Below are 72,089 nucleotides of genomic sequence, written 5' to 3'. Positions count from 1 at the left end.
ACCCACCTGGGCACGCCAGGGAGCCCAGGCGTGCCCTGGTGGGTTGTTACCTCCTCGGCCCACCTCTGGTGCCCCTCTTCTGGTATATAAGTCATTTTGACCTAGAAAAAATAAAGAGAGGACTTTCAGGACGAAGTGCCACCGTCTCGAGGCAGAACTTGGGCAGGAGCACTTTTGCCCTCCGGTGGAGCGATTCCGCCAGGGGAACTTCCCTCCCGGAGGAGGAAATCATCATCATCATCATCATCACCAACAACTCTCCCATCTTGGGTAGAGAAATCTCCGTCAACATCTTCAACATCACCATCTCCTCTCAAACCCTAGTTCATTTCTTGTGTTCAATCTTTGTACCCGAACTATAGATTGGTACTTGTGGGTGACTAGTAGTGTTGATTACATCTTGTAGTTGATTACTATATGGTTTATTTGGTGGAAGATTATATGTTAAGATCCATTATGCTATTTAATACCCCTCTGATCTTGAGCGTGATTATCATTTGTGAGTAGTTACTTTTGTTCTTGAGGTCACGGGAGAAATCTTGTTGCAAGTAATCATGTGAACTTGATATGTGTTCGATATTTTGATGGTATGTATGTTGTGATTCCCTTAGTGGTGTCATGTGAACATCGATTACATGACACTTCACTGTACTTGGGCCTAAGGGAATGCATTGTGGAGTAGTTATTATATGATGGGTTGCAAGAGTGACAGAAGCTTAAACCCTAGTTTATGCGCTATTCCATAAGGGGCTGATTTGGATCCAAGAATTTAATGTTATGGTTAGAATTATTCTTAATATTTTTCTCATAGTTGTGGATGCTTGTGAGGGGGTTAATCATAAGTAGGAGTTTTTTTCAAGTAAGAACAACACCTAAGCACCGGTCCACCCACATATCAAATTATCAAAGTAGCGAACACAAATCAAACCAACATGATGAAAGTGACTAGATGAAATTCCCGTGTACCCTCAAGAACGCTTTGCTTATCATAAGAGACTGTTTTGGTCTGTCCTTTGCCTCAAAAGGATTGGGCTACCTTGCTGCACTTTTGTTACTATTACCTTTACTTGCTTGTTACAAATTATCTTGCTATCAAACTACTGGTTACTTAAAATTTCAGTGCTTGGAGACATTGCCTTGCTGAAAACCGCTTGTCATTTTCTTCTGCTCCTCATTGGGTTCGACACTCTTACTTATCAAAAGGACTACAATTGATCCTATATACTTGTGGGTCATCAAGGTGCCCCTCCCCTTTCTTTATAATAGCCACGGGAGGTGGGCCGCTTGGAGGAGGGGGCTGCTCGCAAGGGGTGCACCCCCACTATTGGGCCTTGTGGCCCATGTAGGATTGCCCCAGTTGGGCTTTTTCAAGTGGCAGACCCACAACGTGATACGTCTCCAACGTATCTATAATTTTTGATTGTTCCATGCTATTATATTATCCATCTTGGATGTTTTATATGTATTTATATGCTATTTTATATGATTTTTGGGACTAACCTATTAACCTAGAGCCCAGTGCCAGTTTATGTTTTTTCCTTGTTTTTGAGTTTTACAGAAAAGGAATACCAAATGGAGTCCAATTGACGTGCCAATTTTTGATGATTTTTTATGGACCAAAAGAAGCCCCCGAAGTAAAAGAGTTGGGCCAGAAGAGTCCCGAGCCATCCACAAGGGTGGAGGGCGCGCCCTACCCCCCTGGACGCGCCCCCTATCTCGTGGATGACTCGAAGACCCCCCCTGACGTGAGACCGATGCCAAAAATTCCTATAAATACAGAAACCCCCAAAAAGAAACCTAGATCTGGAGTTCTGCCGCAGCAAGCCTCTGTAGCCACCAAAAACCAATCGGGGCCCTGTTCCGGCACCCTGCCGGAGGGGGGATCCATCACCGGTGGCCATCTTCATCATCCCGGTGCTCTCCATGACGAGGAGGGAGTAGTTCACCCTCGGGGCTGAGGGTGTGTACTAGTAGCTATGTGTTTGATCTCTCTCTCTCTCGTGTTCTTGATTTGGCACGATCTTGATGTACCGCGAGCTTTTCTATTATAGTTGGATATTATGATGTTTCTCCCCCTCTACCTCTTGTAATGGATTGAGTTTTACCTTTGAAGTTATCTTATCAGATTGAGTCTTTAGGGATTTGAGAACACTTGATGTATATGTCTTGCGTGGGATACCCGTGGTGACAATGGGGTATTCCATTGATCCATTTGATGTATGCTTTGGTGATCAACTTGCGGGTTCCGTGACCTTGGGAATCTATGCATAGGGTTTGGCACATGTTCTCATCTTGACTCTCCGGTAGAAACTTTGGGGCACTATTTGAAGTTCTTTGTGTTGGTTTGGATAGATGAATCGGAGATTGTGTGATGCATATCGTATAATCATACCCATAGATACTTGAGGTGACATTGTAGTATCTAGGTGACATTAGGGTTTTGGTTCATTTTTGTCTTAAGGTGTTATTTTACTACAAACTCTAGGGTTGTTTGTGACACCTATAGGAATAGCCCAATAGATTGATCGGAAAGAATAACTTTGAGGTGGTTTCGTACCCTATAATAATCTCTCCGTTTGTTCTCCGCTATTAGTGACTTTGGAGTGACTCTTTGTTGCACGTTGAGGGATTGTTATATGATCTAATTATGTTATTATTGTTGAGAGAAGTTGCACTAGTGAAAGTATAAACCCTAGGCCTTGTTTCGAAGCATTGCAATACCGTTTCTGCTCACTTTTGTTATTTGGTACCTTGCTGTTTTTATATTTTCATATTACAAAAACCTATATCTACCATCCATATTACGCTTGTATCACCATCTCTCCGCCAAACTAGTGCACCTATACAATTTACCATTGTATTGGGTGTGTTGGGGACACAAGAGACTCTTTGTTATTTGGTTGCAGGGTTGTTTGAGAGAGACCATCTTCATCCTACGCCTCCCACGGATTGATAAACCTTAGGTCATCCACTTGAGGGAAATTTGCTACTGTCCTACAAACCTCTGCACTTGGAGGCCCAACAACGTCTACAAGAAGAAGGTTGCGTAGTATACATCACAACGCCCTTTGAAACATTCCGAGAGGTTCCAAAAACTTCAAGAACCTTCTAACTCCTTCTGGATGCCTTTTAGGGTACTCAGAACAATTCTAGTTTTCTAAGTTTTCCCGGTTTTCTTCAAAACCTTCATGTTCTCTCTCCGAAGTATTTTCTTCTTATCCGAAACTTTTCCAGTGCGAAGTACATAAGCTCATATATTGCTAATACTCAACAAATCGATGATCTTGCGTGTGACCCTGTAGGTTCGGTAAAGTATAGACATGATCATAACTCCTTCCGTTCAATGATCAATAGCAGAACCAAGGTTCATATTGACCCCTAAACCAACACAAACGATAAAGTGAATGTGTTGTTCCCCTGTGCTATTCCTTTTGCTTTGCGATAATTAAAAAACCCGAGGTTAGATTTACCGACATCCACGTGAATCAACACGCGATCACTGTGTCAGTTATACTCATTATCGGTTTTGTTCTCTTTTCTTGTTCCCGTGTCCTAGCAACCCCGTGAACAAGTCACGTTGTGTCTGGCAAGATGATGATGGATGCCATCACATAGAGAGGTCCCTAAGAATATCAATTCATCATGGATGAGCAAATCCCGGTCTCAAGCTATCAAGCCCCTTGTCATATTTTTTGATGCACTTAAAGTTGTCGTTATGACCACCCTTTACGGTTGACGTTTGACGAACCCCAAAGTATATCATCTATTAAGAAGGTACTCAATACTCTCATGGTACATTATCTTAAAGAGTAGGGCTAATTTGGTAGATGAACTGAAAGATCTTAAGGTTCCAGAGGATATCCAACCCACAATAATGAGCAAATGGCCACAAGAAGTCACATACAGTTCTCTATTTGTGATTCTTTGGAGGAAGACGTAATGGCATAAAAAATGTAGTGAAAATTGGCTCCTAAAAGGAGCTAATAATACAAGTTAATTCCGTAGGATTGCCAATGGGAGGAAGAGGAAAACGACATTTCCCTCTGAATAATGGAGATGTGGTGATTCAGGGGACTGAGGACCTGCAGATGGATTCAAATGTAGACTAGGGAGTGATGTATGGGTTGAGAATGAAAATTTGTCTATTGAGGATAATGTGGACCTTTGTTAACCTTTTAATGAAGATGAAGTTAAAAAGGTGATTGAAGGAATGGAATAAATAGCGTTGCAGGTGTTGATAATTTTCCTATAGAGTTCTATCAAACATGTTAGCCATTTATTAAAGATGATGTTATGATGTGTTTTTATCAGTTTCGGGCTGGGAGGTTGGACTTGAGTAGGATTAACTTTGGTGTCATTACTTTGATACCTAAAGGGGTTGATGTTGTGACACAGTTCAAAAGTATAGACATATATGCTTGTTTCCTATGCTTGTTAAGATCTTTGCCAGAGTTATGAAGGAGAGTGTGAGCCCTTAAATGCATAAGATGATATATGCCTATCGAAATGCTTTTATCAAGGGTAGAAACATCATGGATGTGATTATGTCTTTTGATGAGATTTGACGCGATTCTGAAAAGAAGAAACAATTGCATGTGGTGTTAACTTGGTTTTTCTTTTCCGTAGCCTGAAAGATAGAGGATGATACTTGGATGAACTAGTTTGAGGATACACTCAAGGGTGGAACACTCAATGTGAAAGTGAATGATGTTTTTGGTACAAACTTTGGCAATTTCAAACGTGTTAGGCAGGGGGATCCGTCTCCCTTGTCTTATTTAATATTGATGCTAACTGTCTGCGGAGGCCCAAAGTCGTGCTAGATTGTTGGGTTGATACCACATTTGGTTGATAGGGGGTAGGTATCTTGTAGTATGTTGATGATACTATTTTATTGATACAAGTGACATGGATAGTGTTAGAAATTTAAAGCTACTTATGTATATGTTAGAACAAATGTGTGGGTTGAAAATTTCTAGCAAAGTGAAGTGTTGATGGTCTTGCACGATGAGGAGAGAGGGCATGTATATGTTGATTTATTCAACTAAGGACTGAGAACATGGCCTATAAGTATCTAGGGGTGCCCGTGTGTGGAAGTAGGTTGAATGTGTTTGATTAGGTACCTGATGAGACCTCCTGAGAACAAAATTTATGACATATTGATGGATGGGAAGCTAGAACCCTATCCCATAGTATTAGGGTAACACAAATTAAATTATGTTTTTCCAGTGTGCTAGTCTATTACTTCTGAATGTATAGGTTCCCAAAGACCAATATTGGGGGTATGGATAAAGCCATCTGAAGATTATTCAGTAAGTGAGTGGTAAAAGTAGGAAATATCATATGGTGAGATGGCTTGTGATATGTAGATGTAAGAAAAAAAAGGCGAGTTGGGCATTTAATGTCAGTTTGTAATGTAAATGTTGGTGGAACTTAGAGAGCAAAGAAGGGATGTGGCACGAGATTGTTAAAAATAAATACAATATTGAAAATGGTTATCGGATCCATGCTAGTATTGATAATTCTGCATGTCGGGTTGGTCTGTTGAAACTTAAGCAAATCTATGCGAAGGCGAGGATCATGATGGTTGGAAGTGGCCAGCAGACTGGTACTTGGGGTAATAGTTGGTGTGGTGGAAGATCTCTGAAACAACAATTTCCTGGACTATTTTGGGTCCGCATTGAGCCAACAAAGGTTGTTAAACAGATGCACGATACGGATAGGGTTTGTCCTTCTAAAGATGGTTAAAATGGTGACCATATTAGGCAGCTGAACGTATCGAGAAGCTTTTTAGGAAGTGTGAGGTTGACACGGACTGGTGATATCCCTAAATGGAAGTTAAATTAAAAAAGCAAATTCACTGTCAAATCTGTGTATAGCTAGTTATCTGATGCATGCCTGATAGCTCATTTTAAACATTTGTAAAATGAAAAAATTCCACTTCAAATCAAAATCTGGTTGTGGCTTATTTGACATAATGCCATTGCCACAAAATATAATATGCTCAAAAGAAACTGAAATTATGACCCTTTGTGTTGCTTTTGCCAGGAAACTGGAAATATTCATCATTTGTTTTTCTGTTGCTCTGTTGTGAAATATGTGTGAAGTGTTATTAGTAATTATTTGGGTCTAGGGACAGGCCTCGATATTTTACTCAACATTTCTTGTGGATCACCACATTTTTACCTGAGAGTAGAAATATGTGATTTGTTGGGCAATTTCGAAGCTGTGTATGGTTTGGAAGCTGCCTAACAGGGCTTGTTTTGAAGAAAAAAACTTGTTAGATCTCATATGCTGAGTTAATATATTATGCTTGTTCATTGATGCGGGATTGGGTAGGTTTGCTGGGAGATGTTGATCATGTCATCCTGGAACAAGGTACTGATGTGTTACAGTGTGAAACAATGGCGCAACATGATGATGGGTGCATGAAACACTGAGGTTATGGGCGTTGAAGCTGCTGATGAAACAACAACTGGAAAAGCTAAAGAAAAAAACACGATAAACTTGGCATCTGATCATTTGCGTGGTGTAGTACATAGGGTTGAAAGGAAAGATAGAACCAGCAGCTTACTTATACGTGGTGGTGTAGATTCCCTATATGTGTCTCTTTTTTTGGTAGTGCAGGTGATTACATGTGAATATTCATTTAAGAAATATGAACATATTGATCAAACCCTCCCAATGGACAGGCTAGGCTCCGTGATATGTGAGCATGTACTATCACTTCCTAATGAGCAATTGCATATACACCCGAAGCTGAATTTCAAACAAATCATTGCAATCTGGGGCTGGTATCTATGGTGGATTCGGCGATGTATTACTCATGATGAATCTGTCCCGCCTAGATGGAGATGGTATCTTTCGGTCATATCTGTTGCAAGTAACCATCAGGATGTATCTACGCAGCCATCTAGGACCCCGGAAGCTAAGTGGTCTAAACAAGATCCTCACTTCATAAAATTAAATGTAGATCCTGCTTTTTTTCCTAGATGATGGAGGAGCTACAATGGCTATTCTACGAGATGTCAAAGGGACATTCCTGGCAACACGGTGTAATTTCATTCCTTTTGCAGCGGATGTCATCACTTCAGAGGCTATGGCAATGAGGGATGGGCTTGCTCTTGCTAACTCAATTGGATTTAATAGAGTGGAAGCGGAATCGGACTCCTTACAGGTCAGTAACTATTGCTCTCGGCAAACAAGATGGTGGGATTCGGCGGCGGCATTTTTTTTGCGAAGTGTGTTGATATTAGTTCTTTGATCGTGAAGGTCATTTATAAGCATCGTTCTCGTTCTTGTAATCAAGCGGCTCATGTGCTAGCGAACTTTGGCTTTTGTAATAAGTCCTTTTTTAGTTGGTTAGGCGAGCCTCCTGACTCTGTGGTCAGTAAGCTCGTAGATGATATAAACGTTTTCTGATCTTAATAAAGCTAGTCATGATGGTTTTCTCTAAAAAGAGAAATATGAACATGATTTTGAGATACACGATTTTTTATAAAAAATAATGAAAAGTATTTTAATATATTTGACATTTTTTTGCAACATATGAACATTTATTGTAGTAGCGTGTGAATTTTTTTTGCAATATGTTAACATTTATTTTAGTACATGCGGACTTTTTTGTTGCAACTTATGAAAATATATTTTAATATGCATTTAAATTTTATTTTAATGCGTGTGAACATTTGTATTAGAACACATGAACATTTATTTAATATGTGGAACATTATTTTTTGCAACATGGCATGCACATTTTTTTAATATACACCAATTTTTTTATTGCAACACATGAACATTTATTTTAATATGTGTGAATGTTTTTATAACACATGAATATTTATCTTAATATGCATGAACATCAACTCAAAAAATATGCGTGAACAATTGTTTTGGCAACACATGGACATTTTTCACACGAAAACAAATTTCCATGACCATTTTCGAAAAACAAAAATGAAAACGAGAATCCGTAGAGATAAAAAAGAAAAACAGGAACAGGAAGAAAAATATGAAAAAAAAACATTGAAACCAACCGAAAATAGAAAATAGAAAAAATAAAAAACAGGAAGAGAAAGCAAAATAGAAAAAGGAAAAGCACACAAAAAAGACGCTGAAACCAACCAAAAAATCCTGGTTCCCCAAATAAAACCTAGGTAAACCGCTCCTAAGAAACGGCCAAATAAAATCATAGAGAAAAACCTCTCCCCCGCTCCTCTGCTGCGCCCGGCTAACATCTGGTCGCGAGCACATGCTCTAGCTCGCAATAGGTGAGATATAGTACTGGCGTGTGTGTATAGATTGAGCAAGACGTGACCAGCTGGGCCGGATAACTAGCACATGCTAATAATGACGCCAACTAATTAATTAAATTTGAATTGGCCTATAAAACTAATTAATTAAATCAAGATTCTGAAAAAAAAGAAATCAAAGGTTAAGATCTATTAAGTACTCGTCTTGAAAGCACTCAAGATGAAACTGGGCTTGGGTGGAAGAAGAAAATCGAAGTATAATCATAAATACGTAGTCTTATGAATTTGTAGTATCCATTTTCATAGAACGTTTATCTGACTACTGTAAGTCTGTAACCTTAGAGATTCACAGAAGCTAAGAAGTTCAAGATGAGAACTGATCCAGAGCTTGAAGACAAAATGGATGCGGTGTTTGACACAATACCATAACTGCTCGAGGCAAATCAGGGGAATTTCCTACAGGAGTGCCACTCCCACATGATGATGATGACTCTGCAGAGACGCTCATTCCTCTATCCCGTGTTGACATTCCAAAGAAACAGACATGAAGTCAGTCAGGCAGCCAGCTAAGTAGGCGCCCACCTGCATTACCAGCAGAATCAGTAGTCGGTAGAATAAAGATTTCATGGGAGGCCAATCCCACTCGTCATTAGTTGGGACTTAGGAAGAACAATTGACTATTGCAGCACATGGATCATGGGCGCGTCGGTGGGTTCCTTCCCTTCTCTTGTCCAAGAATATTTAAGGTGCCACTTATAAGAACAAGTAGTACAATAATGCGTTACCTAATGAAATGAAAATAAAATAAGAATGCGCATTTTTCGCTTAAAACGAGGGGCTCACATTGCCCCACAGAAGATTTAGAGAAGTCCACAGTTTCTGTACTCTTGTGAGGCCCCTCTCTTGTTGATCACCAAACCCGTGGACCCTCATGTTCATGGTACGTACACCTACAACTGGTTCAACTAATGCTTTATGCTCCATTCTTTTAGTTTAGGAGCAGCTAAAGATTCTTTGAGTGCATTACCTTTTTTTGGAGTGCGTTACCAACAAAACAAGAGAAGTTCTGTCTGCAGTTAGTCAGTTACTAATTAAGACTCCAAAATGTACCATGATTCGTAAGCCATGACGATGGGTTGCTGGCCATTCCATTTCATGGCTTGCAAATTGTCATATATTTCTACAAAGATTCTGCCTATTTTTTACATGTTTTTTTTATAACTTGAGATGTGTAGTTTTACTTCTTTAATTCTGCATGTATCTAGGTTTAAAAAATGTGCTACTTCTAGCGGTGTTTAGCAGGTTTACTCTTGCAGAAAGTGTGTTAATAGATATCACATTTATTAAGTGACCGCCTCCTCCCAAAGAAAACTATAGGGTTCCTCTGCCTCCCGCCGACACCATCGTCGGTCCGCCTTGTCTCCGGTGGCCTAAGGGCCATGGCGGCATGGTGGATCTCAGCTCTTGCCGGCAGGAGGGCTCTGTTTTTAGTTGTTTCATTGCATTGTCTTAGGGTTTGTGTCCTGCTCAGGAAGACGAGACGGCGGCGGCTCCCTAAAGATGGAATAAGGTTCTCCCCGCCTAGCCCACATCCCAATGGTGTGTCTAGCATCGTCGGTGGGCGTGTGGAGGTATGTCTCCGGCGAATCTGTCCTTCGTCAATTTGCTCGGATCTAGTCATAGTTTATCTACGTTCATGTGTCTTCAAGTTGGATCCTTCTGATCTACGCTATTGTTCATTGGCGGCGGTTGTTGTTCTGTTACGCTGATCCTATGGGGCCTTAGTACAATGACTTTCCAACTATCTACTACAACAAGTTTTGCCCGGCTCCAGCGAGGGAGGACGATGGAGGTGGCGCGTCTTCGGCTCGCTTCAGTGCTTGTAGTCGTCGCTAGGTGATCTACGGATCTGGATGTAATTTTTATTATTTCTTGTGTTTGTTGTACTGCCATGATTGAAGATGAATAGATCGGATGTTTTCTCGCAAAAAATGATATCACATTTATTTATATCCATATTATTTTACTATAAAACAATCATGTCAAATACACCAAGGTCCTAAAACTTGTGTGGCATGCTTGATAATCCCTAAGTGCATGGAATCGTCGTAGCAATTTCTAAAGGTGGAAGTGATAAGTATGGAGTGTCGAACCCACAAGGAGCTAAAGGTAAGATCAATATTCTCTCAAGGCCTATCTGCCCTGATACGACTCTACGTACACCAAACGTTTGCTTCCAACTAGATACGAGAAATAAAACTATGTTGTTGGTATGAAGAGGATAACTTTGCATGATATCGGAGAGCTAAAATATAAGAGTAGGTGATGTTATCATAAAGTTAGAATATATTACTAAATATTATAAATAGCGAGTGTCGAATAATGATGGATCGATGTGCGGAATTATCCTAGGCAATTGTTAACAAGACCGGTAGTCGTCATTGCAATTTCATATGAGGGAGAGGCATAAGCTAACATACTTTCTCTTCTTGGATCATATGCACTTATGATTGGAACTCTAGCAAGCATCCGCAACTACTAAAGATCATTAAGGTAAAACCCAACCATAGCATTAAAGTATCAAGTCCCCTTTATCCCATACGCCACAACCCCCATACTCGGGTTTATGATTCTGTCACTCAAGCAACCCACTATAAGCGAATCATGAACGTATTGCAATACCCTATAGCGGAAATCCCTCACGCTTGCGCGACACAGAGGGCACAATAGGACAGCACCAAAATAAAACATACAACTCATGCCAATCTAGATCATCAATCAACCCAAAGACAAAAGATATCTACTCAAAACATTATAGGATGGCAACACATCATTGGATCATAATATGTGGCATAAATCACCATGTTCAAGTAGGGATTACAGCGGGGTGAGGGAGAGTGGACCGCATAAAAGAGATGAGGATGGTGATGATGATGAGTACGATCACCGTGACGATGATTCCCCTCCCGATGGCACTCCGGCGCCACCGAGAGAGAGGAGGAGAGGTCCTCCCCCTTGTGCTTCCTCCTCCATGGCCTCCCCTCTGGATGGGGAGAGGTTCACCCTATGGTCCTTGGCCTTCATGGCGATGATGGCCCCTCCAGGATCCTCCTGCATGGCCTCCGGTGATGATGGCCCCCTCCGGCAGGGTGACAGAGAGGGCCTAGATTGATTTCTCGTGGCTACAGAGGCTTGCGGCGGCGGAACTTCCGATCTAGGTTATTTCCCGAAGGTTTCTGTATTTATAGGAGAGGTTAGCGTTGATTTCAAGTCAGGGCGGTCTCCATGCAGTTCACGAGGCAGGGGGCGCGCCCCCCACCCTCGTGGGCAGCTCGGGACTCTTCTGGCCCAACTCTTGCACTTCAGGGGCTTCTTTTGGTCCATAAAAATTCATCAACAATTGGCACGTTAATTGGACTCCATTTGGTATTCCTTTTCTGTAAAACTCAAAAACAAGGAGAAAACAGAAACTGGCACTAGGCTCTAGGTTAATAGGTTAGTCCCAAAAATCATATAAAATAGCATATAAATGCATATAAAACATCCTAGATAGATAATATAATAGCATGAATACTTCATAAATTATAGATACGTTGGAGACGTATCAGCATCCCCAAGCTTAATTCGTGCGTGTCCTCGAGTAGGTAAATGATAAAAGAAATAATTTATGAAGTGTGAATGCTAGCAGGTGCACAAGTTTAATCAATGATAATTTAAATCACCTTTTCTAGCATCATTATATGTCATAACAGTAGGTCATCTCATAAAACTTTTCATGATCAAGTAACAAACTATTCACATGTTAAAGTATAGATAATAAACTTTCTTGAAAACTAACAAACAGTGCTCTTAGTCATCAAACAATTGCAATTCATCTTATTTTCAGGAAGGGTCTATGTAAGAGCTTTGATTTAGCAAATCCCACATACTCAACTATCATATAGTCTTTCACAATTGCTAACACTTAAGTGATATTTATGGGTTCAAAGTTTTAATCGGACACAGAGAAAGATAGGGGCTTGTAGTTTTGCCTCCCAACCTTTTACCTCAAGGGTAATGTCAATAATAATACTTTATGAAAACCTACATCCAAGTGGATATATATATCCGGATCGCAACAACACAAAGTGCTTGCCCAAGGAAAAAGTGTAAAAAGGAAAGGTGATGATCACCATGACTCTTGTATAAGGGTAGAAGGTAAAAGTGAAAGATAGGCCCTTCGCAGAGGGAAGCAGAGGTTTTCATGTGATTTTAAGGTTGGATGCACAAAATCTTAATGCAAAAGAACATCCCTTTATATTGCCTCTTGTGATAGAGACCTTTATTATGCAGTCCGTCGCTTTTATTTATTCCGTATCACAAGTTCATATAAAGCTTATTTTCTTCGCACTAATAGATCATACATATTTAGAGAGCAATTTTTTATTGCATGCACCGATGACAACTTACTTGAAGGATCTTACTCAATCCATAGGTAGGTATGGTGGACTCTCATGGCAAAACTAGTTTGAGGGATGTTTGGAAGCACAAGTAGTATTTCTACTTGGTGCAAAGAATTTGGCTAGCATTAGAGATTTAGAGGGAAAGGCAAGCTCAACATGTTGGATGATCCAAGACAATATACTTTATTTTGGATATAAGAAAACATAACCCATTACGTTGTCTTCCTTGTCCAACATCAACCTGTCCAACATCAACCTTTTAGCATGTCATATTTTAATGAGTGCTCAGAATTATAAAAGATGTCCAAGATAGTATATTTATATGTGAAATCTCTCTTCCTTCAATATTCTTTCATGAATTGTTCAAGTGACCACTTCTACATTTGCTAACTTTCAATAAGTTTACTACCTATACTTATTACGTGTGAAGTCATTAATCCCCATGGTATAAGCATATGAAACATATATAAATTCAGATTTATGATATTCAATTCATTCAACCATTTACTCATAGGATATACGTGAAGCATGTGAGCAAATGACAAACTACTCCAAAAGATATAAGTGAAGAACACTGAGTAGTAAAATAATTAACTAGCCATGGGAGGATTCTTTTTTATTCAAGATTTCAGATCTAATGATTTTATTCAAACAGCAAGTGAAATTGAAAATACGCTCCAAGCAAAACACATATCATGTGACGAATAAAAATATAGCTCCGAGTAAAGTATACCGATAGTTTTGAAGACGAAAGAGGGGATGGCTTCCGGGGCATCCCCAAGCTTAGGCGCTTGAGTATTCCTTGAATATTACCTTGGGGTGCCTCGGGCATCCCAAAGCTTAGGGTCTTTCCACTCCTTATTCTCCTCATATCGATATCTCACCCAAAGCTTGAAAACTTCAATCACACAAAACTTAATGGAACTTCGTGAGATAGGTTAGTATGATAAGGAGCAAACCATTCACTTTGGTACTGTCAAAGACAATGTTCATAATTGTTCTCACACAATGCCTACTGTACCATACCATTTCTACAATTTATATTGAGAAATATAAGCAAAGGAAACAAGCAAACTATGCAATGAAAACAGAATCTGTCAGAAACAGAATAGTCTGTAATGATCTGAACAGCAACCATACTTCTGCTACTCAAAAAATTATGAAATAAATTTGTGGACGTGATGAATTTGTCTATTAATCATCTGCAAAAATAATCAACCTAAAAGCACTCTCCAGTAAAAAAAATGGCATCTATTCTCGCGAGCGCAAAGTTTCTGTTTTTTACAGCAAGATTGCAAAGACTTCACCCATGCTTTCCCAAAGGTTCTACTGGATACAAACACTAATTAAAACATAAAACCACATCTAACCAGAGGCTAGATGAATTATTTATTACTAAACAGGAACAAAAGCAAGAAACAAAAATAAAATTTGGTTACCTCCCAACAAGCGCTATCGTTTAACGCCCCTAGCTAGGCATAATGATTTCAATGATGCTCACATAAAAGATAAGAATTGAAACATAAAGAGAGCATCATGAAGAATATGACTAACACTTTTAAACCTAACCCACTTCCTATGCCTAGGGATTTTGTGAGCACAAAATTTAAGGGAACAAGAATCAACTAGCATAGGAAGTCAAAGCAAGTATAACTACGAAACTTTAAGCACATAGAGAGGAAACTTGATATTATTGCAACTCCTACAAGCATATATTCCTACCTCATAATAATTTTCAGTAGCATCATGAATGAGTTTAACAATACAACCATCACATAAAGAATTCTTTTCATGATCTACAAGCATAGAAATTTTTCTACTCTCCACATAAGCAAAATTCTTCTCATTCGGAATAGTGGGATCACTAATTCCTAAAGTTGACACTCTTCCAAACCCACTTTAGATGATAGTATTATTCATACTCCAAAAGATATAAGTGAAGTTCATGGAGCATTCTACAATTAATATAGACTAACCAATATCCAAGCTCAAAATATGTAAGTGAAGCACACGAAGCATTCTATAAAACCATACTCAAAAGATTTAAGCGAAGCACAAAGAGCAATTCTATAAAATCATACTTAAAAGATATAAGTGAAGCACATGAAGTATTCTATAAATCAATGAAGGTATATCTCATACTATCATGGTTCTTAAATAAAATGAAAACACAAAGGACACAAATCATGTGAACAAATCAAAAACCGAGATATACCGATATTTGTTAAAGAAGAAAGATGGGATGCCAACCGGGGCATCCCCAAGCTTATATGCTTGAGTATCCTTTGAAATGTTTACTTGGGGTGCCTTGGCCATCCTCAAGCTTGAACTCTTGCCTCTCTTTATTCTTCTCATATTGATAGCTCCTCGATCTTCGAACACTTCATCCACACAAAACTTTAACAAAAACTTTGTGAGATCTGTTAGTGTAATAAAGCAAACTACCACTTTGAGGTATTGTAATGAACTCATTCTTTATTTATATTGGTGTTAAACCTACTGTATTCCAACTTCTCTATGGTTCATACCCCCCGATACTAGCCATAGATTCATCAAAATAAGCAAACAACACGCGAAAAACAGAATCTGTCAAAAACAGGACAATCTATAGTAACCTGGAAGTTTAGTAAACTTATGTAACTCTAAAAATTATGAGCTAAATATGAAAATTTGAAAACTTTGTACATAAGTAATGTGCAAAAAGTTTCAGACACGTTTGACCTTCCAGTAAAAAATGTAAAATCACGCGCTACAGCGAAAGTTTCTGTTTTTGTTCTGCACATAGTAAACAAGCAATCTAATCATCCTAAAACCAAAGCTTGGCACATTATTTTTGTAATACAATGGATATATACAAGGAAATAATTGTTTACAGAGAAACTTCCATGAAAAATTCTACATTGTTTCCGTGAGCATGAACACAAGTGCTCAAGGTCGACCCTCACTTCTTCAATGCATAACTTTCCAATCACTTCTCTTTTTGAAAAACTTTTTTAGGCATGAGAGGCAAGTATTTTTTTTGGTATTTTCATTATTTAATTTTTTTGGTATGTTTCACCCACAACTAAACAGAAACAAAAAGGAAGAACAAAATCTACTTAGTGAAGAAAGCAAACAAGCACAGACGAGAATATCAACCCCACGCTATTGCTCCCGGCAACGGCGCCAGAAAAGAGCTTGATAATCCTCAAGTGCAGGGAGTCATCGTAGCAATTTCCACAGGTGGAAGTGATAAGTATGGAGTGTCGAACCCACAAGGAGATAAAGGTAAGATCAATATTCTCTCAAGTCCTATCTGCCACTGATACGACTCTACGTACACCGAACGTTTGCTTCCAACTAGGTACAAGAAATAAAACTACGTTGTGGGTATGAAGAGGATAACTTTGCATGATATCGAAGAGATAAAATATAAGAGTAGGTGTTGTTATCATAAAGTTAGAATATATTACTAAATATTATAAATAGCGAGTGTGGAATAATGATGGATCGGTGTGCGGAATTATCCTAGGCAATTGTTAACAAGACCGGTAGTCGTCATTGCAATTTCATATGAGGGAGAGGCATAAGCTAACATACTTTCTCTTCTTGGATCATATGCATTTATGATTGGAACTCTAGCAAGCATCCGCAACTACTAAATATCATTAAGGTAAAACTCAACCATAGCATTAAAGCATCAAGTCCCTTTATCCCATATGCCACAACCCCCTTACTCGGGTTTCTGCTTCTGTCACTTAAGCAACCCACTATAAGCGAATCATGAACGTATTGCAACACCCTATAGCGGGAATCCCTCACGCTTGCGCAACACGGAGGGCACAATAGGACAACACCAAAATAAAACATACAACTCGTACCAATCTAGATCATCAATCAACCCAAAGACAAAAGATCTCTACTCAAAACATCATAGTATGGCAAAACATCATTGGATCATAATATGTGGCATAAAGCACCATGTTCAAGAAGGGATTACAGCGGGGTGCAGGAGAGTGGACCACGTAAAAGAGATGAGTATGGTGATGATGATGGTGATGTTGATGAAGACAATCACCGCGGCGATGATTCCCCTCCCGATGGCACTCCGGCGCCACCGAGAGAGAGAGAGAGAGAGAGAGGAGGAGGAGGAGAGGTGCTCCCCCTTGTGCTTCCTCCTCCATGGCCTCCCCCTAGATGGGGAGAGGTTCTCCCTCTGGTCCTTGGCCTTCATGGCAATGATGGCCCCTCCGGGATCCTCCTCCATGGCCTCCGGTGATGATGGCCCCCTCCGGCAGGGTGCTAGAGAGGGCCTAGATTGATTTATCGTGGCTACAGAGGCTTGCGGCGGCGGAACTTCTGATCTAGGTTATTTCCCGAAGGTTTCTGTATTTATAGGAGAGGTTGGCATTGATTTCAAGTCAGGGGGTCTCCGGGCTGTCCACGAGGCAGGGGGACGCGCCCCATGGGAGTGGGCGCGCCCCTACCCTCGTGGGCAACTCAGGACTCTTCTGGCCCAACTCTTGCACTCCAGGGGCTTTTTTTGGTCCATAAAAAATCATCAAAAATTGGCACGTTAATTGGACTCCGTTTGGTATTCTTTTTCTGTAAAACTCAAAAACAAGGAGAAAACAGAAACTGGCATTGGGCTCTAGGTTAATAGGTTAGTCCCAAAAATCATATAAAATAGCATATAAATGCATATAAAACATCCTAGATGGATAATATAATAGCATAAATACTTCATAAAATTATAGATACGTTGGAGACGTATCAATGCTCATTCAAGTAGTCTTACTATGCAAACACACATGGTAAAAATAGGTTCATTTTACTCCTCTACATCAAGAAGAACAATGGGATCCGAATAATGTTGCATGGCAGAAGATGAATAACATGGCATGTTGACCATGCCAATTTGTCATATAGTCGGCATCCATAGTGGCATTTGAGTGATTCTGCCTATTAATTCATCTTTTCGTCACGCAGACATTTCCACGAGCACCTGACATGCATATGTATCTTTCACCACTCTCGTTTGTCGTTATCTCTTCCCCGTGCCGATCATGCCGAGATGGATTCCTCCCTAGGAAGGCCAAGATTGTTACCTCATGTAACCTCGAGTTAAACGTAAGTTGTCTCACACGTCTGAGTTTCTTTGCTTGTCTATTACAACGAGCTCTTAATATATTTTGTTTCATTTCTTGATTTTTTTTATTTGTTTGCTTTTGCAAAGGGGTGGCAGGTAGAAGAATTATCCACTCGGCCGCAATGAAAGTGCACGGTGACTAGGATGTGACATCAGTGGTTATATATAGTCAGGAGAGCAGTTTAGACTTAAATTGGTCAATTTTAAAAAGTTTGGGAGCTAAGTGCGTTATCTTGAAGTTTAGGCACTAAAGTAACCACAATTTGGAAACTAAAAGACTAGGAGCTACATAATGCGTATCCAATATTTGATGCTTATGGTTCTTCGATAGAACATAGTTAATCGCTAGAAGTGATCACACAGTGTTTTTTGACACTTTCGAGGTTAAAGGTTGGAATTAAAAAAATAAACAAAGGAGTCTTCTCCTTGACTCTCTTTGTTCCGTGTCCCGTGTTGACATCCATAAGAAACAGATATTTAAACCAGCTGAGTCGTCTCATAATTTTTTACAATTTTAGATGTGTAATTTTACTATCTTTTTTCATGTATCTAGGTTTCAAACGTGTGCTATTTCTAGCAGGATTATAGTTTAGCGGGTTTATTCTTGCGGGAAGTGTTTTAGTGGATTTCACATTTTTTTATCCTCATTATTTTTTCTACAAAACAATCATGTGAAGCACACCGAGGTCCTAAAACTTGTCTGCCATGCTCATTGTAGTACTCTTATTATGAAAACACACATAGTAAAAGGAGGTCCATTTACCCCTCCCCCCTACATCAAGAAGAATCATGGGATCCGAACAATGTTTGCGTGACAAAAGATGGCGTGTTCACCATACCAATTTGTCATCTAGTCAACATCCATAGTGGCATCTCACTAGCTCAACCCATAATTCATTTTCCGTCACGCAAAGATTTCCACGAGAACCAGACATGCATTTGTGTGCCTCTCACGCCTCTCTCCTTCATCATTATCTCTTCCCCACGTCGACCATCAATGAAATCCACATTGCCACATCACAATTCAAAATATCCAATCCACCTTCCCGAGATGGATGCCTCCCCAAGAAGGCCAAGATTGTGACCTCATGTAACCTCAAGTTTAATGCAAATTGTTTCGCGTGTCTTGGTTTCCCGAGTTGGTGTATTTCAACGAGCTCTTAATATCTTTTGTTTCATTTCTTGGTTTGGTTTATTGGTTTGCTTTTGCGGAGGGGTGGCAAGTAGAAGAACTATCCACTCGACCGCAATGAAAGTGCACGGTGACTAGGATGCGACATCAATGGTAGGAGAGCAGTTTAGCCTTAAATTGGACAATCTTAAAAAGTTTGGGGCCTAAGCATGTGTTCTTGAAGTTTAGGCACCAAAGTAACCATAACTTTGGAAGCTAAAAGACTAGGAGCTACATAATGTGTATCCAAATATTTGATGCTTATGGTTCTTCGGTAAACATAGTTAATCACTAGAAGTGATCATGCTGTGTTTTTTGTGGTTTTCGAAAAGTCCTAGCCTTAGCATTGCGCACAAGCCAAAAAAGGTTGGAATCTAAAAAATAGTGGAGCCTTCTCCTTGTCTTGCTTTGTTCTATGCCCCGTGTTGACATCCGCAAGAAACAGATATTGAAGCCAGCTGAGTCATCTCATCATTTTTTTACAATTTAAGATGTTTAGTTTTACTCTCTTTTTTTCATGTATCTAGGTTTAAAAATGTGATATTTCTAGCAGGTTTATTCTTGCGAGAAGTGTTTTAGTGGATTTTACTTTTTTTTATATCCACATTATTTTTGCTACGAAACAATCATGTTAAGCACAACGAGGTCCTAAAACTTGTCTGTCGTGCTCATTTCAGTAGTCTTACTACGAAAACACACATAGTAAAAGGAGGTCCACCCCCCCCCCCTACATGAAGAAGAACCATGGGATCCAAACAATATTTGCATGACAAAAGATGGATAATGTGGCATGTTGACCGTGCGAAATTGTCATCTAGTCAGTATCCATAGTGGCATCTCACTATAGCTCAACCCATTATCCATCTTCCGTCACGCAAACATTTCCACGTGAACCAGATATGCATTTGTGTGCCTCTCACGCCTCTCTCCTTCATCGTTATCTCTTCCCCACATCGACCATGCATGAGATCCTCATTGCCACATCACAATTCACAATATCCAATCCACCTTCCCGGGATGGATGCCTCCCCAAGAAGGCCAAGATTATGACGTCGTGTAACCTTGAGTTTAACGCAAGTTGTTTCGCGCGTCTTGGTTTCCCAAGCTGGTGTATTACAATGAGCTCTTGATATCTTTTGTTTTATTTCTTGATTTTGCTTATTGGTTTGCTTTTACTGAGGGGTGGCAAGTAGAAGCATTATCCACTTGGCAATGATGAAGTGCACAACGATTAGGATGCCACATCAGCGTGGGGCCATTAGAGCACCTTAGCCTTAAATTGGACGATTTTAACAAGTTTGGGGCTCTACGTGTGTGTTCTTGAAGTTTGGGCACTAAAGTAAGCACAACTTTACAAACCAAAAGACTAGGAGTTACATAATGTGTATCCAAATATTTGATGCTTATAGTTCTTCGATAGAACATAGTTAATCACTAGAAGTGGGCACGCGGTGTTCTCTAAGGTTTTTGGAAAATGCTAGCCTCACCAGTGTACACAACCCTAAACAAAAAAATGCCAGATATAAAGATGGGAATTAAAAGAATAAACAAATGTGTCTTCCCCTTGTCTCGCCTCGTTCTGCGTCCCATGTTGACATCCATAAAAAACAGACATTGCAGCCAGCTGAGTCGTCTCATCACCCGCGGTAGACTAAGATTTGATGGAAGGCCATTACTCATCGTTAGTTAGTTTTTTTTCGCCATTACTCCTCATCTCGTTGTTAGTTTGGAAGAGCAGTTTTTCTATCATTAGTGCAGACACAAGCGCTCATATACACGCGTATACACTCATCCCTATGAACGCACACACGCACACCCTATCCCTATGAGCACATTCAAAAGACTGGACCGGCATATCATCTTGAGATTTACGAAGTCGCCGTAGGCGCCTCGTCGTCGACGGAAACATCTCCTCCCACTGAATGCGCATCACCGAAAATCCTGAAATAAATGCGAGCACCAGGATTTGAATCCTGGTGGGCTGGGGATACCATAGTCCATCTAACCATCCAACCACAGGTTGGTTCGCGTTAGGAAGAGCAGTTGACTACTAAGCAGTGCAGCACATGGATCGTGCATACCGTCGGTGGCTCTCTTCCCTTGTAAGTACGAGAATTTCTGAGGCACACATTCCTTTTCCAAACAAGTGTAATAATGCATGACCAAACGAAAGCATAAGTTCACATTTCCCGCCTAAAAAGGAGGGGCTCACACGCTCACGTCGCCCCGCGGATGATTCGGAAGCGCATAGTTTCCATATTCTGCTGGTCATTCGGGCCCCCTCTGGTTGATCACCAAACCCCCGGACCCTCATGAATCATGATCATGCCCTAAGTAGACCTACAACCAGTGCAACTAATGCTTTTTGCTCTCTCTTAGTCTCCTTTCGCTCTTCTCTTCCGGTTTTCGCGTAAATAAAGAAGCCACCGAGTGGAAAGCATTAGGCATTAGCCATAAGGGAAGCTTTGGCTGCGATTATCAAGACCCCGAAATGGATAATGACTCATGATCCATGATGGCGAGCCGCTCCTGGCCGTTGCATCCAGCCATCCCATGTGCGGTGCAAGGGAACAATCCCAATCACCACATTGTTAAAGGGTCTTGGAGAGGGAAGAAACAGAAGACCTGAATACAGTAGCAAATTAATTGCATAATACCAAAGAGCGAGACCAGCATAGCATAAAGAGAGTGACAGTTGGCGTACGTGTTTAAACTAATATAAGCGAGAGGTCCGTCCTGATCGTTCCTGTCGTCTACTCGGTTCTGTGTGCCCGGCCGGCCGCGCGCTCGTCGTCTATCTTATGATGATGAGGAGGAGGAGTTGTCCGCACGTCCGTGTTGACGTTGGAAGCAGACGCGCATCGTCCAGGTCAGGGTTGGTGGTCACTCGTCTGTGGGAGGACGACGATGGATTGACTATTGGTATCGCCGCACATGGACATGGACGAGGACGACGCCGTCGGTGGGTGAGGGGGGTTCTCCTCTCCAGCGGGATGGTCCTGGCACTGGCGGCCCTAGGCTAGGTATAGCCGCGCCCGCCGTAAGACGCCGCGTCGACGATCGAAGACGACTATGTCCTGTTCACATGACATGGTGCATCACCGACGCCGGCAGGACAGCTAGCGTGGCTGGGCGGGCAGGGGCAGCTTCCCGGCGGCGATCAGCTCCGGCGGGTGACGTGTGTGCGTCTTGTTACGATCCACAGAATCCGATCCATATAGTTGGATGAAATGTTTGATTTGCTTGGATTCATAGACCCATGATGCAACAACTATCACTATGCCTGCCATCTTATTAAAAAAAATGCACGATCTCCTCCACACATCAAGTAAAGCACTTTTGTTAAATTTTCGAGTATACACTTAAAAATTAAAATAATCACAACCTAACGAAAGGAAAATAAATGGAAAGAGAGGATGATTTGCGATTCTTTTTTCTTAAACTAAGGGATCACACTCCTCCACTGAGATTGAAAGTGCATAATTTATGCATTTTTCTTTTGTATTTATATAGGTTTGCTCTTTGTGATCACAAAACCCTTAGCTCGTCTTGGTAGGCCTACAACTACTGATTTATGCTGTTACGTTTACTATCTCTGCTCGTAAGTCCTTCCTCCATGTATGACGCTTTTGAATATTTTGCGCAATCTTTGAGATTTAATTTTGACCAATAACTTCTGTTCTAACATGTGTATAAAACCAAACAAAAACCAGTTTAAGCCAAAGCTATACACATTAGTTCCTAAATCTGAATAATTAAAATGATATTTGTATTCAAAGTTCTAAAGGTATAACTGAAAACATGCTCACAACCTATGTTTTCGTGATATGGATGGAGTACGTGGTTTTCTAGAAAACGTGTGATCAATATTTCTTTTAACATTGACAAAAAAATTGGTGTGCTAGAACTAAAAGAGATTACCAGGGTTACCATGAAAAATGTTTTGATGGCTACACATACATAAAGAACTGTCAAGCATACATATTGGAGAGCATGTCAATTACAAAAAAAGTCAATGATGGAAGAAAACATCAACCATAAGTGAAGTTTTGGCAGCAATTATTATGATCCAAAAAATTATCATGACTCATAACAACAAGTGGCCATCTTTCAAATACCACGTGGGTCAACTACTGGCCTGCTCGGGCGGTGGAGACACTCCACACCCGCACGTCCCCAGCCCCTCGATTGTCGCCATAATTGATCTGAGCCGTCAGACTAGGTTTGTGCAGCGGGTTTTCAATACCTCGTATCTTCAACTCTGCCACGACTTCCATTCGGCCCCACTTGATCTAGGCCCACAGAGCAGCCACTTGGCATAATTCCATTCATCCGATGTGCAAATTAATCTTGTGGTCAAACCTCTTTTGAACATTGATTGCTATCTTCACAAAAAAATGGATTGTTGAAATTGAAATATATTACTGAGCTTGCCATGTAAATATTTTCCATGGTATACACGTAGAAAATGTAACTATCAAACGTGTATACTGGAATGCATGTCAACAGAAAATATCACCGATGCGAAAACATCAACCATAAGAGAAGTTTTGACTACATTATCAGGAAAATCCATCAAATGTATATTGGAGAGCATGTTAATATAAAATATCATTAAAGAAAAAACTGTCGGCGTTCTGGGAACGGGGGTCCCCAGACTTGCCTGCCTGCGGCCTGCGGCGTGGCTCAAGCAATGGCCCAATGCGGCCCATCTTCATCGACTCAAGCTCAAGACCCTCGCGAGGGACCGAGCCTCGCGGGGTAGACGACAGGAAGCTTCCTCAGAAGTAGCTTCATCAGGCAGGTTCGCGAGGAGGCGGAGAGATCAAGGCGGGGTACCTCGCGAGGTGCCCGTGACGCAAGCCATGACGATCGAGGCCAGGCGGGCGCCGGCCTGCGCAGTGTCCTTGTTTCCCCTTTGGTGCAAAGGGGGCAAGCACAGGCCAAGACAACATGCAAAGGCAACCATTTTGGTGCAACAAGACCAAGGCCAGAGGAACGGCCGGAAGGAGGTCATCGTGGAGCCCAGGACGGCGTCATGGTCAGAGTCTTTGGCAGGCGGGGACCGACTTTAGTCAGGATAAGTGTACTAGATGTTCCCCTTCAAAATGGACAATTGTTGGCGCCCTTCCCGCTCAATATTTGGGAAGAGGACCAGGGCCTCTCGCTCTATATATAGGACTAGCCACCATAGTATAGAGGCGGCTCGAATCGACCCCTCCAAAGGAACACCACAAGAACACCCCTCACGAGGCTGTTCTTCCCTTGTACTGACTGATCATCAGCCCTAGAGGCAATCCACCACACCACAAACTAAAGTAGGGTATTACACCACAACGGTGGCCCGAACTAGTATAAATCTTGCGTCTCTTGTGTTGTTCATCGTGTAGCCTAGATCCTTTGCGAGGCGACGAGACGTGAGTTGGTAGAGGAGAGATCTTCACGCACACCCCAGTGTTCGAACCTCAAGGGTCTGCCGGAACCCACAATCCGACAAAAACATCAACCATAAGACACACTTTGACTACAATTATCATGACCGAGAAAATGATCATAGTCATGACAATAAGTGGCCATCTCTTTAAATGCCACATGGGTTTAACCACCCGCCCACTTAGTTGGTGAGACAACTCCTGCTTGCATGTTATCATCCGTCCGATCGCCACTGGAAACGATTTGAGCCGTCGGTTTTGGCTTGCGGAGTGGGTTTGCTGATACTCAACTTTTGGCTCTTCCACCACTTCGACCTGTCCCGCTTGATTCAGCCCACAGAGTAGTCACCTGGTATAATTTTCATTCATTCCACATGAAAAAAAACCAATTCAGATTACTATGGAGAAAGTGGCTTTTCTCATAGCCGTGCAAATATGATCATGACTCATGGTGGCGGAGACAGGAAGTGGGAACACCCAGGCAAGCCCCATGCCAACTACTAGCTACAGTAATGAACAGTATAAAACTAGCTACAGTACACAAAGGAACACAGCTCACGCCCCAGGCCACCGCCTGGGCAGCCTGGGGCTTGTCTCCGCCAGTGATGACTCACGACAACACGTGTCTATCTTCCCAACGCCGCGTGGTTCAACTACTCGCCTATTCAGATAGTCACGCCACTCCCGTTCGCCCTCCGATCGTCGGCAGAAATGATTTGAGCCGTTGGTTGCGGCTTGTGGAACGGATTTCCGTTACCTTCCACCGGGCGCCGCTTGATTTGGGCCCACAGAGCAGCCCCTTGGTATAATTCCATTCATCCCATGTGCAAATCAATTACATACTCTTCTAGAGACTTGGAGAAAGAGAAAGAGGACCCAAATACAATATCAATTAATCACTTACCTTCCTAAACAAAATAAATGACTACTACTCCATGCCAAAGAATGGGAGAAAAAGAGAGAGGACTTGATAGTTGACATGTTTAAGGTGAGGACAAGTGAGAGGTCGAATGTCCAAGTTGGGTGAGGTGAGGGGAGCAGGAAAGAAGCCTGGCAGCAGACCCCTCACCAAACCTCCCTGGAAAAAAACACCGCATTAGACTAATCCAGAGCCCTACAGCTCACCCATCATTGGTGTGCACGGAAAGTGAAGGAAAGCCTCAGGAAGCAAGAAGAGGGAGAGAGGGAAGAATCAGCCGCGGACAGCTCTCCCCCACCCTCCCCTCCTCGTCTCTCGGCCAGCAGTATTAATCCCCTCCTTCCCCTTCCCTCCCTTGAAGCACACATGAGCAGCTCTGATTGTTCTTCAAGCTCGGCCTCGGCGTAGGACAGGCCCTCCCCACCTTCCGCCGCCACCAAACGCTTCTTGGTGGGGCAAGGAATTGCCGGAAAAGCCTCTTCCCTGCCCCCCGTTCTCTTCTTCTTTAACTAGCCTTGGCGATTGCCTAGCGGTTCAGAAGGGCGGAGCCGGACGGAGAAGTGCTGGGGATCGAGAGGATGATGGCGAGGCGGGTCTTGGTTGCCATTGCGGTTCTTGCGGCGGCGGCGGCGGCGCTGTTTGTTGCGGCGGAGGCCCAGCAGGCGGCGGCGCAGCAGGGCCACCAGACAGAGAGGATCTCAGGTGAGGGGCCTTGTCTTGACTTGATAGCGGCAATCTTTGTCAGTTTTTTTTTTCGAATCAAGGGGTTTCCCCCCAATCTTGTCAGTTTGTGCAACTCGAACTGCCTGATTTCTCTAGTTTGTCTCGTGTCCTGCATCAAGCAGCTGCTAAAGACAGCATTTTGGGCATCTTTTATTAGGAGTTTTCATATTTGATTGTCTGTGGTTAGACTTCCCCAGCCTGAATTCTCAGGCCCCTTTTCAGAATCAGATAATTTGTCTAGTTTCTGGTTCAATTCAAACTACTGTATCTTTTATTGAACCTACAGATGATATTAGCACCTTGCTTAGGGCAATCATGATTCATGCCATTTAGCATAGAGTATTGGAGTTAGACCTTGCTTAATATACAATCCTTTCAATCAAAGTGCTATGTGATACTGTTATCAAGCTTGGTATATTCTTTGCTCTGCTTTTGGGCAACACTCATAGATGTCTTCTGGCCAACAAAATGCAGGGAGTGCTGGTGATGTGCTGGACGATGACCCTGTTGGGAGGCTCAAGGTGTTTATCTATGACCTCCCCGGAAAATACAACAAGAAGCTGCTGAAGAAAGACCCAAGGTGCCTGAACCACATGTTCGCCGCGGAGATCTTCATGCACCGGTTCCTGCTGTCGAGCGCGGTTCGGACTACTAATCCCGAGGAAGCGGATTGGTTCTACACACCCGTGTACCCGACATGCGACCTCACCCCGTCAGGTCTCCCCTTGCCCTTCAAGTCTCCGCGGATGATGCGCAGCGCGATCGAGCTGATCGCGACGAAATGGCCTTACTGGAATAGATCGGAGGGGGCAGATCATTTCTTTGTCACACCACATGACTTTGGCGCTTGCTTCCATTATCAGGTACAGACACATGAGCAAATCCCTGCTGTTGCACACATTCTCAGATTCTCTTATTTGATTAACTGAACTCTAGACGTTAAGCAATTGTTTAGTACTGGAGTACATGTGTTTTGAACAACTAGGGGATATCTAATTGCAGCATGGAGCATGGGGACAGTGGGGCATCAAGATGCTAGTTTTATCATTTGTGTTTATGAATGGGCAACTCTGACTTAAGTACTTCAGTCTGCACATGCTTTGTCCTTTGTTTCAGATAATGATTTGCTTGCTTTTCTGTATAAAAAAAAAGTCTGACTACTCTTCAGATTTACAGTTAGCTGTCCAATTGAAAATAACTACATGCCAATCTGCCATGTCATGCCATGTTTTTTTCTGACTGACACATTATCTCTGATGCTTATTCCAGCACAATTTTGTCCTTCTGTAACACGAGCTTCCTTTATTATTTCAGGAAGAGAAAGCAATTGGACGTGGAATCCTTCCCTTGCTTCAGCGTGCCACACTGGTTCAGACCTTTGGACAAAAGAACCATGTCTGCTTGAAGGAAGGCTCCATCACAATTCCGCCATTTGCGCCTCCACAGAAAATGCAAAATCACCTTATTCCCGGAGAGACCCCTCGATCCATCTTCGTATACTTCCGTGGTCTGTTCTATGACACCGGCAATGATCCCGAGGGTGGATACTACGCGAGGTAAATTGTTCTCTGTCTAAAAATGCAATTAGTCCTATTGATCCTGCTATTCCCTCTTATTGCATTGTATTGCCGATCTGACATTCCTATGTATTCTGCAGAGGTGCTCGTGCATCTGTCTGGGAGAACTTCAAGAACAACCCGCTGTTCGACATCTCAACCGATCACCCACCGACATACTATGAAGATATGCAGAGGTCTGTGTTCTGCCTGTGCCCATTGGGCTGGGCTCCATGGAGCCCCAGGCTGGTGGAAGCCGTGGTTTTCGGCTGCATCCCGGTGATCATCGCAGACGACATCGTCCTGCCATTCGCGGACGCCATCCCATGGGAGGAGATCGGCGTGTTTGTTCCCGAGGAGGATGTCCCGAGGCTGGACAGCATCCTGACATCCATTCCGACAGAGGACATACTGAGGAAGCAAAGGCTTCTCGCAAACCCTTCGATGAAGCAAGCTATGCTGTTCCCCCAGCCAGCTCAAGCAGGAGATGCATTCCATCAGATACTGAACGGGCTTGCTCGCAAGCTTCCGCATGGCGAAAGTGTCTTCTTGAAGCCCGGTCAGGCCCGTCTGAACTGGACTGCCGGCCCGGTGGGTGACCTCAAGCCTTGGTAGCATCTCTCGCATCGCGGTTTGGAGATGTATAAAAACCTTTTTGAAAATAAACATTTTCAGACCTGATATACTTTGCGCCTTTATACCGCCATGGTTGCACAGTGCTGACCATAAATCAAATGTACATCCTTTTTTTTATCTTCTTTGCTGATAGCTAGTATACCATAGAGCTTCATCCTTTTTCTCTTCTTCTTTTTATATTAGTTGATGAAATGTGTCAACCATTGTGCGCTTTGTTTGTTATATGTGGATATCATAATGGAAATTGCAAGATTTAAACCCTATCGGCCGTCTGATGTTATACCGGCACATGCTTGCGATCTCCAGTTGTCGAGCCTGCTTGGCCCAGTAGGTGATTTTCATCCCCTCTCTGTTTTGTTGTATCCCTGATGAACAGGTGAGAAATTGTCAACTCCTGCAAGAAGCATTGCTATCCCATCTGGATCAGCCGTGTCAGTTTGAGTGCTTGGGGACTTGGGAGTGGCAATTAGTCATGTACTAGCTGCAGTCTTTGTGTAAATATATTGCTGATTTCCTAAGGAATAATGTTCAGACGTGTGACCGAACTGGCCAACAAATGCTTGTTGGCTCTTCTGAAGTTTGGATATCCCGCAGCCTGCTGCACAGGGGAACCACAGACTCCAGCAGTCCACAGTTCTACACCCATCTAAATGGGCCGGGGTGAAGGTTGTCCAAGGGGAGAGCAAATGGTAGGGCAAAGCCCATTTCCTTCCTTGTCGGCTGTTTGCTAGATAACCACCACGCGTCCACGCCTACCACCGAGCACCGACCGTGTATCCGCTGTTTCCCCCTCTCTGCTCTTCAGCGCCGCCGTCGCGGGGAGAAGCAGATCCGCTGCCTTCGCCCGTCGAGCACACGACGTAAATCGATCTCGGCTCCCCCCATTCTTGCTCTGTTTAGGCGCCACGATGGAGCTCTGAACTGAAACAGAGTGGCTGCCGGTTCCTGCAGGACCTTGGAATCATGGCGACCATGACCAGCGAAGAAATGGGGTCACCAGGTTCAGCGTCAGGGCTTGCTCAGGTCAGCTCAAAATTTACTGCTCCCATGGCTAGCAGCTAGGTACACAGCTTAATGTTTTCGTTTGGGAAAAAAATGCAACACTCGGTAGCATATTCTGGCTAGAAGATACCAGGCCCTCATGCGGCACTCTAGGTCGACTACAGTCCAGATAATGCCTTTTCCTGGACAAAAGAATCATGGTGCATAGATAGATTCGCTTTTACCTTCATACAGTATACGTTTGCTCTGTGTCATGCCACTCACTGCTCATTTTAAGTATGCCATCATTCTTTGTCCCAGTCCTGCACTGATACCACTATCTTGGGGTTCTGAACATTACAGGATGCTCCGACGATCATCAGAATTCCCTTGAGAGCCATACTTGACATCGTGCTAGCAGAGCTGGGAATCCCAGAGGCCGAATACCGCCGCGAGATATGCGACGATAACAAGATATGCGTCACCGTGCTTTTCGATGCCTCTACAGTCGAAGGAGCCCCCGCCCATATGTCGATATCCGGAACATATTCCACGGACGATGAAGTGGCAGAGGACACAGCTGCTCTTAAAGCCATTGAGTACTTAGAGACCGCAGCCAATGTGGTGATCAGGGACTACAGTTACGACAAACTGAAACGGCTGGAGGAAGAAACTGAGCGCCTGATGGAGCAGTTGGAAGAAGCAAATTATTGCATATCCAAGCTTGTTAGGGGCTGGCTGCTTGCTGTCAGATGTGTCTGTTCATTCTCTCACAGTCTTAAGCTACTCCTGGGCAATGTGTCATGGATGAGATTATGAATGCGGCTCTTCTCGGTATCGAAGAAGTGGCTCATTGACTAAGGTATGTAGTGAAGTGGCTCATTGACTAAGGTCTCTAGGCAAGCGATTAGAGAACTTCCGGAGAAGATCAAAAGCTAATCTTAGGAAAGGACCCGTTGTATCAGGAATGCTAAGTCATATGCAAATTATTGTATCGTAAGCAATCGTTCTAAATTATTGTAACGTAAGCAATCGTACTAAAATGTAGTAAGTGATCGTACTAAGTGATTGTACTAAAACTGCCATTTTTCTTACCAAGTGGTGTTTTCCTTGCACCCCCATGTGAAGTTTGCTCTGGGTAGTTTCAACTCCGATGGAGTTTATCTTCATCAGATATGTTGAATGAGTCTGTTGGGAGATACTTCCTCCGTCTCAAGACTTTTTTGCAAGCTAAAACGTCTATTATAGGACGGAGGGAGTACCTTTTTGTTGAATCGTCAGTATGAAGTAGGAGTACAAGTATTTCCCATGGCAAAACGGCCTACACATGTGCTGGTTGAATGTACTGCCATGTACCAGTGCCACCCGGCACATTATCTGCCCAGTTATATATTCACAGAGCATTCAGAAAGGCCATATACTGTTATTGATATCCATAAAGCCTTCGCTTTGAGAAATGACATTCAGACTAGGGTTTTTACAACAAATCTGTTTGAATCTTTGAGAAATGGCGGATTTTTAAGGAGGGACATAGGGGAGAGAATTCATCCTATGCCGGTTCCCTCCCAGATTATGGACTCTAAAAATCTGTCTATTGTCTTTATTCCAACAATACAATTGACCTGAAAGTGAGGTGCCTCAATCACAATTAGATAAAGCTTAGGGCACCAATACAATACAATTAAGGAGTTAGGATCTTAATATATAAGATGACATTTTATAATTTTGTCCATATTAAGATCCTAACTCCTTAAAATGCCTGCCAGATGCTGCTCAACTCAAGAACCACAATAGTTGGACACCTCAATCACAATTAGATAAAGCTTAGGGCACCAAGTAAAGCAGAAGATATCTTGTTAGCTGTTGTGAAAGCTACATGTACGCACACTGAAATTAGTGATAAGCGAAATAGAGAATTCTTCATTAACGCCTATATTACTAGTTAACTACACCAGTTCTAGCAAAAACCCATGAGCATATGGATCACGTACTCATCAATCTATAATTGATGCAACTTTGGCAACCTATTTTGCGGCATACAAAATGGCAACTCATGATTCACTACTGTAGTGCTACAAGCACTTGGCATTGCCAAGTTGCACTTTCTGGCTTTGAACAATATCTTTCCTATCCAAGATAAAGCTTTTGAGCAGCACAAACCAAATTACCATCAGATGCCAGAGCTTAGGGATGTAAATGGCGCAATAAATGGTGAGCTTGATAGTTCATTTTCCCCGGAAAAAAATACTTTATTGAACTGTTAGACCGATAAGCAGGACTCGGTTTACATCCCTGCCAGAGCTACCTAATGGACCATGAGAGCCACAAGGTGCTAAATCTCTCTTTGTCAAAGTAGTTTGGAGATTTTAATTATTTATTTGTTTTCAGGATCTATTCTTATATGACAAAAACTGGCAATGCATACCTTATTTTAATGTTTATAATTAATCAGACTTGAAAGTTTTTGCTTCGATGATAAGAAAATCACTGAGCCAAGTAATGTCATCATCATTAATCAGACTTATTTGATACTCCCTCCGTCCGAAAATACTTGTCATCAAAATGAATAAAAGAAGATGTATCTAGATGTATATTAGTTTTAGATACATCCCTTTTTGTCCATTTTGTTGACAAGTATTTTCGGACGGAGGGAGTACATTGTTTCCTTGCTACATATGGCATGCTCCAACTTATTTGATACGTACAATATTTACTTACTGTATCTGGCAAGGCAACACCTTCCTCTAAGTCACAAGAAGCAAATGAACAATTCAAAGTCAGGGTTAAGATCTTGAACAAATGCACCATGTACTGAATTTGACTTGACAGCAACAAGGCTTCGGATTATGACCAGTTCATTCTTGGGCTGCGGTAATTCTCAGACTCAGGCTGATGTCCATACCATTGTAGGCGAGAGGTGCGTACATCCATGTCTCGTCAGAGCTCAAGACCTGTTCAGAACAAGGGAAGATCAGAATAATACTCCATGTTTGAAATAAATTTCTTGTATCCTCCTTTTCAAATCAAATAGAAAAAAGCACAGAGGATTAAGCAATTTCGCCCCTTTTGCCAAATTTAAATCCTTTTATATTAACTGGGGGGTTCTATGGGTCGTTTTGGTATTCTGTTCAAATCTGAAGCTCCAAAGAACATATCCCCACATCCAAACAACCTCCCAACATGTTATATACTCCCTCCGTTTCTAAATATAAGTCTTTTTAGAGATTCAATATGAACTACATACGGATGTATGTATAGACATACTTTAGAGTGTTGATTCACTCATTTTTCTCCGCATGTAGTCCATATTGGAATCTCTGAAAAGACTTATATTTAGGAACGGAGGGAGTATGTTGAATTTTGGAAGTATGGTGGTAGTGTGGCACCTGCACAAACATTCTGAATTGTCCATGCAAACTTTTGTTGTATCGGTTCGATGAATTCAGTGTTACATTTTTTCAGCAATGACAAATGGCTTAACTGGAACATAAACAAGTAAGTACTACCTTTATTTGCAGCTGCAGAAACTTGACATACTGGACTGCTTCCTCCAACATTGTGCTAATGTCAACCTGGAAACGCATAAAATTGCCGTGTTAGATGGACTCTCCATTATTCAGTAAGTGAATCACTAACCAATCAGTGAGAGCTTACTTTGGTTCCATTGGGAATCAGGTGCTGCAGTACTCTCAATTTCTCGTTGATCCTCTCTCTTCTCCTCTGTAAGAAGCATCACAAATACCGTCAGAGAACAGAAATATTCGTATTCCATGATCAGAACAAGAGTAACATAACCGTGTCCTAACCTTTGCATAAAGAGACTGCAAATTCTTCGAAGGCCGCCTGCAACCTCTTGAATTGTCACCCTGGTTCGGAACAAAGGATTCCTCAGATGCGGCAATCGAATCTTCTTCTGAGCTGCAGCAGGACGAAGAGCTCTGATTGACAGTGTCACCATTGGTCTCGTTATCAGCTAGGCTTAAACACAGAGCATCTGATACCTGCAAACAATTGCATCGATCAGAATGTTAGAACAGTGAAAGGATTTATTTCAAGAGAGGATGCATAACTTAGCATTCACAATATCGTAGCCTTACCGAGGGAACAGTCCGGGATTTCTGGCTAGTTCTCTTGATCTGCTCATCCATATGGGATGTCCTCTTGTGACCAGTAACGGTCTGATGCCGGTGATCAAAGCATAGGTCCATGCCAGTGTTCACCATTGGGGTTGTGATATGGCTCTCCATGTCAAGAGGAAGGAACAAATTACTATGCACTGTGCTAGCTGCAACACAAGAATTGGCACTGGTGCTTGGAGAGCAAAGGTTGACAGCAGCATCACTGTTGCTCCAGAACATGGACTGCAGGTGAGCAATCATCTCAGACTCCTCGCTCCTCCCATCGACAGAGCTCCAGATAGCTGCGCACTTCGCCTCCATTTTGTTGGGCTAATGTCGACCGGAACCTTCTACTGCAATTTCTAAAACTTCTAAAAATCTAGTGCAAGGACTGTGGTAATGTTATCTTGTGAGTACAGAGCAGGTAGGGACATGTACATTTATACTACGTTCCCAGAGAATCTTTTCAGATATATATTTGACTGAGCTTACACCCTACTCTTAATTAGAGCAGAATGACAACTAAGCAGGGTACTACCTTATGTCTTCGAGCAATGACCCATACCCTCAGGATCTTCAACATCAAAAACTAGAAAGATTGTGTTGGGAATCGTCTGCCCATTGAGCAGTCTAAAGAGGCAATAATGTCATACTGATGCCTCCACGGAATGCCAAGAAAACAATAATACCATAAGCTCATGGTTTAATACGAGAGAATGGCAACAATAATTGCCACCAAGTGATTCATATGATCAGTTATAAAGTTGCAAAATTCCACAAGACGATATTAGTCAAAAACAAAAAATATCTGTTAAATGATTAGGGGGTGGCCAGGACTAAGAAAATTTGCAGTGGACATAGTCATGGAGGAGAAGTGCTCGCAGATCATAAACGGAATGGGGTATATTAAGATAATATGAACTCAGTTTGCAACTTCTTATTTCTCTTTGTGAGATAAAACTTTGCAACAGTTAAGGGAAATTTTTTACATCAATATGCAAGGCTATCTGTAATTCACATTTTGCGAGTACTTCAACTCTCACCTGTCATTGCACTTTTACATGGCAATCTTGCCAGTTGCCGCTGCTGAAACCGACCAAAAAAAGTAGGAGTGCATTTTTTTAATGAAATGCTATATTAAATAGTTTGGATGAAGTAATGAAGTCCCTTATTTCGAGTATTAGGACAGCTCAAGACGTGCTTAAATTCGTATCAAGTAGGATAAACGCGTTTTGTGCAAGGGTCAGCATTCTAGGTGGTATTAACTAAGATGCAGAATGATTGGCAACTAGATTCAGAAATCAGAAGAGATTGCTTTGAATATGCACCTCCAAATGGGCCAAGTTCATTATTGCCTTCACAACATACAATCTCCAGTTTGGTAGTACCCATTGAAAGGATCACACGGAATATGCCGAATACAATCATTTATTAAACCAACTGTGAATAATTTCAACCAATTATGAATAACTTGAATGAGAATAGAAAAAAAAAGATTCGTGCAATACCTCTCTCAGAAGGTTGCATAGTGGAAAAGAGATCATAACTGCTGCATATGGAACTGGAAAACAGTACCGGAGAAGCTAATAATAATGCAATTGCCAACTTGCTTCGCCTTAGTATAAGATGCAGCACGTAATGCGAGCAAGCTATGCAAATAACACTGAAGTAATCCATTTTTATTTGTACTACTAGTATAATTTAACTGTATTAATTCAACTTTAAGTATGACCCTAGCTAAGAGTTAATATCATTTCGACTTGCTAATTTGAGAAAAAGAAAACAACTACTCCCTCCGTTCACAAATATAACATTTCAACTTGCTACTATGCTCATAGACAAGGTCTCGCCGATGAGGTTTTTCGGTGCGGCCGCCGTCTATGAGCAGCACGCGAAGTTGAGAAGAAGTCATCTTCACCATCGGTGATAAGTTTTTCAGTGCGGCCACCGTCGACAAGGAGTCTCCCTGGTGGCCCACTGCCCGCCCGCCAGCGACGAGATCTCGCCGCATGGCTGCTGTCGACAAGACCAGCACGAGAAAGCGTAAGTTATGTACGACTATCTAATTTGCAGCGATAATAACAGTAAAGAATAGCATGGGAATCGGGTTTGCTGGATTAGCTGAGAATGGTCGTGTGCTTTGACATTAGACTGCCATGTGTCATCAATCGGGCTGTTCAAGTGTTGCACTATTACTCAACAATACACAATGCTCCTTTAGTTCTGCTATGTATGTCTACTTTAGTGTTTGACTAGGTTATCGTGATTCTCAGCCACATTAACAAACTGGTAACACACTGAAATTTCACTATCAAAGTTTAACTTATGCAAGACCTATATTGAATTTGCTTCAACGCCAACTGTTTATACAGAGATGTCGTTTGTATGCCAGCCAACCGAGATATCCACTTTTGTTTGCAGGCTCCATATTTTCATAGTTTTTTTCTGCCACAAGTGTTAATTTAACAGTGCTAACTTAACACTAGCCTCATGCCCGTGCATTGCAACAGTGGAAAAAGTCATAGTAAACATCTCTGAATAGGAAGCCCACAAACGAAAGTGGATACCTCGCTTGGCTAGCATGCAAACGCTATCTCTGAGTAAACAATATTGGTGGCGATATCTCTGCGCTCATACTGCAACATAAATGCCCTTTGATCTGATCTCTTATGTCGTTCCCAAGTTTTTTTTCATATGCCTGACCACAACTTCCATTTTGTCCCTAAATTACTCAGTTCTCGAGCCTGAATTACAATGGGTCACCAACATGGATTGTATATTGTACTCATACATTTTACCAGGAAAAAAAATGGATACAAGCCTCAAGACAATTCGTTTATTCTGAGTTGGAACATTTGATATACTCCCTCCGTTTCTAAATATAAGTCTTTGTAGAAATTCCACTGTGAACCACATACGAATGTATATAGATGCATTTTAGAGTGTAGATTCACTCATTTTGCTCTGTATGTAGTTCATAGTGTAATCTCTACAAAGACTTATATTTAGGAACAGAGGGAGTATAAGATAAAAGTCAGGTGCCAACGTCCCCTTCCCCCGGGAAAATAGGAAGCCCGCAAACAAAAGTGGATACCTCGCTTTGGCCGGCATGCAAACACCATCTCTCTATAAACAATTGGCGTTGAAGCAAATTCAATATAGGCCTTCTATTAAACCCATTAAGTTACGCTGGAATGGCGGCCAACCAGCTATGTCATGTGACGCAAACTGGTTAACCACGGTGAGAACTCTTTAAAAAAAAGTAGATGAAGGTGGGGATTATTTTTTATATGTATTTTTTTCTTTTTAAATGGAGGTGAGGACCTTTGGTATTTTCTAAATGGAGGGTTATGCAAAGTGGCACTCACTGATAGGCTGCGGTGATAATTTCTTCCTTTTTTTTCTTATATGAAGATGAGGATTTTTTTCCTGAGATGTTTTTTTAGACGGAGGCGAGGACTTTATGTATTTTTTTAAAATGAAAACGTGCTCGCAACTTCCTCTTAAGCGGCCCCTGTTTTTTTCCAGCAAAAGTACAATCAAAATTGCTCATATACACGAGCATACACTTATCTCTATAAACGCACACACATACCCTATCCATGTGAGCACCTCCAAGAGACCGAGTCAGCATAGCATCTTGAGATTTTATGAAATCACCACAACCGCCTCGCAGTCAACGAGTACGTCTCCTCCCACTGAACGAAAATCGCCGGAAACTAAAATAAATTCAGGAATAATGCGAGCATCAATGTAAGTTGGGACTTGAACTCTGGTGGGCTAGGGATACGTACCACTGTCCTCCTAACCATCCAACCACAAATTAATTTCTGTTTGATATCGTGATTCATGCATGCGTGTAGGTGGCTTGCTTGCATCTTGGAAGACTGCGCTCCTAGGGGGATCTCCGTGAGCACTCTCTAAACCATCCCATTTGTTGGTTAGGAAAAGACTCGGATCGGGCACCCGATCACACGCATCAATCAGTCGTGCTCTGCACACGCCATGCGTCAGTAGATCCCATACACCATCCTATCCCCTCAACATTACCTCTTTCCTTTTCTCCAGCCAATCGTTCTCTGTGCAACGCGACCTCAATCCACCCTCTCTGTTCTTCTTCCCCGGCAAAATCAATTTTTTTTCTAGTTTTTTTTCTTACATGTTGTGGCACTTGACTTAGACTTGGTTAAGTCTCAGTTTGACCGAGAACTAGGCACATCTAAAACAAATACTTCATTCCAGATAGCGATCGCTCAACAATGATACCATTTGTCTTTTTATACGATATTCGGCGTTCATGCTGGCAATTTCAGATGCAAAACATCATAGATTTTGTTTGATTTCATGATTTCATAAACAATTACCTTTATTTTCTATGTTGGGCAATACTCTTCCGCTCACTGGTATATAACAACTACTATAGGTATATATTTGCGGTTAAGTCGTTCTTTATTTTCCTGGCTGTTATTCTATAAATCCAGTTTCATTTTTGTATATTCATCGATATCAGATGTGCCAGAGGTCAGCTTTTTAAAAACCTGTCCGTTCCATAATATAATGAATATAGATTCTTTTAAAGTCAAACTTTGATCAAGTTTGTGGACAAAAGTTATATACTCCATCTGTCCCTAAATATATGTTTTTTTAGAGATTTCAATAAGAAATACATACCGATATATATAGACATATTTTTGAGTGTAGATTCACTTATTCTGCTTCGTATGTGGTTCGAATTGGAATCTCTAAAAAGACTTATACTCCCTCCGTTCCTAAATATAAGTCTTTGTAGAGATTTCACTATGAAGTACATACGGAGCAAAATGAATAGATCTACACTCTAAAATGCATCTATACACATCCGTATGTGGTTTATGATGGAATCTCTACAAAGACTTATCTTTAGGAACGGAGAGAGTATTTAGGAAGCGTAGGGAGTATCACTCAACTGTGACTGCAAAATTACATGGATTCGAGAGCTGTCATTGACTGTAAATTAGAATGGTGCTGAATTTGACTTCAGTGGATTGCCAAACTACTAATACTAGTACTAGGTACTAATTATACAATACAATTGTATACACACACAACAAAGTACGGAGTAATAGGACGAATTCCCTGTTAATTTATTCAAAAGTCGGGCTAAAGAGCATGCGCCACATTGCCCTGGCTTGGCATCTGATAGAAGCGGATCTTGTGGTTGACAACGCGGAGCTTACCGACAGCAGAGGCGAGGACTTGCAGGGCCGTCAACAGGATGGCAGGGCGCAGGGGCGCCCGGCGGCCGAATCCAATGATCCATGAGATGCAAAACTTTCCATTCCCAAGATATACCAAGGGGGAAATACACTTTGGAACCTGCATGTATATACACCCTATATGGGATTTTTTTATTATTATTTTAATAAAAAGTCAAAATAGGTAAGAACTATTTTGACAAAACACTTGACTTACTTTTGCACAAGTAAAAAAATCTGGATGAAAAAAAAACAAAAGTTGACTTCACAGCAAAAAAGACAAAATTTATTTGCTATTATAGGTCACTATTCACACTATTTTAGCCAAAAAATTGTCTTTTTTAAAAAGAAGTCAAAGGAATATATTTTTTTGTGGATTTATTTTCTCACGAGTACAATAGAAGGTCAAGTTTATTTCAAAAATATTTTCAGGAATTTTCGACTTTTGGTTGAATTACTAATTTTTTTTTGCATATAGGGTGTATATACACCCATAGACCAAAAGTTCCCTCCCCATACCAAGGTTGCTTCTTCCGGGTAGAAGCCGAAAGGGGTTCCGGACGGAGGGCACCGTGGCCGCGTCTCCTCCCACACGTACCTGACCGCCGGAGGGGACTGCTGCATGTCGCAGGCACACAGGCAGTTCTCCTTGGGGCACAGACCGAAGCAGAGGCCGGCGAGCTCGGGGACGACGAGGCCGCGGCCCTGGAAGGGCAGCTCCCAGTCGCCCTCCTTGCGCCACGCGCACCGGACGGTGTCGAAAGTGCAGGTGCCCATCCCCTGTGCCGAGACCCACAGCCGCGTTCCGGCGGCGAGGTAGGCCGTGACCCGCGGCCAGCCCAAGTCCAGGGAGCGGTAGCCGGGCGGGGGGTCGTGGAGGGCACGCCAGGGCTCCTGCCGGCGGCGCCTCCCAGGGCCAGGGAGGGGTAACGTCTCGAGGCAGGCCGGCTCCTCCAGATCGTGCATGAGTCGGTTGAGCGCGTACAGACGGCGCCCCATCGGGATGAGATAGGTGCGACCGCGCAAGCGCTGCAGCTCCGGCCCCGCCGACACCGCGCCGGATCGCGACATCGTGAAGGTGTTGCCGTTGCTGGAGGCGCCCGCTATGGCGGTGCCGACGAGCGCGAAATCGATGCGCTCGGGCATGTCGACTGACGTCCTGTACCGCGCCACGGGGGCCGGGAGGCTGCGCAGCGACCCTGAAGCCCTCGCCGTGGTCCTCGCTGTTGCAGTAGCCCTGGCCCTCGCCGATGATTTGCTGGGGACTGAACCGGAATCAGGGTAGAACAGACCTTTAACGTCGACCCCCACGAAATGGTACTGGTGCTCAAGGCCGCGGATCTCCACGACTAGAAGAAGACGATTCTGCTCAACGGCGCCCGCCATATTCTTGCCCTCGTTAGGTTTGGGTTTGCTGCTGATTTCACTGGACGTCGCTCACCACGGTTGTTTGGTCTCAGAGAGGAATCTTTTTGGCGATTACCCGTCCCATGGATCACGATTTACCCTTGCCCCATTTATAGCCACGAGCCGACTTTCGGCTTCCCTCCCCACCGACCCAGCCCAGCACATATGCACACCCGATTTCGGATTCACAAACTCCATTAAGGCGTGCCTTCCAAGCAAGAGGCACACACTACCATAATGTGGAGACTCACTATAGGGCGCCTCCAGCGCGCGTACATCAGGTAGCTGCTGGTTTCTGGAGAAATAGACACCGGTTTTCTAGAAAAAATTGGGAATTTTAAGAGTCACGAAACTGAAATTTTTTTAGGGATTTAATATAATGGCAATTTCAAAAACAAATGTTCGCAAAATTTGAAAATTGTTTGCGGATTTGAAAAAAGTTCATGGATTTAAAAAAACTTCACGGATTCAAAAAGAAAGTTCACGAATTTAAAAAGTTCATAAAATTGAGAAAACTTCGCAAAAATGAGAAAACTTCATGAAAAAATGTCACCAATTTTAAAATAGTTCACAAACATTTGGAAAAGTTCACGAATTTTGAGGGAAAGAAATTCAAAATCTGATAGAAAAAATCACACGATTTAAAAAATCACGGTTTTGGAAAATATTACGAATTCAAAAAAGTTCACACATTTGAAAAAATATAAAAAAGAAAAGATGATACAAAAACAAATAACCAGACAAAAACTGGTCCAGAAAACCCCACAACCGAAAGAAAGAAATATAAACTGACCAGAAGCTTCCAGAAGCTTCACAAAATTGGGAGGGGAGGGCTGGCATGAACGAATGAGATGAGATGAGAGGAAAAGTGTTGGTCTAGTAAGATCAGAGCGATTTGGTGGCATTTGTGGTGGCTCTTGTCTATCGATCCGGCGTGGTGAACGTGCCTAGGCACGTCCGAGTCTTCCCATATCCGCCCTAGATATGGACCAGATATGGGGGTGTCGGTCAATCCGGACTTATAGGGTCGGTTTCAGGAGCCCGACTAGGTCACGATTTTGTGACTGGTCACTGACCGGGTTGTCCGCCTAGACGTATATGGGATATTTGAGAAGTCCACCCGTAGATGCTCTTACATGTCGTGATGGGGCGTTCGTCACGTTGCCTTACGGAGCGAACACCCTCAACCTCTCTTCCTTTCCGATTGTTCCTTTATGTCCGACACCTCATCGCTTTCTATACCCTTGCCGCCTTATCTCATCTATCATTGATGTGACCAGAGGTGCAAAAAGAGATCAAGTTATCAAATCAAATAGTTTGACCATTGGCCAAATTACAATGAAAGTACCATCATCAGAACCACCAGCTGAAGAAGTCACGCCAAATTTTCGTACTCCAAGTTGGACATTGGTCGGTGCTATTCCAATTCAAGTAGCCTAATTTTTTTTAGTTTTTGTTAGTAAGTTTCATCCGAATAGAAACCGCTATGGTACGGTCTTGTTTTGGTTGTTTAGATCCTGCGTGATCTATTTTGGTTAGGCGTGATCCTGCCTGATTAACAACGTTGCCGCATTATTTTATTAGGAAAGTCCTAGTTATATGGTTGAGAGAGAGAGAGTCCTAGTTTTCCTTCTCTTTGTTTTGCACGTGAGTGTTTTGCACGTTAGGATAGAGTCCAGGTCGGTTTGTGAGCTCAGGGTCGCCTATAAATATGGCTGGCTTCGGCCATGTAACGCAGATTGGTTTTTCTTAAATCGTGAGTCAATAAAGTTACAGAAAATGTTCCATGTCGAGGGACACCAAATATCGTCTTCGTTGCTGATCCGTGAGGATTTTGTTGCTGCTGTGCGTGGAGTCGATTCAATCTACTTGACGCAAGTTTTCGTTCTTACGGTCTTGCATCTTTGCTCGACCGGAATTTCTTGTTGCTGCTAGTATCGTGAAAGATCGGGCCGTCGAACGAATCGCCATCTAGTCGAGTCTACATCAAGTGGTATTCAGAGCTAAGGTTGTTCACGGTACTGTGTTGATTAAGATGTCAACCTCAGCCGACAAGGGTGACGAGGTTGCTGCTGATTCTGAGGAAATAGTGCGTCCAGTGTATGCGGATGATATTCCTCAAAATATTCGGGATGGTTTTGACCACACATGCAACTACATCAAGCAATGTCATGACGCGCTCGGCAAAAGGATAGATGTCCTGATCACTCGGTTCGATGGTTTGGCAGACATCATCAATATGCCGGCAGCGACTTCTGCACCATCACAGACTGCTCCGGCTGCTCCACTGTATTATGCACCACCAGCTCGCGACGGATATGCTGGCGTGCATGATCGCCGTCTGGCGGCACACCCTCATGCTGGAGATGATGGTTTCGGTGATGGCATTGACCACGCGGGGTACGCGCCACGACCACGACACTATGAGCCTCGTCCCGAAACATCCATTCGTGGTGGAGTGCATGACCGAGTTGGTCAAGCTGTGCGTGTGCCTTTGGATGATGGAATTGGGCGCATAAAAATTTCAATCCCTTCGTTCTCCGGCAAGTGCGAACCAGAAGGCTATTTGGAGTGGGAGATGCGTGTTGATCAAATTTTTGATGCCCATCATTATAGCGAGGAGAAGAAAGTTCAACTTGCTGGAATTGAATTCACCGGATACGCGCTAATTTGGTGGAATCAAATTTGTCGTTCAAGACATCGGCCGACGACTTGGCGAGGTATGAAAGAATTCATGAGGCGACGTTTTGTTCCTGAGCACTATAAAAGAGACATGTACAACAAGTTACAGCGGCTCTCTCAAGGTAATATGAGTGTTGATGAATATTACAAGGAGATGGAATTGCTTATGATACGTACAGGGACAACGGAGGATCCGGAGGGGACTATGGCTCGTTTCTTTAACGGGCTAAATATCGAGGTGCAGGATCGTGTTGAGATGGTGGTCTACTACAACATACAAGATCTTGTGCACCAAGCTGTGCGTGCGGAACAACAGATTAAGCGACGCCAAGTCAACATTGTTCCCAGTACCACTTTGAACACATGGCGACGCTCGCAGTATAAGAGTGAGGATGTCGGTCCTAGCTCCAGGGCAACATCATCAAATCGCTCTCATGGTTCCGTGCAAAAGGATGCTTCAAAATCAGGACTGTCGATGGTTGATTCTAGTGCACAGTCGACCGGACGCACTAGTGACATAGAGTGTTTCAAGTGTGGAGGAAGGGGACATATGAAGCGTGAATGTCCTAATGAGAAAAGAATGTTGCTCACGAGAGATGGCTATGCATCCGCTAGTGATGAAGAGGCAGTTTCTGACACTCTGGTGAAAAATCTGAAGATGTTGAAAATGTGGTTGCGAGTTTCGAAGCTGCTGAATCATATCCGTCTTTGATGGTGCAACGGGTGCAAGAAGATCGCATTGAGGATAAGGGGCAGCGATGGAATATTTTTCAAACTCAATGCAAAATCAACAACACTAATTGTAAGTTGATCATAGATGGAGGAAGCTACACCAACGCGGTTAGCAAGGACTTGGTGGATGCTTTAGCTTTGCCTACCTGGAAGCACCCACAACCCCACTGCGTCGAATGGTTATATCAGTCGGGGAAACTGAAAGTTACTCACAAGGTGCGTCTCAATTTTTCGGTTGGTGACTGTACTGATACAGTGATTTGTGATGTATTGCCGATGGATGCATGTCATTTATTGTTGGGGAGACCGTGGCAATATGACCGTCATGCCACACATGAGGGACGGTCCAATACATACTCTTTTTGGAAAGCCGGAAGACGACATGTTCTGCGTTCTATGTTTATGGGAGAAATCATGGTGGACACAACTGCTTCACTGAAGAAGTCAATGAAATCTCCCGCAAAACCGAGGACGGTTTTGTTTCAAGGAGGAGGGGATGATGTGACCAGAGGTGCAAAAAGAGATCAAGTTATCAAATCAAATAGTTTGACCATTGGCCAAATTACAATGAAAGTACCATCATCAGAACCACCAGCTGAAGAAGTCACGCCAAATTTTCGTACTCCAAGTTGGACATTGGTCGGTGCTATTCCAATTCAAGTAGCCTAATTTTTTTTTAGTTTTTGTTAGTAAGTTTCATCCGAATAGAAACCGCTATGGTACGGTCTTGTTTTGGTTGTTTAGATCCTGCGTGATCTATTTTGGTTAGGCGTGATCCTGCCTGATTAACAACGTTGCCGAATTATTTTATTAGGAAAGTCCTAGTTATATGGTTGAGAGAGAGAGTCCTAGTTTTCCTTCTCTTTGTTTTGCACGTGAGTGTTTTGCACGCTAGGATAGAGTCCAGGTCGGTTTGTGAGCTCAGGGTCGCCTATAAATATGGCTGGCTTCGGCCATGTAACGCAGATCGGTTTTTCTTAAATCGTGAGTCAATAAAGTTAGAGAAAACGTTCCATGTCGAGGGACACCAAATATCGTCTTCGTTGCTGATCCGTGAGGATTTTGTTGCTGCTGTGCGTGGAGTCGATTCAATCTACTTGACGCAAGTTTTCGTTCTTACGGTCTTGCATCTTTGCTCGACCGGAATTTCTTGTTGCTGCTAGTATCATGAAAGATCGGGCCGTCGAACGACTCGCCATCTAGTCGAGTCTACATCAATAGTTGTCTCTCATATGTCCTTCCTCTCTTGCTCCAACACTTCCCACTCATTATAGTTTTGTGGTATATTTATCATTGTTTTCAATTGTCACTAGTCACATCAGCATGCTCGTATAACCTGTGTAGCCACTGATTATCCTTCATGCGGTACGGCTCATGTAATTCTATGGGTTTAGTTTGGATATTCCATGGTAATTTCATCTTTGCATGCTCATATATTTGTAACAAAGAAAGAGCCTCTTTGACTCACATGATTATTTTCAACATAGAAAATAGGGAAAAAAACACATGAATAGCTATAGGGTATCATGACATATTGAATACTACTCCCTCCTAAAGTTGAGACCCTCATTTTGGGACGGAGATAGTACAAAAGTGTATATGGCCATTTGATCTTCCAAAATTCAGAAGAGCTAGAAATCTTCCAAAATTCTTTTCTAAATCCTTTGAATCAAATACTTAGAAAAATTCCCGTGGAACTTGAGTGCTTTAAAGTTTCTATACTCAAAGACGTCCTTCACAAGAGAGGAAATTGCATGAGAAAAAAGGTTGTGCATTCGTACATTTTCCTCTTTTCAACACTAGTAAGCGTGCACATGCAACATACGTATTTTAATCTATAAAAAAACATTAACTATGTATTTCAATTGTTATTTCTCTTTTAGTCAGCCTTTTTAACCATTTAAATGTGTGTTATATCGAACGAGCGCGTGTGTAACACATCATCCATACACATGTCTTCACATAAAATTCATGATCACTTAAATGTATTGTAATTATTACTTCCAAAAATACTTAAAAATAAAACTAAGCAACATTATGTAGTACTCCATGAATTTTAACATCCAAAGGCCACAAGATGATATGCACAATTACGAATTTTTGATATATTCAATAATAAATTTCAATAGAAATCTTAATAATAGTTTTACAAAATTTCCCGATGATGATGATAGAACCACACAACCAAACTGGTCACGTTGGAGGAAAATAAAATTGGATAACATTCAACACTAAATATAAACCAAATGATTAAAAGAGCTATCGACAAAATAACTGAATTTGACAACACCTTTTCTTTAGAGGAACGCCTCTGCTTATTAATTATTATTACTTGATCAAATGGGCTATTGATTGTCAATCAAGAAAGAAGAAGGAAGAAAGAGACTAGCCCGACGCTCAATTTGGTCGATGATCTCTACTCCTAAAGGAGCAGTTGGTAGTCTCGCTTCCAGGTTTTTTTTAGTCCCATCTCCCACGGTTTTTTTTCGTCCTAAAAAAATCTACGAAATTTCGTAGGTTAACCAGGGACAACTCCCACCTCCCAGGTTTTTTTTCGTCCCACCTCCCATGGTTTTTTTTACCTCGTCCCACCTCACACTAAGTCGCCACGAACCGCAAAAACCGCCTACCTTAGCCAAATCAACAAATCTCTCTCATTAATGCAATTTTTTTTAGGAAACAAATAATAGATTCTTTCCTACCTTAGCCAAATCAACGGATCTCTCCCATTAATGCAATTTTCTTTAGCAAACAAATAATAGATTCTTTTCTACCTTAGCCAAATCAACGGATCTCTCCCATTAATGCAATTTGATTTAGCAAACAAATAATAGATTCTTTCCTACCTTAGTCAAATCTACGAAATCTCTCTCATTAATGCAATTTGCTTTAGGAAACAAATAATAGATTTTCAGGAAACAAATAATCTCTAATCTCTAATAATTTTTACTCCTAATGAAGCAGTTGGTAGTCTCCTCCCACCTTCCATGGTTTTTTTTTGTACCTTCTCCCACCTTCGCTCGTTTTTTTTATAGATTTTTTTCGTCCCCTCCCCTCACTTCATCGGTTTATTTTCGCGTTACCCTCTCACACAACGAAAGAAATCTAAACAGATCAGAACTTTCCATACTGGCGCAAGTTATTTAGTAATGTAGAATCAATCACGAACAATCTTAAAGATCAAATCTAAATTAATTAACCTTACCTTAAATCACTCAATTACATTAATTAGAAAACAAATAATTGATTTTTAAAAAATCGCTCAATCACGTAAACCTTACCTTAACTCACGGATGGTAATCAATCTCCAAACAAAGGAAACAATACATCGAGGGAGCAGTAAATAAACTCCCTTTCTTATGACATGTATATGACCTTTCCTTCCCTCTACGTTGTCGAGCGTTCTTGATTCTCGAGGCCGATGCTTGGGCTGCGTCACTGGGTCGCGGCGGTGCTGGAGGACGAGGACGGCGAGGCCGGGTGCCGCGGCACCGCGTTGGCCGCGGCCGGTGAAGGGGGCAAGGTAGGGCGGCTTCCCTGGCCCTGGCCATGGCCGTGACCCTGGTAGTTGGTGCGGTGGAAGTGGCACTTGAAGGACACGGCGTGGGTGGCCGATGTGCAGACGCGCTTGGAAGCGGGCCCGTGGCCCGTGCCAGACGGCGCCGACGCCGACCCGGGTCACCTCCTCCGCGTATTCTTAGAGCTGTGGCTGGCCGATTTACATGAAATTAATTTCCTCAGTTGTGGTGGCAAATATAATACACATAATCCATATTGTTATGTACTAGCGCGTGTGTGTGAAATAGATGGATTATGGTCCCGTATCCAATAAGATGGATATGTGTGTGTGTGTTAGAGAGAGAGAGAGAGGGAGAGGGGGAGAGAGTGAGGAAGATGGGGGCAGAGAGTGTGTGTGAGGAATTGATGGTAAAAAAAGGTCGCCAATGTCACTTGATATATATGAGAATATTAATATTGAACTTTTAAAGTTAATGTGGCCCCGTTGCAACGCACGGGTGTTCTTCTAGTATATGTTGTGAATGACTTGATTAGGCCACATAAAGCACGGTCATTTGCTATAACGAAACTACTCCATATACGATGGACATTGTCCAATTTTTATACGACCTGTAAATCCAGCGGCGACTATCCTCTCAATCTCTTGCATGAGCGGTATCCTCTCAATCTCTTGCATGAGCGGCCGGATTATACACATCGTACAGGAAACGCAAGAGATCTGTTGTACGGGTAGCACGGTCAAACAGCCGATCCCCCTAAAAAAGGACATTTGCTATAAAAAAACAAGGGCGGTACTAGGCGCCGGTCGACCGGCCCAACTTTGGGCCGGTCGAATCCTGCGCGTCCGATTTGGCACCTCCCAGCCATCAGATCCAGCTAGCGCTCCCATTCTCCTTCGTCCCTAGCCTACCACGGTCCCATCCCTGTTCTTTTCCCCCAAATCACATGAACGAACACATAGAGAGGGAAAAAAAATCAGAAATCACCACGCCCAGCACACCTCCTCCCTCGGGTGCTCCTTCGCGACGAGCGGAGGCCGTATTCCTCGTCGGCGACGGCCCCGGTAGGACCAAGGTGTAGTGCCCTCTCTCATTTTCCATTGTCGATTGTAGCACGATTTCAATCATGTCCAGCACCCAAAAAAGTGCTACAAGAACGAGATGCTGGAACCGGCAATCGCATTTGCTGGAACCGGCGACTATAGATGTTGCGACCAGCGAGACGATTTGCTGGAAACGACATTCACACTCGCTGGAACCTGTGACCACGTATTGGGGCCGGCGAAACCGAAAGTTGGAACCATCGTTACCAAAAGCTACTGCCGGCAAAATAAAATGCTACAACCGGCGAAACCAAAATAGCTACTATCCAAAAAGGAATTGCTGCGATCGGCAAAATCAAAAGCTGGGACCAGCGATGCAAAAAGCTACTACCGGTGAAAAAAATGTTGGAGCCAGCGAATCAAAAATTAGTGTTGGGGGATGAAATTGCTGCGACCGACAAATAAAAAGCTGAAGCCGATAAATTAAAAAGCTGCAACCGGCTAAATCGAAAACAAAGCTATAGCAGGAGCAAGACGGCCTTGCGAAAACATGGTGTTGCATCTGCAGGAGTGTGCGAGCGACGTTGCCTCGAGTTCGCGGGGGAGGGCGCAAGGTGCGAGACCATGGCAGCGAGACAAAAGCTTGGAGAGGAGAGACTAAGCAACAATGCCAAGGGGAGCCAAATCCATGGCGTGGTGAAGCGACGACGGCCACCACCTGTGTCAATGGACAGGGGAAGGAGGCGTGTGAGATGTGTGGATAAGAACGAAGAGTTGGCCTGGTTGAGATGATAAGGCTCGAGTGTGGTGGGTGGCCCAGCGAAAAACTCACACGTGGGTGCGGGCAGGAGCGCAATCGAACGACGCGTGACCGGCCCAGCGCTTGGCCGGTCAGCCGGCTGGAAGCGTTTCCCAAAAAACAAATTAAAAAAAAGACAGCGGCGGCTGCCCTTTCAATCCAATTGAGAAGCTATCAGCTTCTCACCGCACAGAGAGACACTTCGAGCGTGTTTAGTTGCCCGCATAGGACCCAACCAGGCCCGCACGGGAAGAAAGAAGTCTGTTTGGTTGCCCATTTTCACTGTTGGAACCACACGCTTCTTAAAGCAGTCCATAGCCTGGCTCCTGAGCCAGGCCGAGGCGAGCGCTAGCGAGCGGGCCCTTGCACGAATGGAGACGGGAGAGATGCCAGGTAATCATTACGTGAGGTCTTCTTCAACCTCCAGTAAGCTTCTATCTAATCTCCTCTCTCTGATCTACACAACGGTGCTTTGATTCGAGGTAAGCTCTACACGAAAAAGATGCACCTCGATGCTACGGTTCCATTCAGGCGATCGGTTCGTAGTTTCGTCGGCTGTAAGTTCTTAATTTCATCTTCCCATTTGAAGCTGTTCTTAATGAATTTTGTCTGATTCGTCACGCACGATCAATCATTTGAGTTTTCCTTTGACCACCAGCCTAATCTCGCAGTTCCTCACAACATTCGTGTTGTAAGTTTTTGGTTTCGACGATCGTAGCTTTGTCTTTTTTTGGACAACAGTCTACTGCACTGACGATCCTGACGTGCTTGTGTTGCTGCGGCGGCTGGTGGTGTTGCGACGGCGCGGCCGCGATGAGGAGCGCCGCGCAGCAGGCGGCGACGGCGAGCAGAGTCGCCGCTGGCACGGACGGCCTGGTCCCCGCCCCCATTTGTCTCTCTCGCCAGCGTTGTGCTCCGGTCCGAGATGGCAGGCGGCCGGCGACCCCTCCCTCGACCTCCCTTCTTGACCGCCTCAGTCACCAGCGCGAATCAAGATGGCCGCGGCCCAAGGCGCAGCTGCGGGAGCAAGCTGGAGGGAGCAGCGACCAATTGAGAGAGGGCGGCCCTGGTTTGCTTGCTCAGCTCGCAGCCAAGTCGGTGTTGCTTGCTATTGCTAGTCCTCCTCGTCTCCGGGTCGCTGTCGGCGTGCGTTGGACCGTCCCTCTCAGCCCCTCACGGTATACCATGATGTGAGCACTGCATTCTCCTTCTCTGTCGACTGTCTTTGCGCGAGCACCGCAACTAGTTCGTCGACGGTGTCACTCGTCGTGCCGCCGACGGGGTCGCTCGTCGACGGCTCCATGCTCGTCATGTCGGACACGGCGCCACAACCACTATCCACCGCAGTCGCCATGGTCTGGCGCACACTACATTTCTTCTCCCCCTCCCTCTGCTAGCTCTTAACCCTGTGTGCTAACTTCTAAGTGCAAGTGCTAGCTCTTAATCACACCCCATGCGGGCAACCAAACACCGTGTTCATGTGCCACTTGGGCTAATGCAGGCAACCAAACAAAGTGTATTTGGGTATTACCTAATGCAGCGACCATTGATGCAGGCAACCAAACAACTTGCAGATGACACATTTGGGGCTGTTTTTGCTCACCCAGGCTGGGTTGAGAAGTGTATGCAATGCGACTACTGTTTGAAACTTGAACCAAACACACCCTTCACTTTCCCCGCCGCCTGTCGTCTCTGTCGCACACCGTCTCCTCTCCACTCTCAAGCGACGACGTCACCCATCGCCTCCTCCCCCAACCCCCCTACAGCCTCGGCCCGCCGCCTCCTCTTCCCATCACGGCGTCGCCCCGTCGCATCCTCTCCCCACCACGGCCCGCCTCGCCGCAAACCCCGCCGGTTTTCCCTAGATTAACTCTGCCGCCACCGTGTCCCAGCGCAGATCAAGGTGCGAGCTACTGGACACGATGAGGGAGCGGGCATCTTGGAGAGGACCGACATCCACTGCGTGTACGCGAGCACCTCAGGCTCAGGCTGCGCCAGATGGAGCGGATTCGCACCGTCGTCAAGGGCCATGGAGCTCGGGACATCGCGCTTCCCCCCTTCTCTAACACCATCAAGCATCACCAACTCAACTCGATGCAGGGGGATGCTTCTTCTTCTCGGGACGCCGTGCTGCCATGAAAGGTCTCCCCCCCCCCTCTCCCTCTCCCCCCTCTCTCGTTTCGATTTGGTACGGTGATATACTTGGCTCCCTTCCCTCCCTGATGCGGTTCCTCACGCCTCCCTTTTTTGATCTGTAGTTGAGCTGGTAGGTCTAGCATCCATACTGGCTTTACATACAGCATGGACAAGAGATTTTTTTCAGACAAATGATGCTTGAGTATATTTACTTGGAGCGCTAAAAGCTATTAACTGTTAGCCAAATAATGTTATGTTGAAAAATAATCTCATCATATCTTCTCCTGCGAGGAACAAATATGACACACATTATGTTCCCCTCAAGAAAAGAAAATAAAAGATGGTACCACTTAGTTCCAAGTCGCAGAATTCAGATATGGTTGTTTCTGAAAGGGATTATTGGTGTATAGGCAATAAAAGTTTCATTCTATTTGTAACTAAAGGTCTTGATTATCTATGGTCGACTTAATTCATACATCCTCTATATTTGATTACATTTTTATGTTTCAGATTTCATATGACATTGAATCTGACCCAAGATTATGTAGCGTACAACCTGTCAGCTCTTTGGAATTGATAAAGCTGCATAAATTTCAGGTACATGCACGTGTCCAGCAGCGAACCCTAGCCACGGTGCATCCCACGAGCTGTTGCTGGCCGTACCTCGGAGCGGAGACATCACCGTCCCCAACACGTTTGTCTGGCAGTAAGTATCTGCATTGTTTGTACTAGAAGAAATACACGTGACTCCATCATTTGACTTCTGAACTTTATTGATGCTTATGTCACTCTATGCACAATAGGTATGCCTTCGCCACGTTGTCATTCATGACATTTCTCTTTCTCTATGTTGGCATGGATGCATTGGATATAGAGAAGTGGAATATTGTTAGTCAAACATATATGTATGCTCGCTATCTGCTTCTTTCTATGTGTGTAGTAACATACTTGTTGTTCAAATCCACAAACTGTTTTGTTTTGTAACCCATTTTTGTACTATATGCAGCCCAATGATATGTATCTCCTTGAGCTCCATTGTTTTGGCATTGGTGCTGGTTGCAAGAGCTGCATTTGTTTTACCACTGTCTTTTCTCCAGTTTGACCAATAAAACTCCAGGCGAGAAGATCTCTATTATAGGCAGCAAGTGAGTGTCTTATTTAGAAACTTCTTATGTGTGCTATGTCATTTCAAGAATACTCCTGTTACATACATGATGTGGCTTATTCAAGTTATTATTTGGTGGCCAGATCTCATGACAGGTGTTGTGTCAGTTGCATTGGCCTACAATAAGGTAAAATATTGTGTCTGATATATTCCATATGTGCTTTGGATGTAATGCATGATCAAGTTTTGTAGCCTCGGTGTTTTATCATACTTAATAGGTATATGCTAATGTAACACCCATTCGAAATAGAACTCTATCATTAGGAACAGATATACCAATTAGATGTGCTTCAGGAATGTTATGCAATGAAAAAATAAGCATAATAGCATACCAAACGTACCTTGCTAAGCAAAAATGCTCTGAGTTATATTAGGAGGTGTACCCATCTATCTGTAGTCTGCTCTTAATACATTCTGCTCTTTTCCATGTTGTAACATTTAGATTAGTCCACTTATCGGATTTTAATTCCATGTGCTTGGATGCATATTTGAATAAATCCTCTAGTCCTTCTAGCTGTTGCACCAATAAATGAAAAATTATTAGCATCACAAGCGGCAAATAAGAAAAAAAATCTTCTTATTAAAACAATATCTTCACATGGTGTAGCACTGGGTATGTTGACTGATTTCATCCTGCCTCCAATTCTTGCATCTGATAAGTATCATAGCCAATCACAATCTTCATCATCTGTAGAAATATTGAGTGAATGTCAGTTATAATTAGTGGTATTATAACAATGCCCATAATGATTTTCAGTTAGGAAATCGAACATTCAACAATGCGTGTGTGATGTACTTGGGAGACCACCGCATCACCTGTATCAGATTGAGATTGTTCTCCAGTCCTATGGACGGCTGTAGACCCCCCCCCCCTATGTTGCTCATACCAGGAATTTTCCCCTCCCTCTTAAGTGCTTGTTTTTCTTTTGTAGAATATAAATGTGAATTAGCTACAGTACACAATATCTACCTGAATTGTCCTTGTTTGTTAGGTCCTGATATGGAGTCCGGTACCTCACTACGCTAAGAGGACGCCGTAGTGTCTTTTGAGTGAATCTATTTGGTCCGAAATACAATGAACAATTCTAAGTCAACAACTCAGCTTGTCATGTGGTCAGGAAATAAATATCATCATTACTATGTCAAGAAATAGATATGAACATTATTATTTCAGTGAATCTAGTTTTGCAAGAACCCTTCTCTGCTCCTCTTGAGGTACAAAGGTGGAAAGCGTGTCACTTTGTTTATCGAATCCGAAATGGCTACTGGAGGTGCCGGGGCTATTTTGAATGGTAGAAACATCACTACTGGCTGAAATATATGCCGTCATTTTGTCTCATTCACCCCATTGTTACAGTACATGAACCCCTTGGTAAGAAACAACTAACCAGGAATCCTAATGTGCAGTGTGTACTTAATTTCTTCAATAAAACATTAAGATCGTGGTGGCCTGTAGGTGGCAAAAGAAACAACCAACCAGGAATCCTCATACCCAGTGTCCTGTAGGTCTGTGGGCGTTGTTACATGGTGTCCTGTAGATACATGGATGTTGTTACATGGTGTTCTGCAGTGTAATGGTGACAATTTCCTTTATTTTGTTCTGATCATAACATGTGCAAAATTGAAATGATGTAATCTGTGCAGGGGCGGGGCTGGAAGTATCTCGATGACGACCTATGTCGTCGAGATGGTTCGGCCACCAGGGCGAGAACGATGTGGACATCGGAGATAGAGCAGCACGCCGGGATGGCCCGAGGTGTTCTCGAGACGGCAGCCAGGGCGAGGACGGCATGGAAACTGGATCTAGGGCGAGTCGCCAGGGTGGGCCAAGGTTTCCTCAAGATGGCATGGCCACAAGGGTGAGGACGGCGCAGACACCAGGGGCCAGGACCGTCGCCAGGGTGGGCTGTGGTTTCCTCAAGACAGCACGGCCACCGGGGCGAGGACGGCAGGGCGAGGGCAGGTCGTGGCCTGGTGGCGGCATTGATCACGAACATATTGTTTAATTCCTCCTGGAGGTAGCATCGTGGGGTTGTCTAGCATCCTATGCGAGGGCAGTCCGCTGGCAGAACATTTGTTATGAACCGTCGATCTGATCTGTAGATGTTTGATGTAACTTGGGCGCTTGGATTTCATTAAGTGGGTTTGATTGGACGTGGGTGGTTATCCGTGTGTTCTTATGTGTGTTATGTCATTTCAAGAATACTCCTGTTACATACATGATGTGGCTTATTCAAGTTATTATTTGGTGGCCAGATCTCATGATAGGTGTTGTGTCAGTTGCATTGGCCTACGATAAGGTAAAGTATTGTGTCTGATATATTCCATATGTGCTTTGGATGTAATGCATGATCAAGTTTTGTAGCCTCCGTGTTTTATCATACTTAATAGGTATATGCTAATGTAACACCCATTCGAAATAGAACTCTGTCATTAGGAATAGATATACCAATTAAATGTGTCTCAGGAATGTTATGCAATGAAAAAATAAGTATAATAGCATACTGCTACGTCTTGAGCTTCCGTTGGTTTTCCCGAAGAGGAGAGGGTGATGCAGCAAGTGTAGCGTAAGTATTTCCCTCAGTTTTGAGAACCAAGGTATCAATCCAGTAGGAGGCTCCTCAAAAGTCCTACGCACCTACACAAACAAACTGAGAACTCGCAACCAACGCAATAAAGGGGTTGTCAATCCCTTCACGACCTCTTGCGAAAGTGAGATCTGATAGAGAGATAATAATATATTTTTGGTGTTTTGTAAATAGATGCAAAAAGAAAAAATGCAAATAAAAGTAGATTGAAAGCAAATATGATAAGAGATAGACCCGGGGGCCATAGGTTTCACTAGAGGCTTCTCTCAAGATAGCATAAGTATTACGGTGGGTGAACAAATTACTGTCGAGCAATTGATAAAAAAGCGCATAGTTATGAGATTATCTAGGCATGATCATGTATATAGGCATCACGTCCATAACAAGTAGACCGACTCCTGCCTGCATCTACTACTATTACTCCACACATCGACCGACTCGTGCCTGCATCTAGAGTATTAAGTTCATAAGAATAAAGTAACGCATTAAGCAAGATGACATGATGTAGAGGGATAAACACATGCAATATGATATAAACCCCATCTTGTTATCCTCGATGGCAACAATACAATACGTGTCTTGCAACCCTTTCTGTCACTGGGTAAGATCATCGCAAGATTGAACCCAAAGCTAAACACTTCTCCCATGGCAAGAAAGATCAATCTAGTAGGCCAAACCAAACTGATAATTCGAAGAGACTTGCAAAGATAACTCAATCATACATAAAAGAATTCAGAGAAGATTCAAATATTATTCATAGATAAACTTGATCATAAACCCACAATTCATCGGATCTCGACAAACACACCGCAAAAAGATATTACATCGAATAGATCTCCACAAGAGAGGGGGAGAACATTGTATTGAGATCCAAAAAGAGAGAAGAAGCCATCTAGCTAATAACTATGGACCCGTAGGTCTGTGGTAAACTACTCACAACTCATCAGAGGGGCTATGGTGTTGATGTAGAAGTCCTCCGTGGTCGATTCCCCTTCTGGCAGATTGCTGGCGAAGGCTCCAAGATGAGATCTCGCGGATACAGAAGGTTACGGCAGTGGAAATTGTGTTTAGTGGTGCTCCTGGATGTTTTCGGGGTCCGTAGGTATATATAGGAGGAAGAAGTACGTTGGTGGACGCCCGAGGGGCCCACGAGACAGGGGGGCGTGCCCTCCTATCTCGTGGGGCCCTTGGAGCTTTCTTGACTTGCACTCCAGGCTCTCCGGATTAGATTTGTTCCAAAAATAACGCTCCCGAAGGTTTCATTCCGTTTGGACTCCGTTTGATATTCCTTTTCTTCGAAATACTGAAATAGGCAAAAAAAAACAGCGATATGGGTTGGGCCTCCGGTTGGTAGGTTAGTCCCAAAAATGATATAAATGTGTAAAATAAAGCCCATAAACATCCAAAAGGGGTAATATAATAGCATGGAACAATCAAAAATTATAGATACGTTGGAGACGTATCACATACCAAATGTACCTTGCTAAGCATAAATGCTCTGAGTTATATTAGGAGGTGTACCCATCTATTTGTAGTCTGCTCTTAATACATTCTGCTCTTTTCCATGTTGTAACATTTAGATTAGTCCATTAATCGGATTTTAATTCCATGTGCTTGGATGCATATTTGAATAAATCCTCCAGTCCTTCTAGCTGTTGCACCAATAAATGAAAAGGTATTAGCATCACAAGAGGCAAATAAGAAAAAAAAATCTTCTTATTAAAACAATATCTTCACATGGTGTAGCACTGGGTATGTTGACTGATTTCATCCTGCCTCCAATTCTTGCATATGATAAGTATCATAGCCAATCACAATCTTCATCATCTGTAGAAATATTGAGTGAATGTCAGTTATAATTAGTGGTATTATAACAATGCCCATAATGATTTCAGTTAGGAAACCGAACATTCAACAATGCGTGTGTGATGTACTTGGGAGACCACCGCATCACCTGTATCAGATTGAGATTGTTCTCCAGTCCTATGGACGGCTGTAGATCCCCCCTCTATGTTGCTCATACCAGGCATTTTCCCCTCCCTCTTAAGTGCTTGTTTTTCTTTTGTAGAATATAAATGTGAATTAGCTACAGTACACAATATGAGCAACAGTTGTTTTTCTTCTGTACGATATCCTCAAGACAATTTGTTTATGCTGAGTTGGAACATTTGATATATAGATAAAAGACTGTTCGCACACGAACACGTCACTGTGTACCTCTGACACCGAGGGTGATGCACCACAGCTCACGTCGAAGGAGACCTGAAACCCCACACGCCCGGGGGGACCCCGTCAGGGCGCGCGGCGGCTATGGGCTGCCCTAGGTCGACTTGATCGCCCTTAGGGCCTCGAGGTTCGCCGCCCTGCAACAAGAAGAACAGACGAAGAACGAGGAAGAAGAAGAACAAGGGAGAAGGAAAAGTAAAGGTAAAAAGTGTAGATAGATTTGTTCGATTGTGTGTTGTTATTCAATCGGCCGTCACCTCTTACATATATATGAGGCGGCTGGACTTTCCGTACAAGAAAAGGACTCAAATCCTGTTCAAAACATCAAAAGATAACCTAAATCGGACTACGAGGGTCGGAACTTCCGGTCAGCCCGGAACTTCCGGGCTGAAATTACATTAAGTAGCCCTCTTGCACAGCTCCTGCAGGTCGCATATGGCTTCGGATCGCGATGGTCCCAAAAGCAAAGTTGTAGATCTTGCAATGCATAAAAATTCCTTAGTTGATCACTTGTTCATCCGAGGTCATCTTGATGTCAAAATCGGCCCCGCAAATCTGCAAATAATGTTGAAATTCCAGTTTCCGGGGCGCACCGTGAGCAAAGTTTCTATTTAGCCCAGAACCTCCACGGAAGTTTTGCCCGGAACTTCCGGGGCAGACTTATGCAGCACACTGTTTTGGCTCTAACTTTTGCATACGAATTATGATTTAGACATTTCTTATATCAAAATCTATCGTTTCGACGAGACGAAGACAATCCGTGTAGAAACGTTTCCCATATGAGGCCATCTTGGGAGCGTAATCAGCCAAATAGTGTTCTGAATACAAAATTTGAATACTTCAAACACAACTTCGGCCTTAGAGATGAGATCGGATGGCTACAGCCCAAATATCAAAGTTTCTCCGTTTGAAGATAAGGAACTTTCTCACTTTGAGCACTTCTCCATTTGAGGCCTTCTTAATTATGTTTCTGACCATACCAAAATCTGGTGTCAAACACATGCCCCCCTGTTTTTCGGCAAAGCTTGTGTGTCGAAAAATAACTTCCGCATAGCTTGTTCTAAGGACGATGTCAACACTCCATCGGCTATTTTGCATGTTCTTAGGACGATAATTATATATCGGCCATTGCTTGTTTGAACCTCTTGATGCAAACTTGAGTGAAAACTTCTCAGCTTCTATAACAATCCGGTGATAAGGTTCCATAGATCAAAACAATCCTCCGAACCATATTGTTCACCCTTTCGCTAGGATATCACAGATAATCAATAATGAACTTCCTCCAATCCTTACTTCGCCTGCATAAAAGTTTCATTAGTGGCCGAAGCGGTGGGCTTCGATTAGGCATTACCTATGTTGACAAGACCTAGCATCGGCTATTGATAGAAATGCAATACACCATGGTTAACATAGTAGCCGGATGCTTGTTGTGCCAACTCTTTCGAATTGTCATGTCTAGATATATGAACAATTTTAAAGCAACCCAAGGTAAATCTTGAATCTAGACATACCAAAAGATAAACTATAAGTGATTCGTCAAAACATTGATAACCCTTGGATATTTGTTGCACTACTAATAACGAATCACTGGAAGCCTCAATATGTATAGCACCTATAGCAAGGCAAAGCTCCAATCCAAATGACAATGCATATTCGGCTTTGATCATTGTGCAAAAATATCTTAAGCGGCATGAGGCTTCACAAAATAGCTCCATATGGAGATAAATAAACAACACCAACACCTTGGCCATTGCCACAAATTTAACCGTCGAAAATAATCTCCATAGTACTAGAAAGACAAGGGCAATATCAATGAACATGTACCTCGTCTTGGCATCTAATTGAACTAAGGACGATGTTAGGGCACTACATCAGCCATGCTTTGACATATTCTTAGGGCGATAGATAAATATCGGCCATTAACATAAGGTCCATGTAGAATTCTTTCACCAAATCATGTATAGCCGAAATAAACAAATGAAATAGCAATCAAATATTTCGGCCCTTTGGATTAGCAAGAAAAAATGTAGCTAATAAAATGTATAGAGATTTGGTAATACCCACTCATGATGCAGAAAATTATGTCGCTTCCATGGATCAAAATAAATCCAGGGAGGGTAATTTATCATACCTGATGATGAATTCCATGGCAAAGGCATCAATGGTATGGTTGAAGAATATGGATGATGTGCTAACCAAAGATGCTGAAACCTTCTGCTTGGTCCTTCATAGTTTTCACTCTTTTCCTTCTTCACCTTTGCCGCACTTCTTATAATGGAAGCTTGCACATAATTCTTATTTTGAGCACTTACTTTAGGAACCCATGCCATGTTCCTTTCTTCAAGTTCTTGTGCACAAAGTTTTTGTAATTTCTTCTTTTGCCAATATGATAAGCCGAGTGGGCACCCCGACTGCGATTATGTCTGAAGCAATCGCAATTCTTGTTTTACCTTGTGCACTCTCAACTTCTTTTCTTCAGATTTGGCACTTTGACTATTAATAATTGGTTGTTTCGTCTCATTGCATTTAGTAGCCAATGTCAACACTTTAATTGGCTCTTTTTCATTTGAGATCAAATCTGAAGTTGCACTCTTACGACCATCTCTTTTAACACGGTAAACTTGCTTCACCACCCCTTTCTTCTTCCTTGAGTTCTGGACCGATTCCTTATGATTGAAACGGTCTTTAACATATGATTGTTCAAATGTTGATCCTCTTGAAGCTGCATAACGTTGGTGAGATGGTCTAAAATAAGATGAAGAATGTGCCCTTGTATCATACATGTCCCATGATAGATATGATTCTATATGAGCATAGGGAGGCATCCACGGCATTGGCATTGGCGGACCAAAATAAGGATATGAATATGTTGCATTGAAATTCTCACTTTGCGAATACCGATCCTCAGATTTGCGCCTTGGGGGTGATCTTGGTTTCTTTGCATGATTTGGCCGATAAGCATTCTTCTCTTCACTCTTCTTTTGATATTTATCCAATAGTTCAGCGAAGGTGATTTTTGATCTCTTACACTTGCGCTTATTTCGGCCTTTATTTTCTTTTGGTTTGCTTTCATCGATCACTGGATTTGCTTGCTGCCCCCCAGTCCTTGGCGTCTCCATTATAGCTTCGATGGAATTCTCACCCTCAAGATTATGTTCATTATGCTCTTCAACAACTTCTTTACTTGAAAGCTTGATCCCATCACCTGCAGTTTTTACCTTCTCTTTAAATGGATCGACTTGAAGTAGCCGATGCAAAAACTTTTTGCCATCAAGACCAATCGGAATAGACTGGTCATCTCTTGGTGTTTCAATAAACTTCAATCGTCCTTTTTACAATGCCCGATTTAACTATTTGACGAAACATGTTGCAATCCTCAAAATTGTGCTTGGACGAATCATGCAACTTACAATACATTCGTCCCTGGACAGATGGCTCAACATGATGATCAAGAATTCTAATATATTTTTTTCAGCAACAAATCAAATATTTGATCACACATGCTTGAATTGAAGATAAACCTTTTATTTTCTAGTCGATCTTGCTGTGAGAACGGCTTTGGAGTTAAGCGACGAATGGTTCAGATTTTGTATCACCCCATTCGGCTATGAATTTTATTTTGCATTCTCTTACCGATGTCACTGGATAAGATAGTATACTAGCATCAGTTTTTTGAAAAGAATCTAACCTTGGCTTTAAGTTTCTGAAACAAAAATAGTTAGAACATGCATGCCTCAATTGAGACCAAGAGTAAGCCAAGTATGAAACAAGCAAAGCTACCCATGCAGATATGAACTTTAAATAAAGCAACGGGGAAAGCTTTGGCTGCAACAATAAGTCATTATCGGTCTTTATAGATGGCGCAATGTGTTGACCGATATGCTTTGTGGCAATCTAATTGCTAACAAATAAATTACCCTTCTTCATTGGGCTCTCAATATTTCTTATGAAGATTTTTCTAATATATGCATCAATAATAAAGTTTTGACCAAATCTGAAAATAGGTAAATTACTTGCTAAACATACCTCTTCAAATATGTTGCGAGAGCATGATGGTGGTGTGACTTGAATAATATCTTGCTCCACCTTTGGATGGCTCCCCAACGCCTCTTCATCATCTTTTTCTTGATTTCGTGCATCATTACACTGAAGATTTTTGTCGGCCGTACTTCGTTCGGCTACTTGTTCTTGTCCTTAAAGCTTGTCAATTTCTACGACATGGAACTCATAGGGCAGGAAGTAGGTTTCATTAACTTCAGAAAAATCAAGCACCGTTGTTTTCCTATGCTTGCCATGCCCTTTCTCAGTGATGCTTGCCTCGTTGGATTTGATGGGTTCAGAATATATACTTTTTGATTCGGCTTTTTCAACCAAAGAACTTTCATGTTCTGAATCATCTTTATTTACATCGGTTATATCAATTGGCAAGGCTTCTTTTCTTTGAGCCAATTCCCTATCAATTATCTCTTGGTGAAGTACTTGCACTCTATCGCGCAAAGCTTTAACTCCCCTCTCAATTTTAGCCCGCTCTAGATTAGTTTGCCCCCCAATGCTTTTAGGATCTTTCAGCAATGAAGTGTTAGTGTTGCTGAAATTTTGCAATTGTGTAGGGGTGTATAATATGTTGCGGTACTAGGTGGAGGTGTATGCACTGTTGTATAACCATATGCTCTCTCACCAATACTATCAATTGATGAAGTTTCATCTTCCTGCAAAACTCTAGCCTTTATTGCAGCATAATCAGGAAACAACCCCTTTTCATATTGTTTTGTTCAAGGCAAAGAGCATTAATTCTCTTGTTTTGTGCCAAGCTCTTTTTAATGCAGCCACAACCGCTTCTGGAAGGGATTGCTCCGCAATACTTTCAGATTCTTTCGGCAATGATTCGTGAGTGTTGCCGAAATTCTTGAATTGCATAGAGTATGCATTATATGCTACAGTATTTGATGACGGCACATGTGTTCCTGTAAAATTTTCATTTATTTGGCTATGACCATGAAGATGCGGGGCCGAATTATGAACATCTACAGTTGCATACGATGCTAAAAAATTACTAACATGAGGTGTAGCATATGATGATTGAGAGTAACTGGCCGAATAGCTAGTGGTAGCATGGCCAATTCTTCCATCCATCGGCAAGTTGGATTCACATACTGCAAATTAGTTGCCGATGAATAAAAAGGTGAAACACTTTCTTGTATGCTATTGGAAATTTTAACATGAGGTGTTTCAAATTGATTAACCAAACCCATCATGTTGTTCATCGGCATATGGATTTCTGGGGTTGCCGATGCATGAGAGTTTGGATACATATGTTGCACGTTGCTAAAATCATAAGAATTTGAAGCATGAAGATTGTTTTGCATCGGCCCTTGCGCATAATTAGATGCATGATTGATAAAACTAGGGCTAGCCGATACATTATGCTCATTAGGTGATCCAGCAATAACATATGGATTATTTGCATCTATAATGGGGAATTGGGTATTCATATTACCTTTGTAGATTGCAGCAACTTGATGACGATCTCTTCGTAGCAAGAATGGGTTGGAGACCGTTCAAAGCTTCGTCCCTAGCGGAGTCGCCAAAAAGTGTGTTCACACATGAACACATCACCGTGTACCTCCGACGCCGAGGGTGATGCACCGCAGCTCACGTCAAAGGAGACCTTGAAGGAAATATGCCCTAGAGGCAATAATAAAGTTATTATTTATTTCCTTATATCATGATAAATGTTTATTATTCATGCTAGAATTGTATTAACCGGAAACATAATACATGTGTGAATACATAGACAAACAGAGTGTCACTAGTATGCCTCTACTTGACTAGCTCGTTAATCAAAGATGGTTATGTTTCCTAACCATAGACAAAAGAGTTGTTATTTGAGTAACGAGGTCACATCATTAGTTGAATGATCTGATTGACATGACCCATTCCATTAGCTTAGCACCTGATCGTTTAGTATGTTGCTATTGCTTTCTTCATGACTTATACATGTTCCTATGACTATGAGATTATGCAACTCCCGTTTGCCGGAGGAACACTTTGGGTGCTACCAAACATCACACCGTAACTGGGTGATTATAAAGGAGCATTACAGGTGTCTCCAAAAGTAGATGTTGGGTTGGCGTATTTCGAGATTAGGATTTGTCACTCCGATTGTCGGAGAGGTATCTCTGGGCCCTCTCGGTAATGCACATCACATAAGCCTTGCAAGCACTGCAACTAATATGTTAGTTGTGAGATGATGTATTACGGAACGAGTAAAGAGACTTGCCAGTAACGAGATTGAACTAGGTATTGGATACCGACGATCGAATCTCGGGCAAGTAACATACCGATGACAAAGGGAACAACGTATGTTGTTATGCGGTCTGACCGATAAAGATCTTCGTAGAATATGTAGGAGCCAATATGGGCATCCAGGTCCCGCTATTGGTTATTGACCGGAGACGTGTCTCGGTCATGTCTACATTGTTCTCGAACCCGTAGGGTCCGCACGCTTAAGGTTACGATGACAGTAATATTATGAGTTTACATGTTTTGATGTACCGAAGGAGTTCGGAGTCCCGGATGAGATCGGGGACATGACGAGGAGTCTCGAAATGGTCGAGACGTAAAGATTCATATATTGGATGATATGGTTAGGCCAAGGGGTCAAGCCCATGAGGCTTTAGATCGGTGCAAAAAGGAGTTTTGCGGAGGCCAGGGGGACAAACGCCGGAGACCCTGGCGTCTGGCCCTGGGCCAGACGCCGAGGCCCATGGCGTCTGGGCCAGACGCCAAGGATTGTGGCGTTTGGTCCTGGAGTCCGAGTGGGACTCTTGCCTTTCGGGCAAAACCGACTTTGAGGAGGCTTTTGCTCCAAGTTTCGACCCCGGGGCTCAACATATAAATAGAGGGGCAGGGCTAGCACCAAAGACACAACAAGTTGATCCACGTGATCTATTCCTTAGCCGTGTGCGGTGCCCCCTGCCACCATATACCTCGATAATACTGTAGCGGAGTTTAGGCGAAGCCCTGCTGCTGTAGTTCATCAAGATCGTCACCACGCCGTTGTGCTGACGGAACTCTTCCCCGACACTTTGCTGGATCGGAGTCCGGGGATCGTCATCGAGCTGAACGTGTGCTCGAACTCGGAGGTGCCGTAGTTTCGGTGCTTGATCGGTTGGATCGTGAAGACGTACGACTACTTCCTCTACGTCGTGTCATCGCTTCCGCAGTCGGTCTGCGTTGGGTACGTAGACAACACTCTCCCCTCGTTGCTATACATCACCATGATCTTGCGTGTGCGTAGGAATTTTTTTTTGAAATTACTACGAAACCCAACAGTGGTATCAGAGCCTAGGTTACTTATGTTGATGTTATATGCACGAGTAGAACACAAGTGAGTTGTGGACGATACAAGTCATACTGCCTACCAGCATGTCATACTTTGGTTCGGCGGTATTGTTGGACGAGACGACCCGGACCAACCTTACGCGTACGCTTACGCGAGACCGGTTCCCTCGACGTGCTTTGCACATAGATGGCTTGCGGGCGACTGTCTCTCCAACTTTAGTTGAACCGAGTATGGCTACGCCCGGTCCTTGAGAAGGTTAAAACGGAGTCTATTTGACAAACTATCATTGTGGTTTTGATGCGTAGGTGAGATTGGTTCTTACTTAAGCCCGTAGCAGCCACGTAAAACATGCAACAACAAAGTGAAGGACGTCTAACTTGTTTTTGCAGGGCATGTTGTGATGTGATATGGTCAAGGCATGATGCTGAATTTTATTGTATGAGATGATCATGTTTTGTAACCGAGTTATCGGCAACTGGCAGGAGCCATATGGTTGTCACTTTATTGTATGCAATGCAATCACGATGTAATGCTTTACTTTATTACTAAACTGTAGTGATAGTTGTGGAAGCATAAGATTGGCGAGACGACAACGATGCTACGATGGAGATCAAGATGTCGCGCCGGTGACGATGGTGATCATGACGGTGCTTCGGAGATGGAGATCACAAGCACAAGATGATGATGACCATATCATATCACTTATATTGATTGCATGTGATGTTTATCTTTTTATGCATCTTATCTTGCTTTGATTGACGGTAGCATTATAAGATGATCTCTCACTAAATTATCAAGAAGTGTTCTCTCTGAGTATGCACCGTTGCCAAAGTTCGTCGTGCCCAGACACCACGTGATGATTGGGTGTGATAAGCTCTACGTCCATTTACAACGGGTGCAAGACAGTTTTGCACACGCAGAATACTCAGGTTAAACTTGACGAGCCTAGCATATACAGATATGGCCTCGGAACACGGAGACCGAAAGGTCGAGCGTGAATCATATAGTAGATATGATCAACATAACGATGTTCACCATTGAAAACTACTCCATCTCACGTGATGATCGGTCATGGTTTAGTTGATTTGGATCACGTAATCACTTAGAGGATTAGAGGGATGTCTATCTAAGTGGGAGTTCTTAAATAATATGATTAATTGAACTTTAATTTATCATGAACTTAGTCCTGGTAGTATTTTGCAAATTATGTTGTAGATCAATAGCTCGCGTTGTTGCTTCCCTGTGTTTATTTTGATATGTTCCTAGAGAAAATCATGTTGAAAAATGTTAGTAGCAATGATGCGGATTGGATCCGTGATCTGAGGTTTATCCTCATTACTGCACAGAAGAATTATGTCCTTGATGCACCGCTAGGTGACGGACCTATTGCGGGAGCAGATGCAGACGTTATGAACGTTTGGCTAGCTCAATATGATGACTACTTGATAGTTTAGTGCACCATGCTTAATGGCTTAGAATCGGGACTTCAACGACGTTTTGAACGTCATGGAGCATATGAGATGTTCCAGGAGTTGAAGTTAATATTTCAAGCAAATACCCGAGTTGAGAGATATGTAGTCTCCAACAAGTTCTATAGCTAAAAGATGGAGGAGAATCGCTCAACTAGTGAGCATGTGCCCAGATTGTCTGAGTACAACAATCGCTTGAATCAAGTGGGAGTTAATCTTCCAGATAAGATAGTGATTGACAGAATTCTCTAGTCACCATCACCAAGTTAGTAGAACTTCGTGATGAACTATGATATGCAAGGGATAACGGAAACAATTCCCAAGCTCTTCGTAATGCAGAAATTGACGAAGGTAGAAATCGAGAAAAACATCAAGTGTTGATGGTAGACAAGACCACTAGTTTCAAGAAAAGGGCAGAGGGAAGAAGGGGAACTTCAAATAGAATGGCAAGCAAGTTGCTGCTCAAGTGAAGAAGCCCAAGTCTGGTCCTAAGCCTGAGACTAAGTGTTTCTACTGCAAAGGGACTGGTCACTGGAAGCGGAACTACCCCAAGTGATTGGCAGATAAGAAGGATGGCAAAGTGAACATAAGTATATTTTATATACATGTTATTGATGTGTACTTTACTAGTGTTTATGGCAACCCCTCAGTATTTGATACTAGTTCAGTTGCTAAGATTAGTAACTCGAAACGGGAGTTGCAGAATAAACAGAGACTAGTTAAGGGTGAAGTGACGATGTGTGTTGGAAGTGGCTCCAAGATTGATATGATCATCATCGCACACTCCCTATACTTTCGGGATTAGTGTTGAACCTGAATAAGTGTTATTTGGTGTTTGCGTTGAGCATGAATATGATTTGATCATGTTTATTGTAATACGGTTATTCATTTAAGTAAGAGAATAAATTGTTGTTCTGTTTACATGAATAAAACCTTATATGGTTACACACCCAATGAAAATAGTTCGTTGGATCTCGATCGTAGTGATACACATAATCATAATATTGAAACCAAAAGATGCAAAGTTAATAATGATAGTGCAACTTATTTGTAGCACTGCCGTTTAGGTCATATTGGTGTAAAGCGCATGAAGAAACTCCATGCTGATGGGATTTTGGAATCACTTGATTATGAATCACTTGATGCTTGCGAACCATGCCTTTTGGGCAAGATGACTAAAACGCCGTTCTCCGGAACAATGAAGCAAGCAACAGATTTGTTGGAGATCATACATACTGATGTATGTGGTCCGGTGAATATTAAAGCTTGCAGCAGGTATCATTATTTTTTGACCTTCACAGATGATTTGAGCAGATATGGGGATATCTACTTGATGAAACATAAGTTTGAAACATTTGAACAGTTCAAAGAATTTCAGAGTGAAATGGAAAATCATCGTGACAAGAAAATAAAGTTTCTACGATCTGATCGCGGAGACAAATATTTGAGTTACGAGTTTGGTCTTCAATTAAAACAATGTGGAATAGTTTCACAAACTCATACCACATGGAACACCACAGCATAATGGTGTGTCCGAACGTCATAACCGTACTTTATTAGATATATAGTGCAATCTATGATGTCTCTTATGGATCTACCACTATCGTTTTGGGGTTATGCATTAAAGACAGCTACATTCACATTAAATAGGGCACCATCTAAATCCGTTGAGGCGACACCATATGAACTATGGTTTGGCAAGAAACCTAAGCTGTCGTTTCTTAAAGTTTGGGGTTGCAATGCTTATATGAAAAAATTTCATCCTGATAAGCTCAAACTAAAATCGGAGAAGTGCGTCTTCATAGGATATCCAGAGGAAACTATTGGATACACCTTCTACAACAGATCCGAAGGCAAGACTTTTTTTGCTAAATTCGGAAACTTTCTGGAGAAGGGGTTTCTCTTGAAAGAAGTGAGTGGGAGGAAAGTAGAACTTGATGAGGTAATTGTACCTGCTCCCTTATTGGAAAGTAGTACATCACAGAAAACTGTTTTTGTGACACCTACACCAGTTAGTGAGGAAGCTAATGATGATGATCATGAAACTTCAGAACAAGATACTACTGAACCTCGTAGATCAACCAGAGTAAGATCCGCGCCAGAGTGGTACGGTAATCCTGTTCTGAAAGTCATGCTACTAGATCATGATGAAACCTACGAACTATGAAGAAGCGATGATGAGCCCAGATTCCGCAAAGTGGCTTGAAGCCATGAAATCTGAGATGGGATCCATGTATGAGAACAAAGTATGGACTTTGGTTGACTTGCCCGATGATCGGCAAGCAATTGAGAATAAATGGATCTTTAAGAAGAAGACTGACGCTGATGGTAATGTTACTGTCTACAAAGCTCGACTTGTCGCAAAAGGTTTTTGGCAAGTTCAAGGGATTGACTACGATTAGACCTTCTCACCCGTAGCGATGCTTAAGTCCGTCCGAATCATGTTAGCAATTGCCGCATTTTATGATTATGAAATTTGGCAGATGGATGTCAAAACTGCATTCCTGAATGGATTTCTGGAAGAAGAGTTGTATATGATGCAACCGGAAGGTTTTGTCGATCCAAAGGGAGCTAACAAAGTGTGCAAGCTCCAGCGATCCATTTATGGACTGGTGCAAGCCTCTCGGAGTTGGAATAAACGTTTTGATAGTGTGATCAAAGCATTTGGTTTTATACAGACTTTCGGAGAAGCCTGTATTTACAAGAAAGTGAGTGGGAGCTCTACAACATTTCTGATAAGTATATGTGAATGACATATTGTTGATCGGAAATAATGTAGAATTATTCTGTAAAGCATAAAAGGAGTGTTTGAAAGGAGTTTTTCAAAGAAAGACTTCGGTGAAGCTGCTTACATATTGAGTTTCAAGATCTATAGAGATAGATCAAGACGCTTGATAAGTTTTTTCAATGAGTACATACCTTGACAAGATTTTGAAGTAGTTCAAAATGGAACATTCAAAGAAAGAGTTCTTGCCTGTGTTACAAGGTGTGAAGTTGAGTAAGACTCAAAGCCCGACCACGGCAAAAAATAGAAAGAGAATGAAAGTCATTTCCTATGCCTCAGTCATAGGTTCTATAAAGTATGCCATGCTGTGTACCAGATCTATTGTATACCCTGCACTGAGTTTGGCAAGGGAGTACAATAGTGATCTAGGAGTAGATCACTGGACAGCGGTCAAAATTGTCCTTAGTGGAATAAGGATATGTTTCTCTATTATGGAAGTGAAAAAAGGTTCGTCGTAAAGGGTTACGCCGATGCAAGTTTGACACTAATCTAGATGACTCTAAGTCTCGATCTAGATACATATTGAAAGTGGGAGCAATTAGCTAGAGTAGCTCCATGTAGAGCATTGTTGACATAGAAATTTGCAAAATACATGAGGATCTGAATGTGGCAGACCCGTTGACTAAGATTCTCTCACAAGCAAAACATGATCACACCTTAGTACTCCTTGGGTGTTAATCACATAGCGATGTGAACTAGATTACTGAATCTAGTAAACCCTTTGGGTGTTGGTCACATAGCGATGTGAACTATGGGTGTTAATCACATGGTGATGTGAACTATTGCTGTTAAATCACATGGCGATGTGAACTAGATTATTGACTCTAGTGCAAGTGGGAGACTGAAGGAAATATGCCCTAGAGGCAATAATAAAGTTATTATTTATTTCCTTATATCATGATAAATGTTTATTATTCATGCTAGAATTGTATTAACCGGAAACATAATACATGTGTGAATACATAGACAACCAGAGTGTCACTAGTATGCCTCTACTTGACTAGCTCGTTAATCAAAGATGGTTATGTTTCCTGACCATGAACAATGAGTTGTTATTTGAGTAACGAGATCACATCATTAGTTGAATGATCTGATTGACATGACCCATTCCATTAGCTTAGCACCTGATCGTTTAGTATGTTGCTATTGCTTTCTTCATGACTTATACATGTTCCTATGACTATGAGATTATGCAACTCCCGTTTGCCGGAGGAACACTTTGGGTGCTACCAAACGTCACAACATAACTGGGTGATTATAAAGGAGCATTACAGGTGTCTCCAAAAGTAGATGTTGGGTTGGCGTATTTCGAGATTAGGATTTGTCACTCCGATTGTCGGAGAGGTATCTCTGGGCCCTCTCGGTAATGCACATCACATAAGCCTTGCAAGCACTGCAACTAATATGTTAGTTGTGAGATGATGTATTACGGAACGAGTAAAGAGACTTGCCAGTAACGAGATTGAACTAGGTATTGGATACCGACGATCGAATCTCGGGCAAGTAACATACCGATGACAAAGGGAACAACGTATGTTGTTATGCGGTCTGACCGATAAAGATCTTCGTAGAATATGTAGGAGCCAATATGGGCATCCAGGTCCCGCTATTGGTTATTGACCGGAGACGTGTCTCGGTCATGTCTACATTGTTCTCGAACCCATAGGGTCCGCACGCTTAAGGTTACGATGACAATAATATTATGAGTTTACATGTTTTGATGTACCGAAGGAGTTCGGAGTCCCGGATGAGATCGGGGACATGACGAGGAGTCTCGAAATGGTCGAGACGTAAAGATTCATATATTGGATGATATGGTTAGGCCAAGGGGTCAAGCCCATGAGGCTTTAGATCGGTGCAAAAAGGAGTTTTGCGGAGGCCAGGGGGCCAAACGCCGGAGACCCTGGCGTCTGGCCCTGGGCCAGACGCCGAGGCCCATGGCGTCTGGGCCAGACGCCAAGGATTGTGGCGTTTGGTCCTGGAGTCCGAGTGGGACTCTTGCCTTTCGGGCAAAACCGACTTTGAGGAGGCTTTTGCTCCAAGTTTCGACCCCGGGGCTCAACATATAAATAGAGGGGCAGGGCTAGCACCAAAGACACAACAAGTTGATCCACGTGATCTATTCCTTAGCCGTGTGCGGTGCCCCCTGCCACCATATACCTCGATAATACTGTAGCGGAGTTTAGGCGAAGCCCTGCTGCTGTAGTTCATCAAGATCGTCACCACGCCGTTGTGCTGACGGAACTCTTCCCCGACACTTTGCTGGATCGGAGTCCGGGGATCGTCATCGAGCTGAACGTGTGCTCGAACTCGGAGGTGCCGTAGTTTCGGTGCTTGATCGGTTGGATCGTGAAGACGTACGACTACTTCCTCTACGTCGTGTCATCGCTTCCGCAGTCGGTCTGCGTTGGGTACGTAGACAACACTCTCCCCTCGTTGCTATACATCACCATGATCTTGCGTGTGCGTAGGAATTTTTTTTGAAATTACTACGAAACCCAACAGACCTGCCGGAAGCGCGGTACGCAAGACAATCTGGCAGGCGCTTTTGATGACCCGAAACCCCACACGCCCGGGAGGGACCCCGTCAGGGCGCGCGGCGGCTATGGCTGCCCTAGGTCGAACTGATCGCCCCTAGGGCCTCGAGGTTCGCCGCCCTGCAACAAGAAGAACAGACGAAGAACGAGGAAGAAGAAGAAAAAGGGAGAAGGAAAAGTAAAGGTAAAAAGTGTAGATAGATTTGTTCGATTGTGTATTGTTATTCAATCGGCCGTCACCTCTTACATATATATGAGGCGGCTGGACTTTCCGTACAAGAAAAGGACTCAAATCCCGTCCAAAACATCAAAAGATAACCTAACTCGGACTACGAGGGCCGGAACTTCTGGTCAACCCAAAACTTCCAGGCTGAAATTACATTATGTAGCTCTCTTGCATAGCTCCTGCAGGTCGCATATGGCTTCGGATCGCGATGGTCTCAAAAGCAAAGTTGTAGATTTTGCAATGCATAAAAATTCCTTAGTTGATCACTTGTTTATCCGAGGTCATCTTGATGTCGAAATCGGCCCCACAAATCTGCAAATAATATTGAAATTCCAGATTTCGGGGCGCACCGCGTGCAAAGTTTCTGTTTAGCCCGGAACCTCCCCAGAAGTTTTGCCCGGAACTTCCGGGGCAGACTTATGCAGCACACTATTTTGGCTCTAACTTTTGCATACGAACTCCGATTTAGACGTTTCTTATATCAAAATCGGTTGTTTCGACGAGACGAAGACAATCGATGTAGAAACTTTTCCCATATGAGGCAATCTTGGGGGCGTAATCTGCCGAATAGTGTTCTGAATACAAAATCTGAATACTTCAAACACAACTTCGGCCTTAGAGATGAGATCGGATGGCTACGACCCAAATATCAAAGTTTCTCCTTTTGACGATAAGGAACTTTCTCACTTTGCGGACTTCTCCATTTGAGGCCTTCTTAATTATATTTTTGACCATGCCAAAATCTGGTGTCAACAAAGACAGGTGCCAACGTTCCCCTTCCCATGTTACAATATGTTTAGTATTGTTAACTTTAGACTTATGCCAAGAAACCCGTGAGAAAT

General features: G+C 42.7%; 2 protein-coding genes and 2 long non-coding RNA genes across 4 annotated transcripts; 3 read left to right on the top strand and 1 right to left on the bottom strand.

The window, feature by feature from the left end:
* The first annotated feature begins 25,597 nt into the window (after positions 1-25,597).
* Positions 25,598-28,519, top strand: LOC119278246 (probable glucuronosyltransferase Os01g0926700). The gene is made up of 4 exons (XM_037559604.1): positions 25,598-26,043; positions 26,539-26,927; positions 27,379-27,620; positions 27,722-28,519. Exons 1-4 carry the CDS (start codon positions 25,920-25,922, stop codon positions 28,233-28,235), a joined length of 1,269 nt encoding a protein of 422 aa, XP_037415501.1. The 5' UTR covers positions 25,598-25,919; the 3' UTR covers positions 28,236-28,519.
* Positions 28,520-28,995: 476 nt separating this feature from the next.
* Positions 28,996-30,364, top strand: LOC119278247. The gene is made up of 3 exons (XM_037559605.1): positions 28,996-29,116; positions 29,208-29,279; positions 29,601-30,364. The coding sequence occupies exons 2-3, from the start codon at positions 29,220-29,222 to the stop codon at positions 30,054-30,056; spliced, it is 516 nt and encodes a 171-aa protein (XP_037415502.1). The 5' UTR covers positions 28,996-29,116; positions 29,208-29,219; the 3' UTR covers positions 30,057-30,364.
* Positions 30,365-31,843: 1,479 nt separating this feature from the next.
* LOC119282019 lies at positions 31,844-33,777 on the bottom strand. Its single transcript, XR_005138606.1, has 3 exons — positions 32,892-33,777; positions 32,744-32,809; positions 31,844-32,188 (listed from the first exon to the last, which is right to left on the bottom strand). It is a non-coding gene; the product is annotated as an uncharacterized LOC119282019 (long non-coding RNA).
* An 18,187-nt stretch (positions 33,778-51,964) lies between these two features.
* Positions 51,965-54,078, top strand: LOC119282018. Its single transcript, XR_005138605.1, has 3 exons — positions 51,965-52,051; positions 52,155-52,198; positions 53,716-54,078. It is a non-coding gene; the product is annotated as an uncharacterized LOC119282018 (long non-coding RNA).
* The last annotated feature ends 18,011 nt before the right edge of the window (positions 54,079-72,089 follow it).

Source organism: Triticum dicoccoides, chromosome 3B (genome assembly GCF_002162155.2).
Source record: "Triticum dicoccoides isolate Atlit2015 ecotype Zavitan chromosome 3B, WEW_v2.0, whole genome shotgun sequence".
In the NCBI taxonomy this organism is placed as follows: Eukaryota; Viridiplantae; Streptophyta; class Magnoliopsida; order Poales; family Poaceae; genus Triticum; species Triticum dicoccoides.
This window is presented reverse-complemented; position numbering and strand designations above follow the sequence as displayed.

Bases quoted from the DNA above. Each gene is read 5' to 3' on its own strand.
- LOC119278247 (XM_037559605.1), top strand. From the start codon at position 29,220: ATGGCGACCATGACCAGCGAAGAAATGGGGTCACCAGGTTCAGCGTCA. The intron at 29,280-29,600 runs GTCAGCTCAAAA...TGAACATTACAG, and splicing joins CAGCGTCAGGGCTTGCTCAG to GATGCTCCGACGATCATCAG.
- LOC119278246 (XM_037559604.1), top strand. From the start codon at position 25,920: ATGATGGCGAGGCGGGTCTTGGTTGCCATTGCGGTTCTTGCGGCGGCG. The intron at 26,044-26,538 runs GTGAGGGGCCTT...AACAAAATGCAG, and splicing joins CCAGACAGAGAGGATCTCAG to GGAGTGCTGGTGATGTGCTG. The intron at 27,621-27,721 runs GTAAATTGTTCT...TGTATTCTGCAG, and splicing joins GAGGGTGGATACTACGCGAG to AGGTGCTCGTGCATCTGTCT.